The sequence below is a fragment of the Dromiciops gliroides genome, chromosome 5 (genome assembly GCF_019393635.1).
Source record: "Dromiciops gliroides isolate mDroGli1 chromosome 5, mDroGli1.pri, whole genome shotgun sequence".
Classification (NCBI taxonomy): Eukaryota; Metazoa; Chordata; class Mammalia; order Microbiotheria; family Microbiotheriidae; genus Dromiciops; species Dromiciops gliroides.
The window spans coordinates 152,691,256-152,763,344 of NC_057865.1; positions in this window are offsets into that span (position 1 = coordinate 152,691,256).

Sequence of the window (72,089 nt, forward strand, 5' to 3'; positions counted from 1 at the left end):
TCTGAGGCCGGATTTGAACTCAGGTCCTCCTGAATCCAAGGCTGGTGTTTTATCCACTGTGCCACCTAGATGCCCCTATTTTTCTTGTTTTTTGTTTTTGTTGTTGTTGTTGTTGTTGTTGTTGTTGTTGTTTTGCGGGGCAATGAGGGTTAAGTGACTTGCCCAGGGTCACACAGCTAGTAAGTGTCAAGTGTCTGAGGCCGACTTTGAACTCATATCCTCCTGAATCCAGGGCTGGTGCTTTATGCACTTTGCCACCTAGCTGCCCCCGATGCCCCGATTTTTCAAGATTTGTGATGAACCTACAATTCTTTGGGTAAGCTAGCCCCTGGATCCAGGTCAAAAGTCCCCCCAAAGAGTGATGAAAATAGCTAACATTTGTATAGTCCTTACTATATGCCAACCACTATGCTAGGAGCTTTATAATTATTATCCCATTTGATCGGCTCAAAAACCATGGGAGGTAGATGCTACTATTATTCCCATTCTATAGATGTAGAGACTGAGGCAAACAGGTTAACTGACTTACTCAGGATCACAGAGGTAATGATGGAGGAGGCCAAATGGGTTAACAGATAACCTAAGACTTGATCAAGAGTAGCTAGTTGGGTTAACAGAGAAACTAAGGTTTGAGATCTTATCAACTGTAACTAGAGGGTTTGAGTCCCTATCATCCAATATTATGAGCAGAAGCCTAAGGAGACAGTAACCAGGGACCACTAACTACTAATGTCCATTAATATTCCTAGATGACAGGAAACAGAAACTGCACCTAGAAACCAGATCTTAAAGTAAAGAGATATAATAAACAGAGAGACCCTTGGGGTCTGACAAGTCTAATCATGTTTTAGGAACATGCACAGAAGAATCAAACGTGTCCTTAGGTTCATCTTATGACCTTTAAACACAAAAAACACACCCCCACCTTGGATGATGTCTTAGGACCCCAAGAATTCCAAATTAGGATGTGAACGTCCCTTGAGGAGGTGATTAGGATAATGAGGAAGTAACCTATATTTCTCACTATAAATATAACCATTTTCCTATCCCTATTGAGAGACACTTTTCTCCTTAGTGTCTCCCTGTGGTCATCACAGTCTGATAATAAAAGTGGAAACTGAGTCACTGAGTCTTATAATTCTTTGAAGTGCCTTTGGGATACCTCACGATCAATCTGATCCATTAAATCCATTCCCCACATCAGTAATAAGTGTCTAAGGCCAGATTTGATTCTGGTCCCAGTACCCAATGAAGTCAATCACCTAGATGCCCCATTATTAATATTATATAGTATATGTTATAGATTATATCATATGTTAATGGCAATAATGATGATAATAATTTTCTTCCTATAACAACTCTGTGAGATGTTAATATTATACCAATTTTATAGATAAGTAATTGAGAATCCAAAAGGTGAAGTCACTTATTCAGTGACTACATGTGTAACATTTTATAACTGCATATAAATGTGAGCTGCCATTATCATTCCTATCAATGTTATAATGATGTTCTTGATACTACTGGTAATGATGTTGTGATAATGGTGGTAATGATGATGGTGATGGTGATAGTCATGGTGGTGGTGGCAGTGGCAGCAATGGTTGTATGACCTTGCTTCAGTCATTTAACCTATCTGGTTCTCAAATTCCTCATCTGCAAAATAAAATAATTATATCCTTGTTGCCTTTCCAAAAGGTCCTAGTAAGCAAGGCAAAATGTATTTATTAAGTATGTGCTAGGCACTATGATGATAGTGTTTCTTGCTTCAGTTACCTGTATTTACTTTAAATAATATTTTCTATATTTTCAAAATATGCATATATTTATATTTCTCTAATGGAATAGAAACCCCTTGAGGAGAGAATATGTTTTGTTTATATCATTTTATATCTAAGACTTAGCATGTTGCTTTGTTCATTAAAAAAAAAAAAATGCTTGATGCCTAACTGGTCAATTAATTCAGTCTCCCCTAGGTGGAGCATATCTTTTCATATAATCAAAATGGATCATAATGGATTTTTTTTCTCTTTAACTTTAGAACTTTCTAAATGATAGGATTCTCCATCAGTCAAAGGCTATATCTATATGGCATTAAAATATTCAGTGAACTTATTGAAAATCACGTAATCAAACGGGTTATTCACTATCTTTTTTATCAGGAAAAAAAATCCCCTAATGGTTGATTTGTTAAATATTTTGCCTTTTTAAAATCCCACTGCTCCCTTTTTCAAATTTGAATAGAAACTGTCTAAGGAAATTTTAAAGATGTGCTTTTTCTCCAATCAGGTTGAAGCAATGGTGATTAACTTGGTTGTTTTTATTTGCCTAAGAAATGCATTAATGTAACTTTTTAAATAATTATTTTTCATTTCTCTAAGGAAGAATCTTTGAAGTCATCCTGGCAATATGGTATGATGGTCTGCAGCTGAGTGGGATTTCCTTAAAATATGTTTGTTCAGCTGTGTATAGAGGGGAGAAAAGGAGGAGTGTGCTTTAAAACTTGCCTAAAGGAGGTAAGAAAAACATTTATTGAAAAAAAAGAACTAATTAACTTAAACATATGTTTCATCTCATGGTTTGGGTTAATAGCTAACTGTCCTTTTATATGCATTCCAACTGTTAAAAGTTCTATGGTAGAGCTGATCATGTGAAAATAAATTTTAAAACTATTAGGGGGGCAGCTAGGTGGCGCAGTAGATAGAACACCAGCTCTGGAGTCAGGAAGACCTGAGTTCAAATCTGGCCTCAGACACTTGACCCAAACTAGCTGTGTGACCCTGGGCAAGTCACTTAACCCCAATTGCCTCAACCCCCCCCCAAAAAAAAAACAACTATTAGGAAATATTTAAGAATCTAAAGCACATTATTTTTCAGAAACAATATTATTTTCTTTCCAGCTACCATATTGAAAAGTGTCATTAGAATAATTTTAATACAGTGAAACCTCAATTAATGAATTAGGAATGGTTATCTTCTGATACTGAACTTCATCTCAACTTTTAATAGGCTTAGAAATTTGACAATAATTTATTGTATATTATGTATAAGGCACTGTGATAGGCAGAGAGGAATACAAATGCAAAAAAAAAAATCTACCTAAAGACTACCAATAAAAGAAGCTGAATGGGAAATTCCCACTCTCAGTGTCAATCAGCTTAATAATTATTCCCTCTATTCTCTCTTCCCCTCCCACAAGCTCCAGCATATAAAGAATCAGTAATGATTATCTCCTAACACAGAAAATCAAGTGAATAGACAAGGTTAGGAAAGTGGCCTTAGGGTGTTCACAATGGACAATATCAGGAGCTACTGTAAGTGTGGAAATCAATAATGTGGGTGTGAGTGGAGAGAGTAAATCATAGAAAGTGATGGTGATGAGAATATGTGATTAGATTATAGAGAACATTTTTATCTCTGATTATATTTTCAAGTAGAAAAAAATCAATTGGTTAAGGACCATCTCTTCCCCCCTCCCAACTTTTACATATCTCTTCCTCTCTCTCCCTCATGTCCAGATTATTAATTTCTTAAGGACAAGGTATTCACACTCATCATCACCCTCTGAATTTGTTCATGCTCTGGGCTTTAGTTTTACATGGGAATACACCCTGGCAAAATCTCCTTTGCACACAAAGTCTATTTAGACATAGAACCTGGACATTCACATATGACATACATGATATAACTTTTTTTGTTATCATTCCCAGAATGTTGCAGCCACTTCATGGGAAGGGTACAAGGACCTAACATATATATTTTTTCGATCTAGATGATAGTGATGATAGCATCTCTCCCAGGTTTCTCACCTTCCTCTGATTCCAACCCTCTTGAACTCCCATGTAGGCAATTCTAGTTCTTTCCCTAAAAGGCTAAGGCTCAACAGCAACTTCCTGGGGGCCTTTGGTTATGAGAGCAATAAAAAGTCCACTCTATTGGAGTCCCTTCAGATTTGGTTGTTGTCTTAAGACCTTGAGAATCACCATACCCTTCCCTATTGATTAGCAGCATTTCCTATGTAGATAGTTGGGCGGGGGCGGAGATACAGAAAGGAAGACTGTTTGCCCAAACTAATTGTTGCAATATACCCTTATTGAATATCCTTTCCAATGTTGTAACTAAGTAAAATTCCCATTAACTACTGAATGATCTATGAGTATTTGCTTTTCTTATAATACATAGTGAATAACATTCACTCATTCACTCACTCACACACACACACACTCACTCACTTACTCACTCACTTTAACAGGGAACCAGCATGAACCAGGTCCAAAGACTCCAAAGTTATATATGCTAAGGGCTAGGTAGGGGGACTCCCCCAGGTGCTCTTGGCACTCTAGTCCTTCCTTCTTATGTACCAATAACAATAATTCGAGATAGAATTTATGGAATACGTATAAAAGGATAAAAAAGATTACATAAGAACTATGAGCAAGAAGGATTACTTCTAAATGGAAGGATCTAGAAAGATTTTGTGAAGGAGATAGTACCTGAACTAAATTTGTCGGAATGAACTATAACATTTCAACCTGTGAGTAGTCCACTTCTAGGCTGAAGGAATAGTTTGCAAAAATGTCTCTGAAGTTCAGAATAACAAAATGAAATAGGAAACAATGAACAATCTAACATAGCTGAACATGAAAAAAAAATTTCAAATATGTTTGGTAAAGTCTGTTGGATTGAGATTGTGGAGAACTTTGATTACCAATATTGAAAACAATTAATTTCATTCAGTATTTCAGTAGGTTGCTACTAGAGCATTTTGTAAATAAGCTGTATATAATAAGACGTATGAAATAATAAGAGTAGGGGGCATCTAGGTGGTGCAGTGGATAGAGCACCGGCCCTGGAGTCAGGAGGACCTGAGTTCAAATCTGGCCTAAGACACTTGACACTTACTAGCTGTGTGACCCTTGGCAAGTCACTTAACCCCAATTGCCTCACCAAAAAACAAAAACAAAATGAAATAGAACGATTAAGTTGTCAACAGAGTGAAGAATATGTGGGGAAGGGGCAGCTAGATGGTGCAGTGGATGAAGCACCGGCCCTGGAGTGAGGAGTACCTGAGTTCAAATCCGGCCTCAGACACTTAACACTTACTAGCTGTGTGACCCTGGGCAAGTCATTTAACCCCAATTGCCTCACTAAAAAAAAAAAAATAATAATAATATGTGGGGAAAGTGAGAGAGCATATGCAGGGAGACTTCCTAATGAGAGCATGAATTAAAGTGGTGGCAGTGGAAATTGAAAGGCTTTCACAATAGAGGGGCAGGACTTCATAACTGATGAGAGAGATCAGGGGTGAGAAAGAGGAAAGAAGACTGTGACATTTCTAACTACTTCACACCCCTACTTTAAAAAGAATGATGCTCTATTATAGAAAAACAAAAAACCAAAAAACTACAAAATACTAAGGCTAACATTTAAAACCTTCCCCAAACCATCTCCTAAATTCCTGTTCAATTTTTCTCACATTATTTGCCATCATACACTCTCCATTATAACAAAATAAACCTACTTATTGTTCCCTGTACACAGTCTTCCATCTCCCACATCCATCCTTTTGCACAAGTGATCCCTTAAAATTAGAATGTACTTGGGGGCAGCTAGTTGGTACAGTGGATAAAGCACTGGTCCTGGATTCAGGAGGACCTGAGTTCAAATCTAGCCTAAGACACTTGACACTTACTAGCTGTGTGACCCTTGGCAAGTCACTTAACCCCAGTTGCCTCACCAAAAAACAAAAACAAAATGAAATAGAACGATTAAGTTGTCAACAGAGTGAAGAATATGTGGGGAAAGTGAGAGAGCATATGCAGGGAGACCACCTAATGAGAGCATGAATTAAAGTGGTGGCAGTGGAAATTGAAAGGCTTTCACAATAGAGGGGCAGGACTTCATAACTGATGAGAGAGATCAGGGGTGAGAGAGAGGAAAGAAGACTGTGACATTTCTAACTACTTCACACCCCTACTTTAAAAAGAATGATGCTCTATTATAGAAAAACAAAAAAACAAAAAACTACAAAATACTAAGGCTAACATTTAAAACCCTCCCCAAACCATCTCCTAAATTCCTGTTCAATTTTTCTCACATTATTTGCCATCATACACTCTCCATTATAACAAAATAAACCTACTTATTGTTCCCTGTACACAGTCTTCCATCTCCCACATCCATCCTTTTGCACAAGTGATCCCTTAAAACTAGAATGTACTTGGGGGCAGCTAGTTGGTACAGTGGATAAAGCACTGGTCCTGGATTCAGAAGGACCTGAGTTCAAATCTGGCCTCTGACACTTGACACTTACTAGCTGTGTGACCTTGGGCAAGTCACTTAACCCTCATTGCCCTGCTTAAAAAACAAAACAAAACAAAACAAAACTAGAATGTCCAACGACACCTCATTCAAAAGTGCAGCTTAGATGCCACCTCCTATAGGACTTCTTTTTCTAATGTTCTATTATTAGCACTCTGTCCCTCTTTAAATTATTTCATTTCACTTCTTATATACTTTGCATTTACTTACTTGTGTATGTTTTATGCTAAGCTACCACTCCCTAGAATGCCAGCTTCTTAAAGGCAAGAAATGTGTGTTTGTGAGTGTGCATGTGTGTATGTGTGTGTGTGTGTGTGTGTGTGTGTGTGTAGCTTTATGTTCCTTGCATCTTCCATAGTATCTTGAACAGGTTACACTGTCAGTAAATACTCAATTAATTAAAAAGAACTGGGAAAATAGTGGCATTAATATTGCTTTACTTAAATAGTCTAATGTTGTGGAGGAAAACCATTGTTTTAATCCATGTTAAAAATTGTCCTTATATGTTTAACCACAGTTCAAATAATCCCTCTCACAGAGACTTTGGCTATTGTTCTGCCCTCTTAAGAAAACAAAGAATCTTGGCACCAACAGTTAACTGTCATCTTTGAAGCAATCAGTGTGAATCAAAGAATACATAATTCCATTCCCAAGGCACTTACATAATTAATTGTCAAAGGAAAATAAGTCAGAGAAAGATTTAAAGTCAACTGTTGTGGTAGGATAAATCTGTGAGAAGTACTCAGAGAAAATAGCATAACTTCTCTCCCAAAGGAGATTTGGACAATTAACTGCCATTGGAAAGAATCTTTGAGCGACATGGATAATTAATGGTCATTAAAGACCCTATGGGAGTTATGTACAGTTAAACATCATTGATGACCAAGTTTATGAAGAATTTGAAGAGTTAATTATTATATTTAAAATTGTGAGACAGTTTAGGGCAGGGCTTCTTATAAACTTGGATGGGAAAAATGTCTTTATTGAAAGTAACTTCTAATTGAAATTTAGCATTTCTTTCAAGTATGAATTTACAGACCAAAATATTATTATGGAACGGGGTTCATAGGTTTCATCAGACTGCTAAAGTAATCCAGGAAACATAAAGGGTTAATATTTCTGAGAACAGAATTGTTGGACTGAGGACTCAGTGTTTTGAAGGAAGGCAAACTATAAATGCAGCTGGGAAACCTAGTCTACACCTTCTTTCCCCTACTTGTCCAAAGCACAGAAGCGACCTTCATGTTCAATACATTATCTAAATATTTATCTGTGACTTAGTAGTAATTACATGACTAGTAATAATGTTTTTTCTAAATCTGTGACTTTGATTTGAGCCAAATAATTAATGATATTTTATATTCTATGTACAGTCCAAGGTAATTTCCATTCATACCTAGTAGATTGTTTTTTAACCTAATATAAGATTTAATAAGGTATGAAGCCAATAGAAATGTAAGGGGTGGTGATTAAGTACCTTTGTTGCTAAGAGTACCTGAGAGATATTTTCACTAGCCTCCCACAAGTGTGTCTAGATATAGATTCTCATCTTTGGGATCACTTTGTTTTTGTTGTTCATTCATTTTTCAGTTGTATGACCCTTCAGGACACAATTATGGGTTTTCTTGGCAAAGATACTGGAATGGTTTTTCCATTTCTTCTCAAGCTCATTTTACAGATGAGGAAAATGAGACAAAGAGGGTTAATTGATATGCCCTGGGTCACACAGCTAGTATGGATCTAAACTTATTAAGATGAGTCTTCCTGACCACAGGCTCAGTGCTTTATCCACTGTACCACTTAGGTGCTCTATCACTTCAAGCAGAAACACTACAAGTTAGCTTAACAGAATACCAGCACATATCTACCAGTTTTATTATTGTCTTTTAATGGATGATATAGACATCATAATATTGATTTGTTTGTTTTTTGTTTGTTCGTTTTTGCAAGGCAATAAGGGTTAAGTGACTTGCCCAGGGTCACACAGCTAGTAAGTGTCAAGTATCTGAGGCCAGATTTGAACTCAAGTCCTCCTGAATCCAGGGCCATTACTTTATCCACTGCACCACCTAGCTGCCCCCAAAATATTGTATGAATGAACTAATAGGTGGAATAGATATGTGAGACAAACATTGAATCATAAATTTAGACCTGAAAGGGAACTTTCTCTTCTTCATTAAAAAAGATGATAAACTAAGACAACACAAAGTCATTGCCCAAGGTCATCTAGGCTACCTGACAAAGATAGGTCCTCTGACACTAAATCAAACCAGCAACTTTTGCACTGCACTATGCTCTTTGCCTTTCATACTATTAAAGCACACTCTGTTTTTTTTTTTTTGGGGGGGGGCTTCTCTTTTTTTGTGTGTGAGGCAATTGGGGTTAAGTGATTTGCCCAGGGATACACAGTTAATATTAAGTGTCTGAGGACAGATTTGAACTCAGGTCCTCCTGACTCCAGGGCCGCTGCTCTATCCACTGCACCACCTAGCTGCCCTGGGGGTTCTCTTTTGTTTGACTTGGACTGAAGGTTCACAAAGAGAAGTCCAAGAAAATATGGATTATATTTTAACAATTTTATGATTTTGTTACTTTATGTTAACTTTATTTTTTACACCTGGAAAAAGGAGGCACCTAGGTGGCACAGTGGATAGAGTACTGGCCCTGGAGTCAGGAGAAACTGAGTTCAAATCCAGCCTCAGAGATTTGTTGCTTACTAGCTATGTGACCGTGGGGACAAGTCATTTTGTCCCAATTGCTTCACCAGAAAAAAAAAAAAAAGAAAAAGAAAAAAACCTGGAAAAAAAATCCCGATTTATCATGGCATTGTGAATTTGAAAGAACATTGGATTAGGAGTCAGAAGATTTGATTTCTGGACCTTACCCTATAACTAATTAGCTGGCTGACTATGGGCAAGACACTTAATGACTTTGCAACTCACTGTTTTCATTTTTCAATTGAAAAGATTAGATTGAATGATCTATCGGTTAGTTCCTTTTAGCTCTAGGTTATTGCAGGAAAAGTATCCTGGTGTACTGAAGGAATTATATCCATTTTCTCATTGTTTTCCCAGAAATGGATATAGAATAGACTTTTGTAATATTTTTAGTTTTTTAACCATTTTCTAAAAATAGTCACATGCCATTTTTCTTTAATATTTTAATATTTAAAATATCAAAAGTTATCCAATAATACCTTATGTAATCCTCATAAACTGGCACAAGAACTTATGAACTCACACATATTTTATTTTTCATAAAACAGACCTCTTCAGGTACAGCACACTGGTAATGAAATAAAAAATGCTATCAGATTCCTTTAGTGGAGTCCACTGTAACTGTTACTTATATCAAGAGAGAAGGTGAGTGATCATGGCCATGTCGGCCTTATAATTACAAAATTTCATGGAAGAGTTTGAAGTCTCATTATGAACCAAATTACCTTTATTGAAGAAGGGAGGAAATTCTCTTGCTGTTACTATTTCTGGCTGCCAACTCTGCTCTGTTCACAGTAATCATAGGGATGAATTTGAGGGAGGCAGGGCAATGAGGGTTAAGTGACTTGCCTAAGGTCACACAACTAGTAAGTGTCAAGTGTCTGAGGCTGGATTTGAACTCAGGTCCTTCTGAATCCAGAGCCAGTGGTTTATCCACTGCACCACCTGGCTGCCCCAGGGATGAATTTTAAGGACATCAAAAGAAGGCCCAAGTATATTCCATGGAATATCCAGTATGTATAAAATCTGACTCTTTGGCACTCCTCTCCAGCTTTGTCCTTGCTCACTCTTGGGAAACATAAGTTGATATTCACAATTACTATGGAACAACGTAATGTGGAAATATAAATAGCCTTGCTTCATGCAAATTCAATATAAGGAAATTAAAAAAAACAACAGAAAAAAGTCTTTATATTATGATTATTTGACTAAAAAGAACATTTATGAAAAGGTAAAATAGACAGTTTTGAGTATATATGAAAGTAAAAGAAATTTTTTTTGCAAAAGTAAATCTTATGGAACTAAGATTAGAAAGGGGTGGGGGGGAAGTTAACTGTAGGAAAATATTTGCAGCCAGTTTTCCTTGATAGAGGTCTACCTCCAAATCCCCTGACATATTAAAAGACCACAGAAGTCAAAGTGTACTCACTTTTTACACATCTCCCTATTGGCCAAATGAATAAACAGATGATAGTCCCAGTTATGATGTGACCATAGAATAATAATTTAAAAAACACTTCAGTTTGCTTCTGCTGCTCTGTTGATATTCCAAGTTCTTTCATCTGAACAGCTTCTCTAGTACTGGGAAAGTAATTCTACATCCATGGGTCTTGTAAATTACTAATCTAGACTTGATTTATTCATGAGCATGAAAATTACATAGCCACTCCTGTTTTATGTATACACCCCACATTATGACATCTACAAATCTGGCCAAAAGTAGGGTACAAGTAAACTGGGTATCTCTCATTTATTCCTCTTTTATTTATTTACATTTTGGTAAATGTAGGTAGAAATAGTTTTTATTTTAGTACTCCAATTAGGTATCATAGAACAGGATATCAATTTGGTCAGTGTGGTGTTATAGTTGAATCAGAAACATATGTTAAAACTGAATGAATGCCCCATGTGGGTCAAATAATTATGAAATAATGGTAACAGTAAAATACTTACATCCTATGTCTTTTGTCCCCACTGAAATGTCATTATATCACTTGCTATAATTTCATTTTTGTATTTAATAACATCCTCCTGTGATTTGGTGTGGCAGAACTTCATTTTTAAATGTCTAAAGTATGCATATGGGGAAAATTTGGGAGGTACTTCTTTGCCAACTAAGCTTTTCACCACTGCTCTAAATCGTTATTGGGAAACATTTCTTTTTGTTCTCAGAAAACGAAAGTACTCAGAATGGCAAATTAGCCACAACTAATGAGCTGCACAAAATTGGAGGGTGTTTTTTGTTATTGTCCAGTGAAAGAAAAATGTACTTGGAAAAATATGCCTACAAATGAAATGGTTTTAATCTGTAAGGTTCCTGAGACAGGCCATTCTGCAGGAAACAAAAGAATAACTGCTTGTCTGTCAGTGATTATTTGCCCGGTGGAAGGTTTCCCATCCTGAAAATGAAACCATTCTTCCCATGGAACAATATGATGTGCATGTTGGTGCCTAATTAGTATTATTTGATTGTTGGAACTGAGATTGTAAAGGTAATGTAACAAGATTCTAATACAGTATCGGTTTGCTTACAACCACAACAAATATGAACTCACAAATTAATCTCATATAGCCATTAGATACTGATTTAGTCTAAATCAAATTTATGGCAGTGCTAAAAATTAGGGCCAGCCCCCAAGGGAAAATACTAAGTATTGCATTTTGATTCAATTCACCTCAGACTATTTTACCAGGTACTATGCTAGGTACAGGAAACAAAGACAGAAATTAAATAGTCCCTTTTTTAAGGAATCTTATATTCTTTGGGGGGAATTAACATGAAAACAGGTAAGTAAATACAGAGTAAACATAAAGCAATATGGGAGGGGTATATACTAGAAAATGTAGGCAAAGTATGTTTTTAGTATCTCTCTACTTTGACCTTGATTTTATCCCATCAAAACTCCACCCAAATGTTTAATGCTCTTAGGCAATAGTCCCTCATTGCCCAGCCACCACTGTGATATCCAATTAAATGTATTTAGTATTCTATGCTAGTTACCTTCATTACCTTTCCTTAAAATGTACCCACCAAGAATTCCATATCCTCTTGTTTTGGCTCTTAGCTATGTGACAGCAGGACTCAGTGAGTTCATCCAGTGTGTGAATTACTACTAGTGTTTTACCTAGCTACTCATTTTTAGCCCTGTGATAGGTTTTTGGTCAAGGGAGATGTCTATAATCTTTAAATCATAGTGTATAGATAGTTAATTACTACTATGAGTAACACTTGCTCTGCTAAGAGATATTTAGGCTCCTGAATCCCACTGTCTTTGTAAGGACTTCCCATTCCTACTGTTTAGGAACCATAAAGTGTAACTTACATTGTTATCAACACTCCTACCAACATCTACGCTATAGTATCACCTACTAATATTATTCAATTGTCCAACACACATGATAGATAGGATTTTCTTAAGTCACAGAAAATGTGTATGAAAAACAAAAGGGGAGGGGCAGCTAGGTGGCGCAGTGGGTAAAGAACGGGCCCTGGATTCAGGAGTACCTGAGTTCAAATCCGGCCCAGACACTTGACACTTACTAGCTGTGTGACCCTGGGAAAGTCACTTAACCCCCATTGCCCTGCAAAAAAAGAAGGGGGGGAAGGAAAAACCAAGTTATAGCTCTGCTGAGCACATAAAGGTCAACAAAATAGTTAAGAGTTCCTGTGTTGCCATTTTAATGCAATACCTGGTAAAATCTACTTTTGCAACTTTTTTTTCCAGTACTTCTGACTCTCAAATACAGAAGGACATATATTTTATTTTATTTCCTTACCTCAAATGCGTCAATAAATTTCCAAAATTGTGCCAGGTAATTATTTGTTGACCTTTTGTTATTTTTCTTCCTGAATTATCCAAAAGACAGGATTCAGTCCAGAATATTGTGCAAATTTTGGTAAAATGCCAATGTGCTAATTACAGGTATCTCTTACACCTGGTGTTGATTCCTTAAACCACAATATCCAATAATACCATAAAGATTAAAATAATAGTCACCCTTAGCTTTTACTTCAATTTGAAAACATTATTTTTTAGCCTTTGGGGAAAATGCCTAAGATGAAACACTGCCAAAAGAAATGGGTTCCATATGTTCTTTAGAACATATAGATATGTAGATCAGAGCAGATGGCAGGTTTCAGAATACACCAAGCAATAATGAGCATGCCATTTTATGTACATTCCTAAAATCTAGCCTTAAAGTTTTAGCACTTGTAAGCTTGCTAGAGACATATAAATGTAAAGCAATTAGATCTCCCCTAAGGAGATAAAGATGAGTCCTTCAGGTCCATTGGTATTACATTAGTGAATTGCAAGCACCACTGAGAATCAGACAAATGTGCATTGGACAAATCTCATGAGTGGATTTTAAAAAAAGAAAATGCTCAAGACCAAAGATAATCCTCAACATACTTGCTTGCCTAGAGGGCTCCACAGTCTTTTCATCATGTGTCTCCTTATTGTCTCTGTCCTTCCATCTGTTCCATCTGTCAAGGTCCAGTTAACACTACATCACATATTTGAGAAAGGGAAAAAAATAGCATAAAATGATGTTTGTTAATAAATAATATGTTTTAGTCATGAATGTGATACCATTTGTTGAAATATAAAAATCCAAATATGCTTTTATATCTTGAATGAATACTTTAAAAATTAAAATAAAAACTTTATTTTAGTCTTGTGTTCCATAACGTTAAATTATGTTGTCTACCAAAAACCTGATAAAGGTCTTTGTCTTCCTTCCTTCCTTCCTTCCTTCCTTCCTTCCTTCCTTCCTTCCTTCCTTCCTTCTTAACTCCCTCCTCTCTCTTTTTCTCTCCCTCCCTTCCCCCCTTTCCTCCCTTTCTTGCTTTCTTTCCTTCCTTCTTTATTTCTTAGATTGGTTCTGCCTATTTTAGTCAGGCTAGAAGTGTATATAGGGGCTACTTACAGTCAACTCTGATTCCCATTTTTACCTAGGTAGAATCATTCTTCCTAAGGGAGTCTGATGGTCACCCAATCTCAGGGGCTCCTGGATTTAAATGCAGATAGCCAATCAGCTTATCCTACTCTGCCTCAACATTCCTGAATACAAGAACTCTCCCCAGCCTTAGCTGTCTAATTTTCTGGCATTATAGGTACACAATACCATGCATGGCTAAAGGCCTTCTTATAAGTTGTTGAATTCTTGCGTGTTAACTCAGTGGGATTTGCAATCTCTCATTCTTTCAGGATTTTGCGTGATTATGAATATGAATTTTGCTGTAGAAAACTTCCAGGTGATATGAACAATGAGATGGTGTACTAGATATTTTCCCTGATCTCTGTGACCTTTCAAACCTCTCCAAAACAGAAATTATGCATCAAAGATAAAGCATTTTTAGCTCTTTACATAGTATAGGTCATGGATAATCCAAAAAAAAAGTTCAAAAAAGAACTGATGCTTACTATGAATTGAATCAGCACTGCCCCTTCCACTCCCCCCCCCCCCCGCAATACCAGCACTGATACAGCCCTAGTAGACACCAACACTACATAGGCTTACATTAAAATCTAAACATATTCCCCATCTTCTTCTTTCCAGTGCCTTAAAGACTCCAGCTTTGAGCCATGAATGTTTGCTTAGGCCTTGAAGCCATCTTAACAAAGCCCTTTATGAAGAAGAGCTATAGAGGTGTGGCATCTACACCAGAAGTGCCAGGGCTACAAAGCTCAAAATTGCTCATTCCTGGAAATTACTAGTCTTAGACCAGAGAACTAAGGAACAGAGGGATGCACAAGATAGTGTGCATGTAGGGAGCTGTGTAGCACTGTACCAAGCCTGATGTAAATAACAGAACATATATCTGTGGTCAGTTCTGACCACCAAATTCAGTTGGACCAGAGACCTATACTGGTGAATAGTCAAATGTCCAATGTGGGAAGGGGTCAAAATATCCAGTTCCCAAGGAAGCCGCATTCATAAGGAAGAAAGTCAGGAGGTAGTCAAGGTAGAGGTAGAGATGAAAGTCCCAAAGACCTCAAGAAGAAGAACTTTTAACTTGAATATAGATAAATCTATAGGAAAAATAACAACAGAAGGGAACATGGCTTCCAGATCTAGTAATTGAGTTGAGAATCTATGAATAAATATTGAAAAATGAAGGAACATGATTCAACATTTGGTGAGAGAGAGGACCCAGTGGAATTTGTGGAAAACATGAAACCACAACACAATGTTTAAAAGAGCAATGAAAATTATGAGAACAGAATTTGTCAGGCATAGCAAAAAATAATAACCAGAATAGGAAAACTTTAATCTGCAATAGCATGTCTCACTAAAGAAATGAAAGACAAAACAAGAGACTTGGAACTCAAATACACAGAAGGACAACCTAGAAGAAGAGAATTTTAAAAAGAAAATTAAAAGAAATGCTCACTATGCAAGCAAAAGATACAAATCTTGAAGATAGTGTTAAAAATTGGTTCCCACGATGGAATGCAAAGAAACAACCTAAACATAATAAGTCTCCCTGAAGGACAAAATATTTTCATATCACATTGAAAGAAATAAAACTGTGTAGAACTTCTGTACAAAGAAAAAACATTCCAATTGAAATGATTCACAAATCACCTCTAGAAAAGGGGGGGGGGAAGAAATGACCAAGGCTACAAACTCTAAGATACCAGTTAAATTTGAGAATTCAATTCAGAAGCAAGAAGTTTCAGAAATGTTCAGGAGAAGGATCTTCAGATACAAAGGAAAGGACATGTTAAGACTAATCCAAGACTATTCCACACTCTGTAGCAAAAAGAGGAGGGAATGGAATAATGGATTCTAAAGAATGCAGAGCTCAGGTTATAGACCAGGGAGATATATCCTGCAAATCTGAGCTTAACTATACAGAACACAAGAAAAATGTTCAGTAATAAAGATTTTGAAACATTTTTTGAAAGAAAACTAATTTCCTTCTCAACTACCTCAAGCAAGAGAAATATAGGAGGATCAAAAAAATGCAGAGTGAAAGAGGAATAGAGTAATAGTAAATTATATGTATACAAGGAGATGGAGTTAACAGTTAATAATGAAGAGACATGGATGGTTATAGACAAAAGCTGAGGATACTCTGCCTATAGGTGAATGCTTTTTTGTCGGGGTCTCCAAAATTGCATGGGAAGGGTACATGAAAGGATGGACAGGAGACAGAGGAGTTACTGATGTACTGGGATCAAATCAAGGGCTAGAAATGAGGGGAATATGACCTCTGTGTTCTCAGAAAGAGAAGAGCCTCCACAGAAGTGGGTAAGGAAGAAGGGAGAAAAACTGAAAAGGAGAAAAAAAAGGAAGGAAACTTTACTTTGTAAGTGAAATGGGAGTTGCACTGATGAATACTCCAGTGGGTGAAGAGGCATAATTGATGAAGCTACAGAGATTTTGTGCCTAAAGAGTCTACTTGTACAGGGAATGGAGTAGTTGGACTTCCTGGAGGCAACTGGCCCCAGGAGGAGTGGGAGAGCATGTAAACAGGGAGGAAATTTCTGCACAAATTCAAAAAGGTCAACAAGAGTGGTTGTAGATCCTAGAGGAAAGCCTATCTACCCCAGGGAAGCATCCGCTCTGACACCTGCAACTAGCCCCTATTTTGAGAGTGAAGTATAATGGAAAAGGGGAATCCATTGGGGCAAGCCCTATGAGGTCAAGGCAGAAAGTGCCTAGAGGGCAGAGCTTAGAATGAATATTTTGGAAACTTTCATTATATGAAGAATATAGAGAGCAGAGAGAACAGATGATTTTGGAGGTCATAAATAAGAATGAGAATCTAGAGTAAGTAAAAAGAGAAGATGGATAAAAGAGAGGGTGAGAGAAATACTTTTGGGAAAGGGAAGCAAAAATGAGAAAAAAAATCTAATGAACAGGACTAGCTGAAGGGAAGATGAAAGGGGAATCTACTTGACTAATTGAGAGGAAATAGGAGGGAAACGCAATATAAAACCAGATGAAAGCAGGAAAGAGGAATCAATTAATAAATAAAGTGCTAAAGGGAAAGGGGTAACAAATGAGAAGAGGAGATAGTGTGAACAGGGCCACCCTAAAATAGATTAAAGTAAAATAATTGAAGAATCATAATATATTTACAGTAGAAGAGAAAAAATAATAACTTGGAAAAAACAATTTTTAGGTAGAGAGAGGAAAATATAAACATGACTCATAACAAATATGAATGAATTAAAATCTAATAAACAAAAAAGAATAACAGATTTGAGTAAGAAAAATATTTATAATTTATTGCTTACAAGAAACATTTAAAATACAAAAACATACATAAAATGATTATATGAAAGTTCCGATATGCTATACTTCTAAAAATGTATTCCATAATAAGCTTTAATTTTAAAACAATAGTGCTATATACCCATGATGCCTTGATTAGCACATTTCAAGGGGGTGTTACAGCCACATCCAAGGTAGAGTTAAGAGTTATATTTTCAGTATGGGCAGCAATCAGCAAATGCTAAAAATTAAGGTTAGATTATTCTTCAACTTTTTTGTAGACTGTCTATATTAAAGAAAGTGATGAAAAATAATCCAGATTAGACTTTAAGAAAACTGCAATCGAAGCCTCCTTTTATAATGTTTTCATCAAAAATAACCCTTAACACCTCTTTATACTATTCTCACAAAGATTTTTATTGAGAAAACAAAGTTGATAAATTAGTTATAAGGCTTCAAAGTTACTAATATCTTCCCAGTTGTCTTTGGGATAGATGCAAAAGCAATAATAATAATACCTTCACTTCTTTTTATTCTATATGTTTGGAATCTTTACTTCTTTGAGGTATCTTAAGACTATATCTAAGAATATTTTTAAAATTGTATCATACAAAGCACATACTTCTGTATTTATTTGATCATATATAGAAACTTTCCCAATTTGATATTCTAAATGCTAGTTCTAATTTCTAGTATAGCAGATTTGGTTCTAAATTGAGCCTGGTGGTTCCACTATCATTACTGGTTAAAATGGATGATTGTAGAAACTTTGGCAAACAATTTTTGTTTTGGTCTTTTTGTTATCCACTTTTCATTTTTACATGAAAATGTTATGGGTACCATATTTTTTTCTTCAAATTTTAAGTCAAATCATTTGTTTAAGAAGAATTGTTTCTAAAAAAATCAAAGTCAAACGACTATCAATCAGACTAATATTTATAGAACTTAAAAAGAATTTGAAAACTAGAAGAAAACTTTCTAATCTTTTCACTAACAAATGACCAAAAAATTAGTTCTGTTTAAGTGACTTGTCCAAAGTCACTCAACTATAGGCAGAGCTAGAACTACACCCTAGGTGAATAATAATTTGGTCATTCAAACAAGACCCCAAGCTTTCTTAAAAAGGTATGTGTTACATGCAAGTTTGGGTTGTGACTAGTTTTCCTGCTTTGAGATGAGGTACTAGGAAAAGATGCTAAACAAAGACTTGTGGCAACTAACATGGGGCTTAGGACATATCAAGGAGTCAAGGGACTTTTAAAGTTTAGCTTGGCCAAGTAAATATCATGATGGACACACCTAAGAAGTAAGGGAGATAAAATTCTAAAGCAGTTTGGCATGGCTACTACCTGAGCTGGGAGACAGAGATAACCCCAGAGGTCAGGACTATCATTCCAAAAAAAAAAAAAATCCCCCTGACTCAGAAATCTTTTCTCACCACACCACCAGAAGGAACTTTCCATTTTTCAGGTGATCACCCCACCTATCCTCTATAAAAGCTTCTGCCTTCCTTCTGTTCAAGAGATGTCTCTATGCCATCTCCTCCCCTTGAAACTAAAATTTGACTTCCCTCTTAGTCACTTTCACTATAACCCAATAAAGAACCATTTTAATTCTAATTAGATTGTATAACACAGTGTAATTCTTTAAAAAGTAATATCTAAAGACCCCCACCACCATTTTCCCCATGACACAACTAATGCCCATCAACCCTTTCAACCCATTTTCATGATCTCAGTAAGTTGAATGGCCGGTGTACCATGGAGAGAAGGGTATTCCTGGATGGGAACATTTTGTGATTCATAACATTGCTCTGTCTTCCTAGCAACTGTTTTCTGATTGGTATAAATATAAAGGTCCCCCAAAACAAATGACCATCGAGCCTTCTCCTGAAGATTTCAAATACAGCATCATTTCATTTTTAAGATCTCAATAAAATTGCAAAGTTAAAAATATCTCTGTTTTACATAGGCAGAAAAAAAATAGGAAAGTATTTCTTCCTCTCCAGAACATCAAAAATATTCTGCTTTCTAAAGTTGGGAGGATCTCATAGGATCACAAAATCAGAGCTGGAAGGGACCTAAAAGGGCATTGAGTTCATCATCCTTATTTTACAGATGAGGAAGTAGGGACACAAATATGCTAAATGACTCCCATCTGGGTCGCATAGTTTTTAAGTCTGTGGCAGGATTTAAAACCAGGTTTCTTCATTCCTAGTCTAACACTCTATCTACAGGTGGAGACAAAGAGCATTGTTGGGACTGTTGAGAAATGAAAGTTATTTTTAAAATAAATTTTGATTCAAAAGGCAAGAATGGTTATAAAAATTATGGAGAATTGAAAAAGTTATAATATTAATCAGATATAAAGTCAGAGCAAATAGAAATGACAATATTTTCTCCCAAATAAATATCTAATTTTTATTTGGGGAATTGATCATTATAAAAAAGGAAAAATATTCAGGAGTTAATTAAATGAAGGAAAAGTGTGAATATTTCCCAGGACCCATAATTTATTATTGGATACTTTATCCTATTTTTGATGTTCCAGGTGAGGTATAGTTCTTTGCTTTCCAAGTCAAAGATCCAGAGAAAAATTCAGAAATCCCTATCAAATTTGTCTGTAAACTGATTCTTTGGTGTAATTTCCTGAATATAATGAAATTAAGGAAGATTCAATGAATGCCTTATAATCAGAGCAATCACTAGAATTTGTTTTGATCCCAGATTTTTTTTTGGTAGAGGGCAGTAAAAGATGTTAAGGCCATTTTGAATCTGCTAAGAGGGTTGAGGAGGGCAAGGCAAGCCTAGGAGTTTATTGAGGGAATGGCTACAACAGAAATGGAATCTGTTATACAGTTTAAACTAAATATGATTTATTTTTATTGGGTTGATATGTGTTAAGCTCAGTTGCTTCTACTTCAGGGGAAAAAAAGAGGTTATTTTGCTAATGTCCTAAAATTTTTGATAACCTTGGCCAAAGTCCCTGTGATCCTGTACTAGTTATGGTTCAGCTTATGATAAATCAAAAGGACCATTATTGTGGTGGGTTTTGATGGTCTAATCAAGTTCCACCTTATGAACATATATAATCCTGAGAATTTATTTGATTTCTTTTAATAATTTGTTCTAGCCATTATACTTTAGATCTAAAGGTTGCATACAACGATAAAAATAAGAATTGATTTGTTGTCAGAAGATTTTGCTTTGGAATCTGGCTTTACTATTTATTATTTGTATAACCCTAGAATACAGGAGAATGCACACTCCTTAAGGGCATGATTTTTTTTTTTCCTCTTTTCCTTTAGTCTCTTCAGTTCCAAGCACATATACTCAATACATGTTTGCTTTGTTGAATTGAATTGAACAAGTCATTCCACTTCACTTTCTGGATTTTTTAAATGAGAGGTTTGGATGGTGATCCTTTTTAACAGTCTATTCCAGGTTGAGCATTTTACTTTTGAATTTTCCTACAACTTCAATTTATCCTAAGTGTCACTGAGAGGATAAATGTGGCAGAATCTCTTTCTGATTTTAGAATAAGACTCCTGAGTTTTAGTTTTGCTTCTTTAGAGCTAAGATGAGCAAATTAGAAAGCACATCAAACTAGCCCCCACAGATTTCCATAATAAAGCTATACATCTTAAGTCACAGTCTTGGGAAAGGAAATGAATGCAAATGTGAGGAACTTGAAACAATTCAACTGTAAGCTGCTTGATATATCCTCCACATTTAAAGGAGGATGGTAGAAGCCACTTGATGTTACAAAGTAATCAATAGGAAAGGACTCTAAGCTATTCCAGGAGTTATTTAATATAAAGCAATTCTTGTGTCCCACATGTCAAAATACCTTTACATAGGTATTAAATAGTATCCTATGAAAATATATTTCTCCAAATATTAAAATAAATGTGCTAAAGGTTAAAATATGTAAAAGAAATACATGTAAATATGTATAATATTATATTTTAAAAAGCTAACAGGAAGACACTTCCAAGAAGACACTTCCAAGAAAAAAGTTTTATTACCACAATTAACCAGGTTTGATTGAAATCCATGTAAGTACAGGTTATTTTAGTCCAGCTCCAGTGTGAGTCCCTATTCTGAAGTCAACTCATTTGTAAAGCTGATGGAGAATACAGATGATTATTATAACTAAAAGCACTATAGAGAATATAGTAGAATATATGACCCTGACAGGGATGGACCCTATAATCTTATATCATCACACTTGTTAATAGAGTAAACAACAGATTCATTATTATTGCCAGATTTTAAAGGGGAGTAAATCTCCAATTGTATATAGTAAAGCAGTGCAAAAGAAACCACACATGCTAACTTGGATAATAGTTTCCTAATGAAATGTCTTGGATTGAATACCAATTATGCTATAAATGCACTTAAAAGGTTAGTGTCTACAGCTCCTCTGAGGACAACATAAAATGATGATTGTTATTTTCTCTTTAAAAAGGAAAGGGATCTGAAAGTTTAGGAAAAAAAGTGCTCTGTCTCAATGAAATTGGTAGAGACAACATATCACAAGTGCCTTATAAACACAACCATATTCTTACTTTAAGCAGCAAAGGATTATTTGTACAAGAATTATAATAAACTCTTAAAATCATAATGCTGAAGTGAATGTTATCACATGGTCCAGACCCCTATTTAAGCAGGTGAATCTCTAAAACAATCAGGATGAACAGTTTACTGTTTTCTTCTTAATCTAGAGATTGTAATCTTTTAGAGATTAAAGACTATGTTCTATATTTCATTGTGTTGTCTGGAACACATACTATTCATTTTATAAATACAGAATGAATACATGACTGCATAATCATTCGCTCAAGGTCATTTCAATGCTATATAATTCTGCTGGTTTAATGTTGTTATTTCTTCATTTTTACTTAATGTTCTTTCATACTTGAATTTGAAGATATTTTCTTATTTTATGTCCTTTAGACATTAAATGAAAAAACTGTTTAGCTTTTCCCTGTGAAACTTCATACATATGGACTACTTTTGATTCCTTGAATGTTCTTATTCTTATTATAAAAGCAAAATCATATTGCTGCAGTATTAGAAAATGAGAAAGGCATCTGCTAAAATTGGAGAGGATGATATTCTGTGTTTGTGAACTGACATGAAGAAAGGTTAGATAAATTAGAAATGTAACTGGGGGCAGGGTGCTTTCCTTATACACACATCTCATATAAGGTTTTGTAGATTCTCAAAGGTACATAAGAAACAATTTTGATTCCTAAAAAGAAAAAAAAAAAGAGGGGGCAGCTATGTGGTGCAGTAGATAAGGCACCAGACCTGGATTCAGGAGTACCTGAGTTCAAATCAGGCCTCAGACACTTGACAATTACTAGCTGTGTGACCCTGGACAAGTCACTTAACCCCCAGTGTCCCACCAAAAAAAAAAGAAAAAGGAAAAAACAAAGAGATTCTATCAGAAAATATGATGAAAAACACATTGGTCTTGGAATCAGGATCCTGAGGTTCTAGGTCCTGTTAAGTCATTAAGTCATTATATGATTCTTGTCAGGAAATATGACCTCTTCCAGTCTCTTTCCACATAAATAACAAGAAAGATATAAACAAATAAACTCTAAGGTCCCTGCTACAATTATTCTATTTTACAAACCCAACTTCTTTACTTACAGAGCTCTAAAAATTCCCATTATTTAAATAGCTTTCTAATTACAATGTATAGACATCTCTTCTCAGCCATATGAATCACTGTTTTCTAGAACAACTTTTGATTTCCCTCTGTAATTGGCAAGCATGTAACTCCTGGGAAGCTTTTGAACTTTCAGCTTGGTGTGGTTCTGGCATGGAGTTGTTCCATGTGTTTGCTATTTATCCCTCCAGATATGAGAAGCAAGAGATTTCTGAAAGTAGTTTTTTGGTACATGCTTCCATTAAGATTGAACTCTATTTTCTTTATAAATTAAATTTCCCTGAAGAATAATGGCTTCAATTACTGGGAAAATGTTGTGTAAAATTAGAAAACATTTTCAAGATCCTCCAACCTTAGGGAAACTGTGCTAGTAGCATTATTAAACTCAGAGTCTATAGTTTACTCATTTCTATGATCTTAATCTCATCCCAGTCATAGAAATATCATGCAGAAGATATTTTACTTTGTGTGTTTGTCTGCATGAACATATACTGATAAGTGATGTGGAATAAAAATAGGCTGGAAAGAATTTTCTTTTGATGCAATAACTTCTGGACACATTTCTTTGTCCAAGAGAGCCAAGTTGCCCTATTTATAAAGTTACACTGCATGCACTGTTGTATGATAAAATTTGCATTGTAATTTTCAATTATTTAAAAATTATTTTTCTTAATTCCCAAATTTATACAACTATGCACTTTCTGTGGGGTCATGGAAAGAATGCTAAATCAGAAATATGAAGATGTGGTTCCAAATCTGATACTTATAAGTTGAGTAATTTAGGATGTATATATTAACTCATTTAAGAGTTTGGTCAAAACATAGTTCAGGGATCAGTTTCACTAATTTTAAGATAAAATGGTTGGACTAGTTTATCTCTAAGGTCTCTTCTAGCAAGAAAATTCTGATTACAATAGACATTTTCTGCTAATAGAGCAAAAATATCTGCTTGCTGTAATTTATTTAACATTAAGTGAAACCCAGCAATATATTAGCAATGAATTAGAATTACCAAAGTTATAGCAGTTACACTCTAAGTATTTTTGGTATTTATTCAACTTTGTATTCCCTGTAATTCTAGGTAGTCTTTCATCTTTCATTTTTAACCAGTCTCTGGATTTAGCAGCACAATGCCAACCCAGACACTTGGAAAGTATGGCATTCAATCAGTCAATTAATTGTTTTGCCTATTTGATGCCAAACAAGCAGTTTGGCTGTTGTTTTCCTCCTCTGGGTTGAATAGTTGTTTTGGCATTGTGTAGACATGAACTGTAATTTCACTTTTTTTTGTTAAGGAAGGTTTTTGATTAATTTTTATTTTCACACTTTTAGCAAAGCTTTCCAAAATCATGAAGGAAAACTGAAAAAGCAAACTTCATTTAGTTTCTTTTAGGAGTGGGAAGAGTTCAGAGGGATCATTAGAATCACAAATCTTCAGGTCAGGGAGACACCTGGATTTTTGTAAGTGGATGAAACTGGATTGTTATTCAACCAGATAAATGGCACATTGGCTTTGATTGATCCATGTTCTAGGATAGTAAAAATTATATTTATTTTGGAAATGGATGACTTAAACCATGAAAATGTAAGTTCCAAAACAAGCATGCAGTAATAAAAACTTATATCTCATTATTTTCAGGGGAAAAAACAAAAACCTAGATTTTTGGTGAGTTATAGAGAAGAAAATCCTATGATTATTCATTATTTTATATATAACAGTAAGATAAAGAATGGATCTAGGATTTTATTGGTATAGTGAAATTCTGGGTAAGGAAACAACCTATAGCAATGCAGATTGGCAACCCCTCTACATTTTATAGTATTAGAAAGTGGGATAGGTTCTGTGACTCAATAGTAGGCTTCCACCAGTCACGGACGACCATGGATCAGCGCCTTGAAGAGCCACAGGCCACAGTGTGGCTGTGCAGTCTGATACAGGAGCCGCAGCTCCTGCCACAATGAGGACATCGGAAAACTGTGCTCTCTGTTGCCCGTTGGTTCCTGCATCTCATTCATTTTTCTTCCTCCAGAGCTTAGAGGCCCATCTCAGCTTCGCACAAGCTGCTCATGAGTACTGAACTCTATCGGGCGTGGTCCTTGGCCATCTCCTCTCAGCTGCCGCTGTCTATTACCAGAGCCCTCAAGTCTCACTTGCATACATCTCTGTAGCGAAGCTGGGGGTGTCCAGCAGGTCTTTGGCCTCAATAATGGTCATTTAACTAGTCTTTCTCAGAGACAGAACTTGAATCAAGATCTTCTTGGCTTTGAGGAAAGCGCTCTCTAATCTATTCCATTCTGCCTATGAGTCCTGGTAAGTTCCTTACTGGACATTACATATCATGGGAAGGTCCAACCATACAGTTCATTCTCTCATTAAACAATCAAACTACATTTTAGGCTACCATACATCACTCCTGGATGCCTGCCCCCTAGGGGTAATAATTTACCTGATCTCATTCCTAGATGGTTAGAAAACTTTAATTCTATCATATCCCTCCCATCCCATTGATTCTGAAATGCAGAACATAATTGTACAAACTCAATCATTACCACTACCAGCCCCTACTATGCAATCCCTTTCTCCCTTCCTTGCATTTACCTCAAGCCAATCCCCACAACTACCCATTCCTGTTCTACATATTCTGTCATCTATGCTTTCTGAATATCTCAACACTGAGTAATTTTGCTTTCATCTGTATCAGGGACAGGGATTTCTATACAATGCCTCACACACAGTAGTTGTTCAATAAATACTTGTTCCTTAATAAATATTGAAGCATACCTAGTATAATACTCCCCCTGCCAAGCTCTATATTTCACTGGGGAGAGTATTATTATTATTATTATTTTAATAAGAGTGATTTAGAAAGCATTATAGCAAACCTGAATTTTAACATTCCAAATCTTCATACTATTACCTCCCTATATTTGTCACTGATTATTAATTTCAACATAAGAAAGCAAATACCTTGCCATTGTGGAGAAAACTTTCATAAAATTTCCACTAAAATTGTTCTTTTTTTAAAAAAATAAAGTTAATGTGGTTATTGAAGGTGTTTCTATAGTCAGATTTTGGTCTTTCATTCTCTTATACAATTCTGTGGACTTATTACTACTTTATTTTGAACATGAACTGGGATAATTTTCTTTAAAAGTATGGAATTTTCTTTCAAAGCCAAATCATAAATCTTCACTAAATCAAGGCACACATCTGTTCTGTTGATTTTAAGGGGATTGGTTCTAGTGAATCTGTATTCAACATTAAACTGATCGGACTGATTTGAAAAATAAATGAACTGTTCATTTCTTTGGCAGAAGGTACTTTTAACAAACACTCTATAATTTTTTTTGTCAAATTTTAAGACAAAAAGTTTACAAGCACAACTTTTTTTGGCAGACTAAGGGACAGTTATAGTCAGTATAGGCTTAATACTTATTCTTTGGACATGCAGCCCGGGGCGGGGCGGGGTGGGGGGAAGTGGGGAAGAAAGGAAAATACAAAATCTGATTCAGTGTGCTTTACAGCTGCAAATTAATCTGTTTGATATACTGCTGATGAAATCTGAAAATCAATAAAGATAAAAACATGGATTTTGATGATCATACTTTATTATGAAAGTTTAATTAGTATAAAGCAGTTGCCACAATCAGGTGACCAAAATAGGTTAGAAATAGCCTCAGTAGGCAATCAATTAATCTTCCTGCCATTAAGAAATTTTATGCAAGGAAAATACAGGTTTAAAAATAATTTGTAAAACATTATGGCAAAGGACTATGGAAGGTGATTATGATCAGTATTGCTTTACAAATCAATGAAGGGGAAAACAAGTATTCAGGAAATTTAATTTGAAATCCAGCTCTGCCAAATCATCTCAGTCACTGTTTTAAAGAAAACAAGCTTGAGGATAACAAATGGCCACAAAATGGAATAATTCCTCTTTATTTCTCCAGTGATCTAAAAACAGTAGAGCCACATTTGACTCACATTTTTTTTTAATGCTTCAAACTGTATTAAGACACCATCACTTTTCATTCTGTAGATAGGGCCTTCAGAGTTGTCTTGGATCATGGCATTGATGAAAATAAGCAACTCATTCACAGCAGATCATCTTACAGTATTGCTGTTCTTTTGTATACTGTATATTTTACATTGCATCAGCTCATGTAGGTTTTTCTATGTTTTTCTGGTAGCATCCTCCTCATCATTTTTTTTTAAATAGGAAACTACATTAATATAGTATTTTAAAGAGAGATTTGTTTACAATAAACCCATGAGGTTGATTCTTACAACTATAATAATAGATAATATTTATATAGTACCTTATACGTGACAAAGAATTTTCTTCACAGTAGCCCAGCAAGGCACATTTTCTCATTATCAGTGATAAATTCTTAACATCATCAGCAACCCATCCTCACTGTCATCCATCTCCTTCTTCATCCAATCATCAATCCATCCATCCATCAATCAATCATCATCATCTTACATTACTCTTGCCTCTGTTCAAAATTTTTTCACAGTTACTATTAAGTGTTTCACCCTATTCTATTCCCTTCCCCATGATATTTACTCTATTTTCTATCTTCATTTACCCTATCCCTCTTCAAAAGTGATTTGCTTCTGACTTTGTTCTCCCCAATCTGCCCTCCCTTCTTTCCCCCCTTCCACCTTATATCCTTCCCCTCCTACTTTCCTGCAGGGTTAGATAGATTACTATACCCTATTGAGTGTGTAAGTTATTCTCTCCTTGAGCCAATTCTGATGAAATTAAGGACTTTGAGGCAATTTTGATGAGGGTAAGGTTAATTCAATGCTCTGATCCTCCCCCATCTCTCCCCCACTCTATAAGCACTTTCCTGTTTCTTTCATGTGGGATTTCACCCCATTCTATCTCTCCCCTTACTCCTACCCCAGTGCATTCCACTCACCCCTCAATTTCATTCTAAAGATGTCATAAAGGTGGGGGCAGCTAGGTGGCACAGTGGATAGAGCACTGGCCCTAGAGTCAGGAGGACTTGAGTTCAAATCCAGCCTCAGACACTTGACACTAGCTGTGTAACCCTGGGCAAGTCACTTAACCCCAATTGCCTCGCAAAAAAATGTCATTAGACAGCTAGGTGACAAAACACCCATCCTGGACCCAGGAGGACCTAAGCCCAAATCTGGCCTCAGACACAAAACATTCACCCATTTTGCAACCCCAGGCATGCCGCCCAACTCCAACCACCCCACAAAAAAAAAGATAAACAAAAAATACATTATTTGCAGATATTATATCTTCATAAACATTTTCTACCTGTGCCCTCTGTCTAAATTTATTTCTATCATCTCCCCTAATACTGAGAAAGAGTTTATGCATTAGATGTATCATCTTCCCATGTAGGAATGTAAAAAGTTTTACCTTTTAATATTCCTCTTAACTTCCTTTTCCTGTTTACCTTGCTATTGTTCTCTACGGTCTTATATTTGAAAGTAAAATTTTCTATTCAATTCAGGTCTTTTCATCACAAATACCTGAAAGTCCTCTTTTTCAGTGAAGTCCCATTTTTACCCCTTAAAGATTATAATAAGTTTTTCTGGATAAGAGATTCTTGGTTGCAATCCCAATTCTTCTGCCCCCCAGAATATCTTATTCCATGCCCTTTGATCCTCTGATGTAGATGGTGCTAGATCTTGTGTTACTCTGACTGTAGCTCCATAATACTTGAATTTTTTCTTTTTGGTTGCTTGTAATATTTTCTCCTTGACCTAGGAGCTCTGAAATTTGTCTATAATATTCCTGGGAGGGTTTTTTGGCTCTCTTTTCTTTTGGATCATTTTTAGACCTATTTTAGGAGGTGATCAGTGTGTTCTTTCTATTTCTATTTTACCTATTTTACCTTCTACTTCTAGAATATCAGGACAATTTTCCCTGACAATCTCCTGGATGATGATGTCTAAGCTCTTTCCTTAGTCATGGTTTTCATGTAGTCCAATACTTTTCAAATGATCTCTCCTAGATCTCTTTTCCAGGTCAGCTGTTTGTCCAAGGAGATATTTTATATTTCTCTCTATTTTATTTTTCTTCATTTGTATTTGCTTGATTTTGTCTTGATTTCACATAAAGTCATTAGCTTCTCTTTGCTCAATCCTAATTTTTAAGCAATGATTTTCTTCAGAGAGCTTTTCTATGACACTCCTGCATCACTCTCATTTCTCTTTCCATTTTTTCCTCTACCTCTCTTACTTTATCTTCAAAGCCCTTTTTGTGTGCCTCTATGGCCTGAGACCAATTCATATTTTTCTTAGAAGCTTTGGATGTAGGAGCCCTGAAGTTGCTATCATCTTCTGAGGGTGTACCTCAATCTTACTTGTCACTAAAGAAACTTTCTATGGTCCACATCTTTCTTTGTCTGCTCATCTTCCCTGTCTTTTACTTGACTTTTAACTCCTTATTAAAGTGGGGCACTGTTTCCAGGCTACACTGTCCAAAGCTTCAGTGGGTCCCATATGGATGGATTTAAGGAGGGACAGGTTCTTCTCCCACCTGGCCTGTTCTCTGGTCCATAGATACCCTGGGCCAAATTTCTAATTACCCAAGCAGAAAAAACTTTGTTTGCTGTGGTTGGTAGCCCCACTGAGCCTGTTCCCCTCCCCTACCTGGGCCACCACCACTTAGGACTACTCCTTGGTTCCCATCAGGGGTGAAATACCCAAGTTACACCTCAGCACCAGCAGAGATCCCTGTAATATCCCCCTGGCCACCTGTTCAGCCCTATCACCAGGCTGTGAGCTTAGTTCCAGAAGATGCTAGTGATGGTCCTGATTCAGAGGCTCTGGGGGCGTCTCTTTCTCTCTTGAGGCCTGCCTGCAGTTGGATCTGTATCAGTATAACTGAGGGGTTGGGCTCCACTTCCACTCCTGCACAGTGGCCTCCTCCTGCCAATCTTCTCAGCCATCTTTGACTGGAAAATTATCTCAGCCCATTCTTTTGTGGGATCTACTGATCCAGGAATTGTCGTATGGCATTATTTGGAGGTTTCTGGGAGTGATAGTGTCATGAATCCAAGAATTTACTGCCTCTCTTCTGCAATATTGGCTCCACCCCAGAAATCTGACTCCCATCTAAGTGGCAAACATTCTAAAATAAAAATTATACTTGGTTCTCTTAGTATTAGCCCCTAACCAATAGTTGCCCATAGTCTCAACATTAACAAAAATAAAAGAGATAAACTTTAAAAAAATTATAATGTTTGTAAGAGAGGAAAAATCAAACCAATTAGCTACAAAATTTGGAAATTCAGAAAATATTGAAGATTATTTTTCATGCTATCTCATAATAGGGAAAAAATTCCAAATTATTTGAAAATAAACTGGAATTTGCATTTCCAAACACCATTAAGATAATATTATTTCCACTCAAACCACTGCCAAATATATAACATTTTGGTCATGTCAACTCATTTAAAATGGCAATATGCATTTTATGAACTTAAGGCAATATGAATAGAACTACCAATGGGTTATTTAATCTAATTAAATATGCTAATGTTGATTTAGAAATATAAGACAGGAATGCCAAAAGGAATTATAAGAATGGGAAAAAAGAAGAGAAAAAGAAGGGATCATACATTTCCAGATCTTAAATTATTCTATAACCTAATTATCGAAGTAACGGATTCTATATTAAAAATAGAAAAATAGATCAATGGAACAGAATAGATAATCCAGAATTATAACTAACTAAATACAATGAAATATAGTTTAATAAAAATATGGTTCTAAAACATAGGAAAGGTAACAAATAATTGCTATGAACTACTGAGAAATTTGGATAATAACATTGCAACAATATCTTCCCCTGTATACTATAAAAAATTCCAAGTTGAACTATGACCTAACTATAAGATTAAGACATCCTAATAAAAAGAAAAGAAAACTGAATGCTGCATTTACTTCAGTTATGGAAATGAGGAAAATTATTTTCTATTGAATAAATTCAGGAGACAAAATGGATGTATTTGATTATGAAAGATTAAGGGGTTTTATATACCACAAAACTGCATATGAAATAACAGGAAAATAAATTAATTATCAAGATCCAGTATGACACAATGATAGGAAGTAATAAATATTTATTTTCATTTATTGTGATTTTTTTTGTGGTCATCACGGCCAGCATCTTCTAGCTCTCATTTTCAGGAAATGATACATGATAAGCAGGACTATGTATCTAGCCAGTTGACATTCTTTGGGTGTATTATTTCTTAATCTTGAGCTACATTTTCCAACATCATTTTCTATCATCCTCTATGTCTACTTTCTCGTTAATATTATCAAGTATCAATGTGTACATTTATTTGGGTTTAGAGGTCTCATCAGATTCCCAATATATTTTTCTTAACTCTTCATTCATTAGAGATGGTTGCTGGTGAATAAGATATAATAATTTTCATGATGGCCTTCTTATGTATGTCTATGATGAACACTGAAAAGCACAATGACCAAGTATTCTTTGAAAAGATATTTCTTACTATCCTTGAGCATATGATGAAATTAACCTTAACACTTCTCCATAGGGATAGCTGGTAAACATGTAAGCAACTAAGCTTCAACTTCCTTCTCCTTTCATTTATAGTGAGAATTTTAACTCTGACATGACTTATTGCCTCTAGTATTGTGTCACCTTACTGTTCACTTTTATACTATATCATATTTATACCAGTTAAATTAGTGTTTTGCTTCACCCTTTTCTATAATTCTGCCACTTTCCCTACAAAAGTAGAAGGATACTACACAGGAGTAAGGAACACAGTTAGGTCCTGATTAGTGCCAATAATGAGTTGCATGAAGTAGTTGCATTATTTGAATTTACACTGCCTAGTTCCAGTGAGGTACCACAAATTACAGATTTTAATAATTATACCTTTGGATACTGCAAATTTGAATATATTTAACTACTTCAAAGAATTTGTTCTTCATGGTAATCTGGAGCCAACTGCATTTTTCTTTATTTCAAATGTTGTCATATGAAAAATTCAAATAACCCAAGTGATAAGCCCTTTCAAGCATAGTTTTTCTGGTCCCCAGATAGAATAAGTCTCACACTAGAACTATACTCAAAGCCCCTAGAGCTTTTTGGAATGAGTCAGATCATAAAATTCACTAGTATAGCCTTTAAGAAATTAAAGGGGGGCGGCTAGGTGGCGCAGTGGATAAAGCACCGGCCCTGGATTCACGAGTACCTGAGTTCAAATCCGACCTCAGACATTTGACACTTACTAGCTGTGTGACCCTGGGCAAGTCACTTAACCCCCATTGCCCTGCAAAAAAGAAAAAAAAAAAGAAATTAAAGGAATGTCTGTGCCATGATGAAATTCTAGTCAGACATTTCTAAAGGAATTGTATTTATGAAAGAAAAATTTGTAACTAATACCTATGTGTGAGGATTAAGGAATGATTGAACAAATTATACAACAATAATAGAATCTGATTTCAGCAAAAGATATTACAAATAAAAAGAATAAAAAGAAATATGGAAAGGCATTTAGAAAAATACAAAAAAAACTAAATCAAAACAACAATAAATAAATATTATTTAAAATATTAATAATAACATAACAAAACATCTATCATAAGAAAAGATACATTGGAATGCGGAATTGAAAATTAGTAAGATAAAATTGTTTTTATTTTGTCAAATTAATATATAAATAAATTGGGCATCAGAGTTTTATCTGATATTATATATAACTAACTTTTTTTTTAATATGTGAAAACTTGTTTTGTTGATGGTTATCATTTGAAATTTTTTTTCCATAAAGGTGTGTAGTCCAGGGGAAAGATCGTAGCCTGAGTTAAATCTGGGAATTATTTGCTTAGAGAGGAAAGTTGAAACCCTAGAAGATGAAGATTTTGTCATCAGTTTGTCAAGAGAATATCAACAGAGAGATTAAAAAAGATCTAGGTTGGGGGTAGGTAGATGATGCAGTAGATAAAGCACTGGCCCCGGATTCAGGAGGAACTGAGTTCAAATCCAGCCTCAGATCCTTGATATTTACTGGATGTGTGACTCTGGGTAAGTCACTTTACCCTCATTGCCCTGCCAAAAAAAAAAAAAAAAAAGAAAAAGAAAAATCATTTCTCCCGAATTGCAACATTTAAAGTATAGCAATATTCAATGAAACTAGAATGACCATACTGATAGAAAGTGAATCAAAAGAGTGCAGTGTCAAGGAGGTTGAGGGATAAAAGACTTTCAATAATACAAAGATAGTTAAAAGTCTTAATGCTGCATAGAGGACAGATGAAAAGACAATAGATTTGATGATGTGGTGGTCATTGATAACCTCTGATATAGGAGTTTCAAAAGAATAAAGTTGGAAGGAGGAGAAGGAGTCAAATTAGATGGTATTGAGTAGTGATTAAATGATGGGTAGGTATAGAAAAGACATTTTCCTAAGGATTAGTTAGGCAGGGTAGATGGCAGGGTAGAGCACACATTCTATCCAAACTCTCCCAACATTCCCCTCCAAACAAATTTAAAATAATATGTCAATGGGATAGATAGGTGGTGCAGTAGATAGAACACCAGTCCTGGATTCAGAAGGACCTGAGTTCAAATCTGGACTCAGACACTTAACACTTACTAGCTGTGTGAACCTGGGCAAGTTACTTAACCCCAATTGCCTCACAAAAAATAAAATAAAATAACATGTCAAATAGAATTTTTAAATGGCATAACCAACAAAATGTCAGGGGGAGGCATTTTTTTCCAATTAGAACAACTTGGGAGGTCAGGAGAACTCTATATCACCATGGTTGGGGCTGGCTAATGCAAGCAGCAATAGAAGTAATGTTACTGGAGGCAGAGCAGCAACAAGAGCTCTCATTGCCACAACATGGTGAGAAGATTGGACATCTAGTGAAAAAGATTACAGAGGACCATTGTACAGACCAAGATACTGTTTGCAACTCCATTGCCCATTTATCTCGTTTGCAGGTCACAGTTTCAGGGAATAATGGAGCATTAATGCTTGGGGTACAAATGACAAGGGGTTTTCCTGAGTAAGGATCAAAGCTGTTGTGGTTATTGTTGTTGTTGGTGGTGGTGGTAGTGTTGCCTTCAATCTCAAAGAGGATCATGACATCACGTTGGCATAATTATGTGCACTGAATTGGATTTAAATGCGAAAGGACTGTACAAGATCACCAATCTCACTATCTCCTCCTGAGCCATCTGGCTGCAATGGCAATATGTATTTCAGGATGACTGGAGATGGCTCTGGATGTTTCAGGCAATTGGGGATAACTGACTTGCCCAGGGTAACATAGCTAGTAAGTGTCAGAGGTGAGATTTGAATTCATGTCCTCTTGACTCCAGAGCCAATGCTCTATCCACTGTGCCATCTAGCTGCCCCAAGGATCAAAGCACAGACGAGGAAAGCAATGACCACACCTCTCCCTAGATTACACTACCTTGGAAGCATTGAAACCTTACAGTAAGAAACAGCTGTGAAAACAGCAGCCTGAAGCATGAGATAGTGAACACAACCCCTACGTTGAGCACACTTAGCATAAAATTCAAAGTAAAGAAATAGGCTAGAAAAATGAGCAAGCAAGCAACAACAACAAAGAACAAAACCATAAAAAGCTATGATGATAGGAACACTCAAAACTATCAGAAGATAATAATGTTGTGAAAACATACAAACAAATCCTCAAAGAAAAAAATGTAGATTGGTTACAAACCAATTGCACGCATGCGCGAGTGCACACACAGACACACACACAGACACACAATTCCTGGAAGATCTAAAGAGATTTTAAAAAGAACAAAAATGATTTTAAAAATTAAATAGAAGCCATGGAGAAAAAAAACCTGGAGAAAGAAATGAGAGTACAGAAAGAAAATTATAAAAAGAGAATTAGTCATTTGGTAAAATGAAGCACAAAAATACTATAGAAAATAATTCCTTAGGAGAGAAAAACAAATAGGTCAAAAGGTAAATAAGGTAAAAAACTTTCCTGAAGAAAATAACTTCTTGAAAAGTAGAATTTGTTGAATGGTAAAAGAGGTACAAAATGTTATTGAATAAAATAATTCCTCCAAAGTCAGAATTGAGCAAGTGGAAGATAATGACTCCATAACATAAACAAACAATAAAATAAATATCAACAAATAATAAAATTAAATTAAAATAACTAAAAAATACAAGAAAATGTGAAGTATTTCAATGGAAAAATATATTGAGGGAAGATAATTTAAGGATTATTGGAATACCTAAAAGTAATGATCAAAAAAATAAAAAGCCTAGATATCATATTTCGAGAAATTATTTAAAAACTGTCCTGATATTCTATAATCAGAGGGTAAAATATAAATTGAAACAATTCATTAATCACTTCCTGAAAGATATACCAAACTGAAAACGTCAAGGAATGTTCAAGTCAAATTTCAGAGGGGAGGCAGGAGTAGAAAATGAAAAAGGGTGAAGAGAAATAGCAATAATAATTATGAAAATGAATGAGTTGAACTCACTTTTAAAATGGAGGAGGACAGCAGAATGGATTACAAACCAGAATCCAACAATATATTATTTACCAGAAACACACATAAAATGAATAGACATACAGAGTGTTAAAACAGAGGTAGCAATCATGTTCTCAGACAAAGCAAAAGCCAAAACAGACCCTATTAAAAGGAATGAGCTTGGAAACTACATCTTGTTAAAAGGAAAAATAGTCGGGGCAGCTAGGTGGCGCAGTGGATAGAGCACCGGCCCTGGAGTCAGGAGAACCTGAGTTCAAATCCAGCCTCAAACACTTAACACTTACTAGCTGTGTGACTCTGGGCAAGTCACTTAACCCCAATTGCCTCACTAAAAAAAAAAAAAAAAAAAAAAAGGAAAAATTGTCAATGAAGTAATATCAATATTGAACAAATAAGCACTAAAGGACATAGAATCAAAGTTTTTAAATGAAAACTTAAATGTGTTGCAGGAGGAAATAGACAGTATAAATCTATCTATAAAATAAATAAGAAATAAATTATGGTGGTTAATAAAATCCTAGAAAAGTTTGATACGATAGACCTCTGGAGAAAACTGAATGGGAATGCAACGATTACCTTTATCTCAGCTGTACGTGCCATCTTCATAAGAACTGACCATTTATTATAGCATAAAAAAAGCTCACAAAGAAATGCAAAAAAGCAGAAATAGATGAACCCTTTTCAAACCATAATGCAATGAACATTATTCTCAATAAAGGGCCTTAGAAGCATAGATTAAGTGGGTCAGCTAGGTGGCACAGTGGATAAAGCACCATCTCTGGATTCAAGAGCACCTGAATTCAAATCTGACCTCAGGCACTTGACACTTACTAGCTGTGTGACCCTGGGCAAGTCACTTAACCCTCATTGCCCCACAAAAAAGAAGCATAGATTAAAATTATTTTGAAATTACATAAGCTAATCCTAAAGAATGAATGAGTCAAAAACAATTAAAAATCAATAATTTCATTACAGAGTATGAAGAGAAAAAAATTTTAAAAAATAAAAACGTATGAGGAGACAGCAATTCAAAATTTGGGGCATGTAGTTAAAGCAATACTTAGAGAAAATATTATATCTCTAAACATTTACATAGATAAAACATAGAAAGAGCAGATCAATGAATGGGATTGCAACTAAAAATAGCTAGAAAAAGACCAAACTAAAAATCTCCAATTAAATCCCCAAAATTCTAAACATCAAAGAAGAGATTAATAGAATTGAAAGAAAGTGACCTAAAAAACAAAACTAGGAGATGGTTTTATTAAAATAACAATAAAATAGATAAATCATTGGTTAATTAAATTATAATTTACCATCTAAAATGAAAATGTTTAATGCACCAACAATGATGATGAAATTAATGTAATTATCAGGAGCTATTTTGCCTAATTATATGCCAGTAAAACTGACAAATTAAATGAAGTAGATATTTACAAATCTTATATTGCCAAGATTAACAGAAGAGAAATTAGAATACTTAAATAGCACCAACTTGAAAAAAGAAATAGTACAAGCCAGAAATGTACACCATTAGAAAAAATACCCAGTACCGAATGCATTTACAAATGAATTCTATTAAATATTTAAAGAACAAGTAATTCCAAAACTACATAATAGGATATTTAAAGGAGTCATACCAAATATATAAAAGAATCCTATCAAATTATTTTTATGATGCAAATATGGGTTTGATACCTAAACTACATAGCAAAAACAAAGAAAACTATAGACCAATTTGCCTAATGAATAATTGATGCAAAAGCTTTAAATAAAATACCAGCAAGGATGTTATTGCAATATATTGCAAATAAGCCCTATGAGCAGGTAGGATTTATAATATTAGAGATGAAGCAAGGATGCTCATTACCATGATTATTATTCAATATTGTATTAGAGCTTTTAGCTATAGCACTAAGAAAAGGAATTAAAAGAATAAAAATAGGAAACAGGAATCTAAATTATCAGTCTTTGTGAATGATATGATGGTCCCCATAGAGAACTCTAGGGAATCAACTAAAAAACTACTTAAAAGAATGGACAAATTTGGCAAAGGTGTAGGATATAAATAAACCCATATGAATTATCAGCATTTGTATATATTACCTGTAAAACCCAGCAGAGAGAGGAGGAAATAAAAATCAAGTTAGAATAACTGGAGGTAATGCAAGTTACTTGAGAGTCTACCTACCAAGATGAATAAAACCAGGAACTATATGAACACAATTACAAAATGCTTTCACAAAAAATCAATTCTAAACAACGGAAGAAATATTAGGAAGCCTGAGCCAACATAATACAAATGACAATTCTAAATCAATTTAATTGATTTAGTGTCATACCAATTGAATTTCAAAGGAAATATTTTATAGAGCTAGAAAAACAGTAAAATTCATTTAAAAAACCACAAGAATATCAATAGACAATAAAAATGAAGGAAAAAGATTTCAAATTATACCATAAATCACCAATCATCAAAATAATTTGCTAGTGGATAATAAATAGAGTGGTTAATCAGTGGAACAGACTAAGCACACAACACGCAGTAGTAAATAACCATAGTAATCTCATGTTTAACTCAAAGATCCAAGCTTTCAGATTAAGAACTCACTATTAAAAAACAAAACAAAACAAACTGCTGGAAAAACTGAAAAGCAGTCTGGCAGAAAATACACATAATCTGACATCTCATACCATATACCAAAATATACTAAAAATGAATATATATTTTGGACATAAAGGTTAATATCTTAAGCAAATTAGGGAAGCATAGAAAAAAATAACGTGATATCTATTGATAAGGGAAAAATTTATGACCAAACAATATGAGAGTATCACAGGAACTATAATGAAAAATTTTGATTATATAAAATTAAATAGATTTTGCACAAACAAAACCAATGCAGTCAAAACTAGAAGGAAAGCAGAAAACCAAGGTGTGTTGGGTGGGGGAAAGGGAGAGACATTTAGCTAGTTTCTCTTAAAAAGGCCTCTTTTCCCAAATGTATAGGAACTTGAGTCATATTTATAAGATGAGAACCTTTGTCTAATTGATATTTAACCCAGGATATGAGCAGGCATTTTTCAAAGAAAACACAAGTTATCTATCACCAAAGGAAAAATGCCCTCAATCACTAATAAAACATTCAAATTAAAACAACTATGAGGTACCACCTTACACCCATCAGATTGGCTAACATGACAGAAAAGGAAAATTACAAATACTGGAGGAAATGGGAAAATAGGTACAATACTGCAGTGTTGGTATAGTTATTCTGTAGAATTATTTGAAACTATGTCCAAAGGAAAATAAAACTGTGCATACCCTTTAACCCATAAATACTACATCCAATTCTATATCCTGAAGAGATAAAAGAAAAAAAAATTACCTAAATGTACAAAAATATTGATAACAGTTCTTTTAGTTATGTCAAAGAATTAGAAATTGAGGTGATGCTTATAAATTGGGAAATAACCGAATGTGGTATGATTATGATAGAGTATTATTATATTGTAAGAAATAAAGAAGGAAATGGTTTTAGAAGATATCTGGGAAGTCTTATATGAACCAATGTAAAGTGAAATGCACAGAAGCAGGAGAAACTTATACATGCTAACAGCAATATTGTAAGGATGATCAACTGTGAAAGAAAGCCAATCTGAGCCATATAATAATCCATGACAATTCCAAAGGACTCATGAAGAAAATCATTAGCCATCTCCAGAGAGAGAACTAATGACCTCTGAGTTTATGTTGAAGCATATATTTTCACTTTACTTTTTTATTCTTTGGTAACAACTAATATGGAAGTATATTTTGGATGACTTTGCTTGCCTTCTCAATGGTGGGGGAGAGAATGTAGAGGAAAGGAGATAATTTAGAACTAAAAATAAAGAAAATGTTAAAAAATTATAGAAATATGAAAAAGTTGGACTGGATCATCTTTCCCTTCTGGATTTCAAGTTTTGGGAAGCTCTGGTCAATACACACCCCTGAAAACTGAGTTTCAGATAAGCAAAGTTTAAGAAATCCTCATTTTACCTAATATTCCCAGTTCTTGGAGGAAGACAACACAATTGATTTTCTCTAATAATCACATTCTAGTTTCATCAATGCTAGCAGTTTCCAGTGAGCCAACCAGAGAATGAAATAGACTGAAATATTGTACCTATTCTGATATGAAAGAGCAATGTGAATCAGAAATATTCACACTGGTTCATGAGGTTATGGTTTCTCTTTTTACTCCTAACATGAAATCAAAGCCTATTGAAGCTACAAAAATAAAACAAAATCCTGAAAATTATAATTTTCCTTCAATGAAACTGAAATAGAACTACTCTGAAGGGACAAAACTAGTGTTGATTAAGCAGTTGTGATATTTGTCCTTACATTTGGCCCAAGACTAGATAATTTTAGACAAATAAACACTGATGTCCTAAGTGCTATTTTTTAAATCTTTTTTTCACACCTGTTCTCCATTAGTCTCTGCAACAATACCAAAACAAAATAGTTTGATGGCTACATAATTTCAAGATACAAAATTTTAAGGATGACTGTTGATATGCAATGATAGTAGATTAAGGATAGATATTTTTAGAAGATTTGTAATTCACAAATAAGCACACAAAAGCATGTTTTAATGATACAAGTAAGGCAAATTAAAACAATGTAAGTCACTAACTCATTTCTTCCAGTTTGGAAAAATTAACAGAAAATTACAAGACAATGCTGTTGAGGAAGCAAATAGATTTGCTTATGTCTTTCTGGAAGTTTTAAATTGGTGGAATTAATTCAGAGATAAACCTTGCACATAGAATATGATTTATAAAAATAATTGTCATTCAAACTATAAATCTGACTCATTATTTTTTAAATGATCATAGGTACATTACTGGAAATAACAAGACTAGAAATAAACTAAATGTCCAATAATATGAAAATGGCTGGAAAATATATATATCAGTCTTACAGTGCGATTAAATGGAGAATAGGAGACATATACAGAAATATGAAAATTCATAAAGATTCTGTAGACCACTGGATTTAAATTCAGAAAATCTGAGCCTAAATCTTGTCTCAGTCACTTTCTACCCACATGGTGAAAGTATTATAAGTGAAACTATTTTTGGTAGTATTTTATTTGATTTTCCAATATCATGTAAAGATTGTTTTCAACATTCATTTTTGTAATATTTTATACTTATGTACATACATATACTTGTATATGTGTGTATATCTGTAAAACCATGTTATACATATTTTCAGATTAGTCATTGTAAAATAAGAATAAGAACAAAAGGGAAAAAATACAAGAAAGAAGAAAATAACAACAAATAAAGTCAAAACACTATACTATTATCTGCATTCAGACTCCATAGTTCTTTTTCTGCATGTGGAGAACATTTTCCATCATAAGTCTTTTGGAATTGTCTAGGATCATTGTATTGCTGAGAAGAACTGTTGCTGTCACTATGTACAGTATTCTCCTGGTTCTTCTCACTTCACCTAGCATCAGTTCATGTAAGTCCAGGTTTTTTTTCTGAAATATGCCTGCTTATCATTTCTTATAGCACAATAGTCTTCCATGAAATTCATATACTGCAAATTGCTCAATCATTCCCCCATTGATAGGCATCCGCTCAATTTCCAATTCTTTGCCACCACAAAAAGAGCAGCTATAAATATTTCTGTATATGTGGGTCCTTTTCTCTTTTTATGATCTTTTTGGGATACAGACCTTGTTGTGGTATTACTAGGTCAAAGGGTATACACAGTTTTATATCCCTTAATGCATAGTTCCACATTGTTCTCCAGAATGGTTGAATCAGTGAGTAAAGCTGTTAAGGATTAGTATTCTCCAGTGTTAATGTACAGTAGAAGGCATTTGGGGTTCTCGTTTTATTCACCTATGTGTTTAAATGTAATTGTCCTATATATTGCACATAATTCCTCATGGAAAGCTTTGGAGCAGGGATGTTGAGAAGAGAGATTAAGTATTGATGAGAACTTTGGAAATGTTCTATTCTTCCATTTTTTGACCACATGACATGACTCTAAACCCAAATATTTTTCCATTAGAAATAGGTAAAATTAGAATAATAGTTTTTACACCAAGTTTGAAGAGAATTGAACTGTGATATAAAAGAGGGAGTGGTGAGTGGTGAAATATAAAAATACAGGTTATAAATAATTTTATCCTTTTGTCAAAATATTTTTCAATGCAAAATTTTAATGTAAATTTAATTAGCATTAATGATTTAGTGGAACTTTTTTAGTGATTATTTTAACCTCATACCATTTGCTTTTAACCTCAAAAATAATTAAGGGACATTGATTATATAAATTTGCCTTTCTGGTTCTCAATTTTTTCATCTTTAAAAATTGGACATAATCATTCAATCAACAAGTATTTACAAAAAGCTTACTAGGTACCAGTTGACTGTATTTGTATTTGTTCCTGGGGAATTCAAGGAAAGAAAAGAAACAGTATTTGAAGGAGCTAACATGCAATTAGGGAAGAGAACTTATCCATCTACCTACCTACCTATCTACCTATCAATCTGTCCATGTCTCCATGCATGCATCCATCCATGCATCCATGCATCTATTTATAACTATATTATGTTTTTTGGCCATTGTCCTGTTGATGGCTCATTATGGGCTTAAATAGCAAGTGCTTCTATTTTGGCCAGAAATCCTGAGGGTCTCCCCCTAAATCTAGTTATTTATCTTATTTTTGACCAGGTAAAAGAGGTCTTTCTTGGCCTCATCTCTCTCTTCCTTAGCCTTAAATACTGAGTGGGTATTGCCCAAGGCAAATTGAGACCCTTAGCTTAAAAATCTAAGGTTTTCCACTACATTCAGGACCACTCCAATCATACTGATGTGTATCTTGCCACTGAATCTGCATAGCTCCAGAGGAAAAAATGATGTTGGTGCCTTTGCACAGCCCTGCCTCACTTAAATCCAATTCCCTGTAAGTCATGACATTACCCCCATATCATGGTCCTCTTCAAGAATGAAGGACATACAACAACAACAACAACAACAACATTTATAGGTATGTATGTTATTTGTATATGTACATATATAACATACATATAGAGATACAAAACACATATAAGGTAAAATTAAAAAGTTAAACCACTAGGAGTTGGGGAAGGGATCAAGAAAACCTTCATGAAAAGAAATTGCTAAATTCCATAATTCTGTAATTCTGAAACATGTTCATAATTCACCTTCTTTATTTGCTAAACCCTACAAAAATTATAAGAAGAAATCTTACTTAGAACTACTATTCTGTGACTTAAATGGAAAAAGCTTGCTTGGTGCCCTATATTCCATTTTCCCATCTTACTAGCTCAGCGTTAATCATTTGCTTCAGACTTATGGGTCATGAAAAGAACATACGATAAATCAGTAAACTTTTTCAATCCAAGAGGGCTTTTTGCCAAGGTTAAAATCTCTAGCTAAGAGTTCCCTGCAGCTCCAACATTAACCATGGTAATCATTGCCATAGTAATGCTGAAGTGCCCTAATCTGTAGCAGTTTTCTGAAGCTGTTTATAACCTGGTTTGAAGTTGTTATTCTTCCATGTAAACATGAGAAAAAGTGTTAGCACTTTGTAAACAAGAACTATGCAAAGGTATCTGTTATGTTAACCCAACTTTAGCTCTAGTATGGAAAGGTGATATAAAAGATCATTTTAAGAGAGAGAGAAAAAAAATTTAATCACATTATTGTCATCAATCAAAACATTTCCGAAAGCTCTCAGTAATTCATGAGCACTGCTCTCTGTAGCTAGACAGTTGGACAATTTTTTTTTCTTTTGTAGAGAAACCCATAAAGAATATATACTTTTAAAAACTTTTCAATGTTAGCGGTGGGGGAATCATTTCATTGGATCATGAAAGAACTTTCTGAATTGAATTTATATCTCTTTTATTTGAAAGATACCTGTACTCATTGTTATGTTGGAGTAAGATGAGGGGAAGTGTTAAAAATCTTGCACAGCAGAGACAGCATTGTCAAATTATAGCAGTAGGTGGGGCCCTGAGAGCTTCTAGGAAGGACAACAACAAACCCACATGACAGTCATAAAAATGTCCAGAAAATGGGATTTCACACTTCTTACTGCTAATGTTCCAGGATATCACAACAATTAAAGATAGGAAGTGATTCCTTATGTCTAATATTAATCCCCTTGAGTGCACTATAATCACATTTCCTCTTATTCTACTTTTAGTGAAAATGCATAACAGCTGTTCATCATTCCCTATGCCAAGGATTTCAACACTTAAATATTAAAGGCAAGTCAAAATTTTCTCGTTGGGATAAACAATATTATTTTTTCCTTTTTCCTGGTAAATTCAAACTTCTAATTCTTTAGTATTTTTTCAAATAATAGCTCATGCAATAGCTAAGATTTTATGTAGCACTACCTATGTACCAAGGACTATGCTAAGCACTTTACCATTATTGTCTTATTTAATCTTCACAATAATCTGGGAAATGGGTGCTATTATCATCTTCATTTTACAGATGAAGAAACTGAGGGAAACTGATCAAATGACTTGCTCACAGTAACACAGTAGTGTCTGAGGCTGCATTTGAATTCAAGTTTTCCTGACTCAGGTCTCTCATAAGTACCCCATGGAAGAAGAAGAGAATAAGTATTTATATAGTACATACTATGTGCTAGGCATTGCGCTAAGCAATTTTTCATAAGGCCATGTTTCAAAGAGATGGGTTAGAAATCCTAGATCTTTTAATTATTTTCATTTAAAAATATATACATGTATTTGTACATGTGTTACGCACATGTACATTAGCAGTAACAGAATTCCTTAGCTATATAAACTTAGTCTCCATAAAATACATATGCCCCTGGGTTCTTGTGAGGATAAAATGAGATATTTTCAAATCCCTTTACAAACATTAAAATGCTACAGAAATGCAAGCTATTATTTTATTTTTTAGAAATATATAAACTACTCTATATTTTATTTTTTATTTCAAAATTTTAAATAACATTTCAATAATATAAGCATGTATACTTGTTTAGTAACTACAATCCTTTTATTTACTTAATTTCAGTGCATGGCATAACTTTCCCTTCTCTTGAAATCTTCAAGATTCGGTGTTCACACATTTTTATTTATTTTTCCTATTCCATAGTTGTATTTAATGTGTTTTTTATTCTAATTAGTTTTTAGGAATTTCATTATTTCACAATTTTTTAATGTAATAAACATTTTTGTTTATAGTTTTGTGTTCTAATTTTTATCCCTCCTTCCCCCACTCCCCTCACCCATCCTGACAGAGCAAGCAATCATTTATGGATTATACATGTATGATTATGTAAAACATTACCATATTTGTCATTTTGTACAACAAAGCTTGATTAAAAGAAAAAATGAAAGTGAAAAATAGCATGCTTTAGTCTGTTATATCAATATAATTTCTTCCTTTGGAGATAGATAGTATATTTTATCAATAGTCCTCTGAAATTGTCTTGTATCATCGTATTGTTGAAAATAGTCAAGTCATTCACAGTTCTTCATCAAACAACATTCTGTCTCTGTGCACAATGTTCACTTGGTTCTGCTCACTTCACTATACATCAGTTTGTACAAGTCTTTCCAGGCCTTTCTGAAGTTATCCTGCTTGTCATTTCTGATGCTAGCTAGTATGTTCAAATATTACACACACACTCACACAAACACGCATCTTTTCCTGATAGATTCCATTTTCTAGGTCCATAGTTGTTGAGAATTTTGCCTCTGATTTTTAACGAATGGGAATTTTTTTCAGTTTGTTAAAGTTGTGGGCAAATATCTATGCATACTTATTTGCTTTTTCAAAGGTCATATACCATTGTGAAGAGTGAAATGGTCTCAAATTCAGGAAGGATTGGGTTCAAGTCCTGCTTCTACTACACAGTGGCTATGTAACCCTAGGCAAGTCACTGCACTTTGCATCTGTTGCAGAGAAAGTGTTAAAGTTGGTCACAGAGAACACCCTTTGATGATGAAATCAGAGGGGAAATTCCTACCCCATCCCCAAATACATGCTTATTTATGTATGAATCTTTATCTCTCTATCTCTATCTCTATCTCTTCTGGACCAAGAAAATTCCCAAATGGATACATGACAGCTATCAAAAGTAATATCATAAATAAATTAGAGGAGCAAGGAATAAAATACCTTTCAGAAAAATGGAAAGGAAAATAATTCATGAGCAAGGAAAGAGAAGACCACAGAAGACAAATGAATAATTTTGATCATATAAAATTAAAAGGTTTTGCATAAATGCATTCATTGCAGTAAAATTAGAAGGAAAACAAGTAACTGGGAAAAGAAATACAAATTAAAGCAACTCTGGGGTGCCACTTCCCACCCATCACACTGGCAAATCTAAGCAACAACAACAAAGTAAAATGAAAAATATCAAAGGAGCTGCAGGTAACAGGTGTGTTCATGAAGTTGTTTTAGTTGTAAATTACTCCAGTCATTGTAGAAAACAATTTGTAATAATGCCCTGAGAGTTACTAAACTAAATAGCAATACAACAGTTAGGACTATATCCCAAAGAGGGGAAGGAAAGAGAAAAGGAAAAGGAAAAGGAAAGGGAAAGGGAAAAGGAAAAGGAAAGGGGGAGGGAAGGGATCATATATGTACCAAAATATTTTAAGCAGCTTTTTTGTTGTGACAAAGAATTGAAATCTAAGGATATGAATGTTCATCAAATGGGAAATGGTTTAATAAATTGTGGTATATGAATATTATGGAATACTATTGTGCTACAAGAAATGATGAAGTATGGTTTCAGAGAAATATGAGAATACTTATAACATTATTTTCACAGTAATTTGAGGAAAATAGGAGAACAATGGATGCCATAAAAATTAAAATAACTCTGCAATACTTAAGAATGCTGATCAATGAACTGACCAAAGTAGAATCAAGAGCAAAGATTCTGAAACTGTGGGTCAAAATACCAAGTGGGTTTGCATAACAATGTGGGGGTCATGAAAAATTTGCTAACAGTAAAAGGTTTTGTATATCTACTTTATATACCTGTATATTTGGGATTGTATAAAAATTTCTTGAGCAAAAAGAAGAAAAAGTTTAAGAATATCTGATCCAGAGTACTAATGATGAAGCATGCTACATTAGTCAAAAATGTATAGTGTATAATTAGACAAAGTTTTTGGACATGGTCAAGGTAAGGATTTATATTGCTTGATTATAATATTCTTCATAAGGCTATTTTCCCCTTCCACCTCTCACCCTAGGGGCAGTGAAGGAGAAGAAGGCAGAAGTGGCACAGAGAGAAAAATATATTTTGATAATTGATTTTTTTTTATTTTAAAAATCAATACCTAAGATTTGTGGGTAAACAGTAATATATTTATCAATATATACAGGTACATTTAATTATGTTTAGAAATTAAAATTCTAGCATTTATACATATATTATAGGTGCTTAACTTAGAATTATTAATAATTTATATACTATTATCCTTATATCATTATTATTATCAATATTTCAATTAATTTATGATGATATATTTTATTCTACTGTAGAATAGTGTGACTGCGAGTGAGAATATCCAGTACTCTGCTAAAGAACTGGTTATGCTATGGCCATCCAAGTCTCTGCTCCCCTGGACTTCCTCCTTGAAATTTACTACTATGCTTTTCCGAATCACTGAAAAAGCACTGAAGCCCTCTATCATTATCAAGCATTTAGGCAGGTGGAGTTCTCCACTAATTCCAAGGCTCTTTCCCTATCACCTATTCTCATTCCATTGTGTTACTGTTTGTCTAACTCTATCACTCTCAGGTTTATGATTTAGGAGCCTCTTAATTGAAAGCAATATGGAAGTTGCATTTACTCTGCCCTGGGTTATCAAATTTATGCTGTAGCCCTTTCTTACCACCTACCACCTTATGGGAAACTAGATGGCACAGTGGAAAAAGCCCTGAAGTTGGGAGGACCTGAATTCAAATCTGGTTTCAGACACTTATTGGCTTTATGACTCTGGGCAAGCCACTTAGCCCCAAATGCCTCAAACATCCAGGGCCACCTCCTGTCATCCTGATATATGACTTGTCACTGGACCCAGATGGCTCTGGAGGAAAGGGTGGGCTTGCACAGCCCTCCTTCACTTAAATTCAATTCACTGAAAGTCATAACATCTGTCATGGTCCTCTTGGAGAATGAAGGATAAAACACAACTACAACCACCACCACCCTGGTACTTGACTTGATTCCAACTACTTCCATATCTTTGGGAGCTTTCTTCTTTTTCAAGCATTCCTACTCTCTCACCTTAAAATCCTATTTATCTACTAGTTCATTACCTGCTGCTTCAAGATATATTCTCCTTTAAAAATAATCTAACTTGAGCTGCAGTCTCCTTAATCTTTCATCTTATATCTCTCCTCTTTCATTGTCAAACTCCACAAAAAGTCACCTGCATTCTTTGCCTCCATTACTTTACCTCTCACTCTATTCTCCATCCCTTACTATAGCATGTCCAATTCCACCACTTGACTGAACTTGTTCACTCCAAGGTTGCTCTAAGGAAATGCTACACTCCAAGGAACAATAAATTCTTCATTTTAAAATGTAATAGCAGGGGGCAGCTAGGTGGCACAGTGGATAAAGCACTAGCTCTGGATTCAGAAGGACCTGGGCTCAAATCTGGCCTCAGACACTTGACATTAGCTGTGTGACCCTGGCCAAGTCACTTAACCCTTATTGCCCTGCAAAAAAAATGTAATAGCCTTTGGTTAATCTTCATCCTCTTTCACCTTTAGTCAGCTGGCAACTGGTTGCCAATTCCCTCTTCCTAGACATTCTTTTCTCCTTTGACTTTCATGTTGTTACTTTCTTCTTGTCCTCTTGTATTGATCTGACCATTCCTCAGTTTCCTTTGATGAATTATCATCCAACCTTCTCTTCCAAATTATAGCTATCCCCCAAGGTTCTTTACAGGGTCTTCCACTTTTCTTTATTCCTTCTCTCTTTGTCATCTCATTAGCTTTTATATGTGCAATACTTAACCAAAACCACCAACTGGGTGGGGTTGGTATGGAAGTGGTCATGGGGGAAATTCCCATTGAAGTTTCTTGCAAATGTTACAAAAGGAGGGGGGCAGAAATGACCTTTTAAATTAATGTAACTTTCATAGTATCATTAGCCCACAGTGCCTAGCACATAGGTAAACACTTAATAAATGCTTGTTGATTGTTTGCAAACTATGAGGTTATAAGAACTTATGATCTACTTGAAAGAAAATCATTAATTCAACATGCAAAGGGGGAAAATGGTTTAAATAAGCTATACTCAATGAAAATCTTCTGTTTAGGAAAGGGTTCTCTCTAAAGGGAAGTGAACTTGAAGTTGCAATATGTAATTACTTATACAAATTGATTTTTATCAATTAAACTTTTATATGAAATTGTTATAATAAGCATTGATGTTCTTTCTTCCATCTGCTTTTCCATTTTTGTCTTTTCTATAGGCCTGATTGAAGTTATTTTAATAGTATATAATATCTTTTAAAATTTTCATTCTTCTAATTTTGTATTGATTTTCATCTTTCCTCTGTTAAGATGATGATCTGACCTAACACAGACATATAATTCAAGTACGACTGCAACAACAATAATGAGTTATATCCTGTCTGTTCAAATATAAATATCTCACTTTTTTGGGATTTTACTTAGTGGTCACCATAATTGCTAGGATTTATATAGTATTTTAAAATATTCAAAATGCTTTACAAACATTATCCCATGTCTTGTCCTTACAACAACCCTGGAAGGCAGGTGCTATTATTATTATTATTCCCTTTTTATAGATGAGAAAACTGAAGATGACAGAGGTTAAATGACTAACCTAAGACACACAGCTAGCAAGTGACTAAGACCTGATGTGAACTCAAATCTTCCTGATTCCAGATCTAGCAATCTATCTATTGTACCATCTAGTCACCATGTCCAGAACTCCTCAATTCTTTACTTATTATATGTAGCATGAGTAGGCATAAGGGTTCTTTATCTATATATTTTGATTCTTTTGTACCTTATTTCTGAACCATACTTCCCAACATTTCTCTAAGCCCATGTCCACCTTAATATTGAAAATATTGAGTATCAAAGTGGAGATTGACTTTGAAAGATCTTACTGAGTTCTTCATGGAATTTCTTTATCTCTTCATCCTCCACAGCAGCGACTGGTACATGAGAAGCAATTCCCTTCATAATAGCTTTTATGGTGAATTCTTAGCATAAGTACTCAATAAAAGCTAGCCACCATGATATTAAGTTTTTGTTGGCTTTGTATGCACAATAAAACATACTTTGCCAAGACTTTTATTTGCCTCTCCAAACAGAACTTACATGCTCTTTCCAACTCAAAAACAAGTTCAAGAAAAGGAAGATTAAATGATTTGCCTAACACAAATGTGAGTTTTTGTTCAGAATCAATTGCTTTCTGTTAGGTTACCCAGTGCTGCAAAAAGACAGTTCTATTTTCTTAACCTGTGATTAATGCACACTAGACCCAGAAATACAATGTCCCTAATTTCAAATAATCAAGCAGCATTTATCATTCAGACTCTTAAAACCAGGTTGGATAAATTTGGTTACTGCATTTATGGCAAAGATTTTCTTCATGACCAATCAAAGAGTTGACCCATAAACTCTTATCACTTTACTTCCTATCATTCTATGTTTCATTCGTCTGAAAGGCACATTTTCATTCATCTGAAAGCACATTTTGAAGTACCAAACACTGGAATTTAACAAACACAAAATACATGCACATAGTTTGTTTATAGGCTATCTAGCATCAGATACTGGAAGTTCCTATAGTTTTTATGACTTGGGGAGATCCTGGTGGCCTTTTCCATCTCATTGGAATTTAGAAGAGTAGGATGGGGAGCTTCCCAAGACAAATGGAAATCAAAGGACATGCCTAAGATCATATAGATAGTTCTAGATACGGGACTTTAACCCAGTTCTTCCTGACTTCCCAGGCCCAATATTCCATCCATGACCCTTACACTATCCCATGCTGCTTCAACATGGATCTCTTTCTGTCACATTATGTGTTCTTCCTTGGTTCCCAAGACCCAAGTAGGAATTGATCCTATGGATATACTCATGACCGTTAAAGTTCCCAAGTAGTAGAAAATAAGTCTAATAATTCCATAATAGTCCCTTTTAACTATTTAATTCCTTTTGGACCTAACCTATGATTTCTTTGCTTGAGGATATGTTTTTTGAGAAAGCCCCCTCTGTGAATATAGACTGGCACCTACTCTGCAATTTATAGCCTTAGACAGTGCCTAAAGCATAAAAAAGTTAAGTGACTTGCCCAGTCACACAGCTAATTAGTGTTTGAGGCCAGATCTGAACTCAGGAAAATGAGTCTTTGTGTCTTCAGCCCCTGTAATCTATCCACTGCGCCACCTACCTTCCTTATATAAATAACTAGTTACATCATATATAAGACAAATAAAGAATAGATTGATGTAACATTAAAAGGATGGACATAAACAGCCTGCCAGAGAGGAAAGATTTTCTATAAGATGTGCAATTCTTTCAGCCTTAAAGAAAATGGGGAAGGAAAAAGATCTCAAGCATCAGAAGAAATGAGGCGGAGCATTTTAAGCATGGGGCGGGGGCAGCCAGTGTAAAGGCAACATGAAGGTAAATGGAGTTTCATGTGAAGGTACTGTAAATAAGACAGATTACAGGATTGCAGAAAGCATAAAGGGGAGTATATTATAAGAAGACTGGAAAGGTAGAAAGGGGCCAGATTATGAAGATATTTACATTTCAAACACATCAATTCATATTTGTCTCTATAGGTGAGAGAGAACCAATGAAACTCAATGAGAAGGAGATAAAGGATGACATTATGAATCATTGTTTAGATCCCACACTTTAGAAACATAGCTTTTGCAGATAAAGTGGAAGATATATTGGAGTAAGAAGAGACAGGAAGGCCAGATCGAAAGGCATTTTTGAGAGGTAATGAGAGTCAGAACTAAGGAAGGGGGCATTTGAGTGAAGAAAAATGGATTTATGAAGAGATACTTTAAAAGTAGAAAAGACAATTTTGGCATGTTGATCTCTTTATGCCTCAGTTTCCTCATCTATAAAATTAGAGAAATGGATTGGATGGCCTCTAAGTTTCCTTCTAGCTTAAAATCTATTATTGTCATCCTTCTACTACCAGGAGGACAGACTCTTCCCCTGGGACTGAGGGCTTGGAGTTTTCATCTGGCTTTCCCAGAATCAAAATTTCACATCATATTCTGGCCATATTTAAACCATTCTGCTGTGAACATGCCCCATTCTAAACCCCCTTTATTGAAAGAAAGAAAGAAAGAAAGAAAGAAAGAAAGAAAGAAAGAAAGAAAGAAAGAAAGAAAGAAGGAAATTAAGAAAGAAAGAAAAAAGGAAGGAAGGATAGAAGACAGAAAGAAGAGGAGGGAGGAAAGAATGGACAAATGAAGGAAAGAAAGAAGGAGGGAGGGACGAATAGAAGAAAGAATTACAGAATGGAAAAATAAAGAATCTTACTAATGGATATCAAATCTAAAAATATAAATGAAAGTGCCTTGTAACAGAGGTACAGTATAAATGTAAAGAATCAATATTTTTACCTTATCCATATATTATTACCTTCTTCACACATAAAAACCCAGCCTTTACTCTGGAAGAAAAATTAATTTGGTACATGGGCAAAGCCACTGACTAAAAAGGTGTTTTTCAATTATCTGCAATTTCAGTTACACATACCATTCCTTTCCCCCATTTCCACAGGAAATGTAAGAGGTATTTAACATAGAAAAGAGAACTTTATTGCATATAAAAGGATATTTCCCCCCAAATAAGAAATACCTACTTCTCACCTATATGCTTTGGTTTCAATAGCAGTATTATCTTGATTACTGGTTTGATCCTGTCTAGTAAATTTTTCCCCCCACGGGGCAATGGGGGTTAAGTGACTTGCCCAGGGTCACACAGCTAGTAAGTGTCAAGTGTCTGAGGCCAGATTTGAACTCAGGTACTCCTGAATCCAGGGCCATTGCTTTATTCACTGCACCACCTAGCTGCCCCTCTGTCTAATAATTTTTGACGTCAGGATATATACAGGAGTTGTGTGACAACTCATGCAAAATTGAATCTTAACAAATGCTTAGAAATGAAAGCTTTTAATTCAGTAATCTATTCATTGTGTTTTTTCAGGGATGAATGATCAGAAAGTATTTGAAAAGTAAGCATTTAGTTATAACCTCTCAGAAGAATGAGGATTATAAAGCTGCTTACATGTGGCAACTGCACAATGATTAATCCATCCTCCATTGTTTCTCTAGAATTTTACCATTTTTTGTTTACAAATCAGTCACTGGCATTGTTTAAAAGAGATGAATCATTGTGTCTTTTTTCCTGACAGTTTTCAGATGACAAAGCCAATCTTTTTCAAGGGCTACATTTGTTTTCTCAGTTTATTTCTTGCTGAAACAAAATATTCTATTCAAATTTTTCAGTGCTCCTTTTGCTCTGATTCTCGAATAAGGGGAAAAACCTGGCTTCTGAACAGTTGTCTTTTGAGTCATAATGATTTTCTACTGATTTAGAGATCCTTGGGTAGACTTAATGATTTATTGTACATAAATGGTTCATGTCATTCAGCATTAAATAAATCACAATCAGATTGATTTATCCCTGTATTTGTTAAGTTTCTTGTAAGTAAAAAATACATTTGGGAAAAAAAGGGACCCATTTGCAAATTAGCAGATTGAATCTTCCAGAAGAGCAAAATGAAGGAGGAAAAAAGTTTTATTCAATGATTTTAAATGCCCCATTTACTGAAGAGAATATAGCATAGTACAGAGAAAAATGCTGTAGTCAGAAAATATGGGTTCAAATCCCAGCTTTAACATTTGTTACCTCTGTGACCTGAAATTTACAACTCATTTTCCTTGTCCTTAAAATGAGGGCATTGGATTAGGTGGCTATAGAGTAAAATATTATTAAAACAGTTTAGGGCAGCTAGGTGGTGCAGTGGATAGAGCACTGGCCCTGGAGTCAGGAGTACCTGAGTTCAAATCCAGCCTCAGACACTTAACACACACTTACTAGCTGTGTGACCCTGGGCAAGTCACTTAACCCCAATTGCCTCACTAAAAACAAACAAACAAACAAACAAACAAAAAACCAGCTTAAGTGTGATCAGATAAGAAATTGCATATAGCCACCAAAAGGGTTTGCTTTAGGGAAAGGAAATATCCCTTTACTAGGACAATGACATAGGTGTAGAAAACTCTAATGTTATTTTCCACGTCTACTACAGAAAAAATGTGATAAATCGGGGTAGCTAGGTGGCACAGTAGATAGAGCACTGGCCCTGGAGTCAGGAGTACCTGAGTTCAAATCTGGCCTCAGACATTTAACACTTACCAGCTGTGTGACCCTGGGCAAGTCACTTAACCCCAATTGCCTATCTAAAAAAAAAAAATGTGATAAATCCCTAAATCTATTTCTAACCTGCCAAAGCTCCTCCAAACAGACCAACAAAATATTCCAGATCAAGTCCTAATGAGGAAATCTAAAAAAAAAGTCACAGTGAGTCATTTTTCCAGCCCAGCTTGGCACAGAGAAACAGTCACAAAGGTCTGAGGAGACTAGAAAAAGGTCTAGTCAACCATTTTTAGAGTACTCAAGTTCTCTGGGAAAGTCTGTGTACCTGGGTACAGAGATAGCTCCAATAGGGCTATATTTAGAAACAGATAGCAGCTAGGCAAGTAAGAGATTCCAGGTGGACTGAGACAGATATGTTTACTCAATGATGGGATACAAGGGGAGTAAACAATGTAAGGCTCTAGGTAGTATAATGAGAATGAATAAGTTCAGTTGATCCAATCATTCTGGAGAGCAATTTAGAAATATGTCCAAAGGGCAACCAAACTGTACATATCCTTTGATCTAGCAATTACACTTCTAGGTCTGTTTCCCAAAGAGATGATAAAAAAGGGGAAAAGACCTGCATATGCAAAATTATTTATAGTTGCCCTTTTGGGGGAAGCAAAATATTGGTAATTAAGAGGATGCCCATCAATTGGGGAATGGTTGAACAAGCTGTGGTATATGAATATAATGGAAGACTATTGTTCAATAAGAAATAATGAACTGGCAGATTTCAGAAAAAACCTAGAAAGTCTTATATAAACTGATGCAAAGTGCAATAAGCAGAACCAGGAGAACATTGTAAACAGTAACAGCAACATTTTATGATGATGAAGTATGAGTGACTCAGTACATCTCATCAACACAATGATGTACAAAAGACTCATGGAGGAAAATGCTATCCTCCTGCAGAAAAAGAACTGATGGACTCTGATTACAAATCAAAGCATACTTTTTTACTTACTTTATTCTTTTGCATGTTTTTTTCTTTTGATCTGTTTCTTCTTTCACAATTGTGACTAATATGGAAATATGTTTTACATGATAGCACATATATAAACTATACAAAATTACCTACCATTTTAGGAAGAAGGGAAATGAAGGAGGGAGGGAGAAAAACCTGGAAATCAAAATCTTGTAAAAATGAATGCTAAAAATTATTTTGACATGTATTTGGAAAAAATGCTATTTAAAAAAGGAAAAAAATTCAGAAAGAAGCAACAGCAGTGTGTCTTAGACTACAGGGGCAGAAGAGGGTCTCAGTTCTAGGTTCTGGCCAAGTCTAAAGCCTATAGAGAAACAACCAGTACAAGAATCATACACCCAAGGGAAAGCTCATTCCCATTTTCAACCAGCAAAACATCTCAGCTATATGATAGGGAAGACTCAAACCTAGGTTAGGATTTTGCTAAAATAAGACAAGAGAACAACAAACACTTTTTTTTCCTGGATCAAACCTGTTTGGGAGCACTAAAAGCTTGCAGGTCCTCAGCCTGTGCTGTCTCTGAAATCTTGGAATAATAAAAAACCCAATGTTAAAAGAAAATAGCAGCTGAGACCTTCCCTTTAGAAGCATACTAAGTCTAGACCCTGACATGAAGTCTGAAGTAAGAAAGTTGGCATGAAGTTGGAAAAATGAGCAAACAACAACAAAAAAAGAGAATGCCACTATTAATGGGAAACTTTTATAGTGACAGGTTCACTTAAGATATAAATCCAGAAAAAGAATGATTCCAAAACATCTACCAAAAATGTTTCAAAATGAAACAGCTTAGTTATGAATTCAAATAGAATTCCTAGAAGAAAGGAAGCAAGAGATTGTTGTTGTTGTTTTTATTTTTTTAAGGGTTTAAACTTTTATTTAATCAATGAAATGAGAGCACTAGGGGGGAAAAAGAAAAAAGAAATGGAAGCTATGGAAGAAAGAATTGGAAAGGAAACAGTTTGGCATAAGAGATACCAAGCCTTAAAAAAGGTACAAAGTCCCTGAAAATTAGAATGGACCATATAGAAATTAATGACACTAGGACACAAGAAGAAATATTAAGAACAAAAGTCAAAAGACTGAAAAAAGGATACAAGTGTAAGATATTTAATAGCAAAAACAACTGACCTGAAAAACAGAAGAGAAAGGAAAATTGAAAATCACTGGACAGGGGGCAGCTAGGTGGCACAGTGGATAGAGCACCGGCCCTGGAGTCAGGAGTACCTGAGTTCAAATCCAGACTCAGACACTTAACACTTACTAGCTGTGTGACCCTGGGCAAGTCACTTAATCCCAATTGCCTCACTAAAAAAAAAAAAGAAAGAAAATCACTGGACTGCCCAAAAGCTTTGATCAAAAAGGACCCTAGAAATCTTATTTCAAGAAATCTTAAAATGATATTTTTCACATCTCATAAAACCAGAGGACTAAGTGAAAATAGAATCCACTGGTCATCTAAAAAAAAAATCTCAAAATGAAAACTCCCAGGAATATTATAGAAAAAAATCCAGAATTTCAGGTAAAAAAAAAATGTTACAGACAGCCAGAAAGAAAGAATTCTACTACTCATATATTTCCCTGAACACCAAGTGGCAGAATTTCCCAATATACTAACTCAATCTTTCAGTTTTCCACAGAAAGGATGCCATTCTTTGTTTTGTTTTGTTTTTGGTGAAGAAATTGGAGTTAAGTGATTTGCCTAGGGTCACACAGCTAGTAAGTGTTAAATGTCTGAGGCCGGATTTGAACTCAGGCCCTCCTGACTCCAGGGTCGGTGCTCCATCCACTGCACCACCTAGCTGCCCCTATGCCATTCTTTTTTAAAAGAATCCTTGGGGGCCAGCTAGGTGGCGCAGTGGATAGGGCACCGGCCCTGGAGTCAGGAGTGCCTGAGTTCAAATCCGGCCTCAGACCTTAACACTTACTAGCTGTGTGACCCTGGTCAAGTCACTTAACCCCAATTGCCTCACTGGAAAAAAAAAAAAAAAGAATACTTGGGGGGGGGCAGGGAAAGTCTAACTCTTGGCCTGAAAAGTCTCCTCAATCAATTAAGTGATAGGGTCATGTAACTCATTGATGGCTCATTAGATATGAAAATTTTAACTTCAGAAAGCCTAGAGACTCAACTCTATACCTTTCAGATCACCAATAACCCAAAAGATGATCAAGAGTCATAATAGCTTATGTCATTACACAGTTTCAAAAGATCTTATTATGCTTATAGATCCCACACTATTCTGTTCACATGAAAACTTGAAAATAAATAACCAATTATGTGGCAAGCACAAACACACTCACATACAATAATGATTTTCTTAGCTTTACAAATGAAATTATTACTCACATTCTAAAATGAGAAATTTACTTTTCTTCCCACATAAGGTCTTTTCTGTAATATAATTATTATTTGTGATTTAAACATAAAGCCTTTGGTGTATGTCTGCAATAGAAACACACCACCACAAAAACTGTGAAGTTAATTATGAAAGTTGTGATGAGCAAATGGTAAATTCTAGGTTATGTTCAAGTCTATAATGAATGCCTAATATTCTATTTGAAGTAAAACTTTACATAACTAGATTGTCATTATTCTGGGATCCCCAATAATCATCTCGAGACCAGCTAACATTTAACAATAGTTTTAGGTCATTTCTAAGTGTATCTCATCTCTTTTGCCAGCATGTATAATGAAATATAATACTGTATTTTACCCTTGACACTTTGAAAGGTGTGTGAAATCGATATATACATTGTGCTTTTAAGGGGTAAAAGTGTAGTAAATTTTAACAAAAAGATGATTTTATGTGTTGCTAGCCACTAGACTTCCTATAAATGTGTAAAGGTGAATTTGCATGTCTCAAAGTCTGACCAATTTGGTATAAGATATAGTGACATTAAAAAAATTAAGGGAGATGTATACAAAAATTTAAATATAAAGAACAAACTATTTAGGTGGCTATTGACTTTTCAAAATAAATCTTTGCTTCATAAAAGACCAGCTTTCCATTTTAAATGATTCCATTGACCATTGAAATGCAGCTCTTCAAGAATGTAACTACTATAGAAAGAGAAATACACAGAGGAAACAATATTTTTTCTTGTGAAATGGGCATTTGGCATGTGTGCAATAGTACTGTGGTTAAAGTGGCATCCTTCATGTGGAAAACTGAGGAACTGAAGTGGTATATGGGGGAATTATTCCCCTCAGTGTTCAGTGAAATGTTTATACTTTGTGCCTATTATATCTTTTAAATAAATATTCCTTTGTCAATGCTCATCCAATGTTAAGTGATTAAATGCAACTGTGGGTCTAGTCATTGAGTACATAAAAACAGGAGCACAAAGCCAGTGAGGGCTGAGGGCAGAAATTTATTTAATGACACACCAGTTCTGTTTTAACATGTGCATTGATGGGAAAACATCTCACAAGGAAGCACATCCCATCTGGGAAAATATTTACCTGCTAAGAAAATTCTCCCATACATTAACCTGGCATATTCATCTCTGCAATCCCATTTATTGACTTTAGTTCTGATCCCTGAATCATAATTATGCATCATTTACTGCTGTAACAAGCCATGTGTGCCTTGAAAAGAATAAAAATGGGTATAAAATGTAGTTTGAGTGAACTAATTCTAATAAAACTTGCTTGGGAAGATTTCAAATCAAGTGTTTTCTGGCATATTAAAAATATCAATTAAAATATATTGGTAATATATCTCTGATGCATCAAACATATCCTAATCACCCCTGGGCCATAGGATCTTTTCCTTTTAGAAGACAATTAAGCCAAACCATCTAATAGTCCTGTGTTGTTGTTGTTGTTTTATTAAAAGGAGAAAGCAAAAACAAACTTTTTTCTCAAGCACTTATCCAAAGCACAAAAGAACTGATCACATGCTGGGTCACAAATATAATATATGAACACAGAACTACTTCAGATGAAAGAGTACCAGTTCTTTAGCAAAAAGACCTAAATTCATATCTCACCTCTGACACTGCCTGACTACATGAACTTGAGCAAGTCACTTAATTTCTCTGAACATCAATTTCCTCTGAAAGGTTGGTTTAGATGGTCACTGATATGCCTACCAGGTCTAGTTATATTTTCCTCTTAATAACAATAGCTGATATTTATATTGCTCTTTAAAGTCTACAAACTGCTTTACCAAGATTATGTCAACCACTCTGTAATATAGGTAATATATAAGCATCATGTTTTCTATTAAATTTACTTTCATTCCCTTTTATTAGAATCAAATGAAACAGGTTGTAGATCTGAGCTATTACAGGCAAGACGGTTCATGCCAATTTTTAGCTAATTCACATTTTGCCTTTAAGAAACAACAATAAATATTTCAACTTAAAAAAAATGTATGCTGTTTATTGCTTTGAAGAGGTAATAATATATATTATTTGTCAAAAGAAAGAAAAATCCTAATAAAAATTAAAATGAAGACAAAGTAAATTCCCTATTCAGTTCAAAATTTCAATTCAAATTCATATCATCTAAAGATTATGAAAAATAAATCTAGTTGTGCATTTTCTTTAAAAATATACTATTTCAGGGCAGCTAGGTGGCACAGTGGATAGAGCACTGGCCCTGGAGTCAGGAGGACCTGAGTTCAAATTTGGCCTCAGACACTTGATACTTACTAGCTGTGTGACCCTGGGCAAGTCACTTAACCCCAAATGCCTCACCAAGAAAAAAAAAGTTGTTAAAAATATACTATTTCTATTATTGTCAGTATTCTTTACTGTGGGTGTGTATATTAGTGTAGTGTAGTGTAGTGCAGTGTAGTGAAATGAAATTCTTCTGAATAAAAACAAAGCCTTTTAAAAAATTACTTCCCTCTATATCAGCTACATTGGCTTTTATGCTGGTCTTTATCCACTGCACGATGTCTCCTGGCTCTTATGCCCCTGCACTAAATATCTCTCCTAACCAGAATAAATATTTTCCTTGGACACTCAATCCAACTTCTAGTACCTTCTCCTCTCCAATACCCATCTCCTTGAGTTGCACAGAATCTGTTTTGTAAGGATGTTGTCTCTTTGGTAGAATAAATTCCTTAAGGGCAGGAATTTTCTCACTTAATTCTCAGTGTCCAGCACCATGTCTGGGGCGCTAGTCACTTAATAAAACCTTCTTTTTTCTACAAGTCCATCAGTCCCTCCCTCTCCAACTACATTTTCAAGTCCCTAAGAGGAGGGACTTTGAAGTTTTTGTTTGTTTGGTTTTAATCTGTGTATCCCTAAAGCAAGAGATCTTAACCATTTTTGTTTCAGGAATCCTATTGGTAGTGTGGTGAATGTATTTCAAATAATTAAAGGAAATGCTCATTTCATCTAGAAATTAGTAAAAAGAAACACATTCTAAAAAAAAAAGAAATGCATTCTTTTATTCCATCTAAGTTTATAGACCCCTTAAAATCTATGAAGCTCACGCTTTTAACCCTTGCCCTAAAAGTTAGCATAATGACATTCCTAGCACATGGAAAATATATAATGTTTCTTAAATTAATGAGTTGAATAGAGTTGAATATTATCTTAGTAACTACCAAAAGAAAGAAGAATATAATGGTCTTTATTGGACCCAAAAGATTTCAAAGTAAAAAGGACATGAGCTTATCTAGTGTTTTATTTTCAGTTCTATATACCATAGTTTACCAAGTAAATTTACAAAGGAGATTATCCAGAAAAGGAGAAGCAGGATGGCACTATCCCTGAATTACATACTCCTTTTCTAAAATGGCATAAAATCATAGCACTTAAATTGGTCAGTTAAAGTCAGTCAAGGAAAATGTATCAGCAGAGTGGTATTTACCATACTCAATGCAAGAAAAACAAACAAAAATTAAAGAATATAGTCACTAACTGAATTCAAATAATTTATAATATTACAGGGGAATAGGGCAGATGTAAATGACTATAATATATAGTGTTAATATGAATGTACGGGTCAGTTGGATTTGATGGAGCTGCCTTATTATCCAAATGAATTTTATGAGACCCTGGAAAATGCCCCTTTTGACTAAACTTCAACTAATAAGTCCCCATTCACTAACGTCTTTCCCCAAGAGAGTAAATAGATCTTACTGTGCTTCTTATCAAATATCTAGGCATCCTTGTCCTTGGTAAACCCTTCCTGTGTCTTTAAGCTGCCTGTTATAGTATTTGCTTTAGCTTAATTGGTATCATGCTAATAAAGTTATTCTGTAACTAGTGAACAAAAAAACCTTTAAAACCCTTAGAAAGATGGAGTCTTTGAGATCCCTTCTTATGAAGGGGTCTCCAGCATGATCATGGATTTTTTTCTTCTTGAGAAAAAATAAATTAGTATTATGTTTTTCCTGTCTGTCTCTGATCTGTTTTTTTTTTTTTCCTGTAGGAGACATTATATTCTCTGATCTGTTTTGTTCATAGGAGGACAACAGGTATGGAAACCAATTGTAGGAGATATAAAATTCATTCATTCCTATAGAAACTATGACCCCAAAATTAAAAAAAACTAAATGATAGCCCTGATGTAGCATTGTATAATTAACATCCATGAACTTCCATTTTGATTACCTTTAAAAAAAATCAGTAGTATGTAGGAAGTCTTTTTTTTAATAAGTCTAACCCAAACAGTCCTCAGAGCATTAATTTGATTTCATTTCAAATTTTTAAAAAGCACAAGGTAAAAACAGCAGTATAAGAAGATTCTAAATTCTCTGAGGAAAAAGATAACACTATATTAAATCAAATTTCCACAGTTTGATGTTCTCATGATTTTTAGCTACATTTTGACGAACAGGTCTCCTGGAAAAAAAAATATTAAGAATGCAATGAGTATGGCCTTTGGTGTTTTAAGTAAGTGTAAGGAAGAGGAAGCTGGAATAGTGAAACGTTATGGATTATGAGAAAAAATGAAAAGCCTTTTGTAAATAATAGATCTAAGGAAGGTTTCAAAAGGGTGAGATAGACCAGAACAGAAAAAAAAAAATGTTATACTATGCTGAAAGTATTTGGAATTTGCAGGAGGTTGTATTCTTATATACAAATGAGATTGTCCTCCCCTACACATACACATTTTTCTCTTATTGGTTATGTGACTCCCCCAGAGAAGGTTAAGCAGTCGCTGATTCAATTTAATTGCACAAAGTATATTTTGTCAATCAAGTGGTCACCCCAACTGTCACATGAATTATCCAAAATCAGAATATACTTTATTTTCTTTAGCTCCATTTTTACAAGAGGAAGCTTTTACTAGCCCACAGTCTTCACAATCTGTGTTTATTGTCAGTTTCTTCAATTAGGCTAAGTTTGCTGTAGATTATGCAAAGAGATCATTACTGGTAGCCCCTATCCTATGGACAGAGCCAATTAAAAAAACAAAAACAACCTTGTTTTGTTGGACTACATATATTCATTACAAGAATTTCATTTTGCTTTTGTATTTTTTCTGTGGAGTGGGAAGGGGGAATCATAGAAAAGAGAAAAATAGATTTTTGCTCATCAAAAAAGAATTAAATTTTAAATTAAAATATTTAAAATACCTCATCCTTTATTCTCTTGTTCCATTAATAGTAAAAAAAGTTTAAAACTTTAATTAGAATATTAAAAATAGACCAAAGCACGCTAATATCAACACATTTGACCCTTAACATTGTCTTCATACATGCTATCAACCCTCTAGTGATAGGCCAAAATCCTGAGAATATTGGTTTCCATCAGGGTACTACCAGTAGGAAAATGGCAAGAGGACCTGCTAAGGCTTTCTCCACTCATAGTAAAGAGGCCTAGTCTTCAAAACCCAGGTTGTTCTCTATACTGGGAAGAAACATTAAAGTAGTAGCTTAGATAAGGACAAAATCTGTACAGGGTAATTTTGTGTCTCTTAAAGATGCACAGCAGTATCAAATATTGAACAAACAAATACATATTAGTAAATGCTCAAAGATCTCTAGAATTATTAAAAAAATAAATATTTCTGAATGTGCATGTGTGTGGTGGTTTGTTTAGTTTTTTTTTTTTTTTTATTGGAATAGAGACATGAAAGGAATAGATAAGTGCTACCTTGGATAGTATACAAATAAATGCCTGTCTGAAAATAGAATAATAGAAACCAAGAAGTGAAGCCAGGGTAGCTCACTAAATACAACAAGCATTTCTAGATGAACACCCTCTATGCACTAGGCACTGGGTATACAAAGACAAAAAAAATTAAACAGTTTCTGTCCTCAAAGAGTTTATATTCTATCATTATAGGTTATTAATTATATATTAAATAATTTTATATTATATAAATATAATAGGGTGTTGTGTTATTTTCCATTCTTAGGAAAATATATGATAAGCAAAGTAGTCTTCAATAAACACACAAACACACAGAAGAACCTATATGGGCCTTCTCATCCTCAGAGTCTTGGCTCCATGAAGGAAAGGTGACTCCTCTTGCTCTCAGGGTTCTAGAAGTAGGGTAAAATTGAGATTTTTATACTTCTAGAGCAATAGCTCCTGAGACCTTATTGGTGTACCCTCTACTAACAACCAATATGCTTACTTCATTGCCTTTTAGGGGAAAAAATTATTTACTTGGCAACTATATCAAGGATAATTGGTTTAAAAAATTCCCCCAAAGTAGGACAAATTCTCCCATTTTATGCACAATGTCTCAGGGGATTATGGGCTAAGTAAAAAGGTAGTAGAGCCTGTGTGAAGTGATTAAAGAGACCTTATAACTGAGGGGCAGCTAGGTAACAGATAAAGCACTGGCCCTAGTTTCAGGAAAACCTGAGTTCAAATCCAGCCTCAGACACTTGATACTTACTAGCTGTGTGACCCTTGGCAATTCACTTAACCCGCATTGCCCTGTAAAAAGCAAGCAAGCAAGCAAGGAAGCAAGCAAGCAAGAAAGAAAGAAAGAAAGAAAGAAAGAAAGAAAGAAAGAAAGAAAGAAAGAAAGAAAGAAAGAAAGAAAGAAAGAAAGAAAAGGGGAGGAAGACCTTATAACGCCTCACACTGGTAGTCCTTGGCTCCCTTTGTGTTCCAATTAGGTAGAATCCTCCTAATCACATTCTTCTTTGGTACTGTGCTAAAATAATGGGATTTGGTGTGTCCTTACCTGCTGCCCCCCCTCCCTGCCCAGTGTAGGGGGGAAACTAGATAGGATTTACTTATAAATTAGAAACTTCAGCAACAGCAACAGTGTTTGGATGTTAAGCATTTATTAAAGTATATTAGAAGTTAGTAAATATAGAACACATGGAGTTCAGAAAGACAGCCAAAGCCTATCTACCCTATGGTTCAGAATCAACTCCTTTCCTCAGCCACCAACCCAACACTGAGGAAGGAAAGAGGCCAGAGCCAGGGAGCCAGCCTCCCTTCCTACTTCCTGTCTCCCTCCCCCAGAAGGGGAGGTCCTTCAAACTGACTGGTTGAGGGTGGTCTTGTGTTGATGTTGTAGTCCACAGCCTCTGAGAACAACACTCCACTCAGGGCTGGCCAGGTGTGGTCTCGATTTAACCACCCTCAAATAGGTTTTCAGTCAGTCTCACCCAATTCAATAATTCTAAATCTATCTGCAGGTAGGGCCTTTTGGCATGTGCCAAATTCCATTATTTTCTCACAATATGGAAGTTCACTGCTAGAAGGGAATCTATGCTTCTATTTTGTCCATAGCCTGAATTTCACTAGGCATAGGAAAAAAAGTGTCCACACTCTATTCCCTTGGGAGACTATCAATTTTTATCTGTTTGTCTGGTGTGTCCTGTTCCTTATGCAGAAGCTGTCATTTGCAAATACTGCCAGTCACTTCCAGGCTGGTGGTCTACTCAAATATCAATAGCTCATCTACTGATTCAGGAAATATTCAACAAAAATCCAGGTAGATAGGGAAAGCATAATATTAGGAATAAAAGGCTATTACCACAATCCCAAAACTTTATTGCTCTTGGGATGTTATAACCTGTAAAGGGGTCTAGAAGCACCAAGATTTCCCCCATGGTGGTTCTGGGAGAGGTAACAAGATATATATTTTAAAAAATCTGATAACAAGAGAATACTGTTCTGGGGACATTAGGTTCCTACATGGAAGATGGGGGGTAAGGAGGTAGATAGTAGATAAAAAAAGGTTTAGCTCCTATTCTGAGGCTCTGATAGAATTATGCAATAATAATTAGAATGCTGAGATAAAAATTCTATTGAGATTTCTAAATGCATGAAAAACACTCTAATGCACCAAGAGAAAAGGAAGAAGTATAAAGAAATATCCCTTTTTCTTAACAGCCATTTGCTTCAGTTTAGACCCAGATAGTAAGCAAAAATTTGAACCACAATCCTCTCATTCCAAATCTAGTGACGATTCCAATGTACCATACTGTCTTTCAACTTTTGAAGAGTCAGTAAACTTCTTCAGCTATTATCAGTGAGTTTTTTAGAGTATAATAAAACTAATTGAAGACAGTTTTTCCAAACCTTTACTAAAACATTGCTATGTTTGAGGGGTATTCTTTGCTTAGCTGGTTTTGCAACCAATTCAAAGTACAAGCGAGGCTGGGAATAATATACCAAATTACATATATATTAATTATCCACATCTTAATAATTTGTGAGAGAAGGTACTCCTTACTGGGATTTTTGCTAAAGTGTAACCTCAGATCCAATATCAGCATTAAGAAACTCTAAAGCATACATCAAATGAACTAGTTTATTTTTCCCACACTGGAACATGGGCTACTTCAGAACAAAGCTCTAAATCTGAAAAAGTCCTAGAATTAATCAATTAATTTATTTATTAATTAACCCAACCTCCTCATTTTAATGGTTAAGAAACCAAGACCCAATGCCTCTGAATCTATAATTATTGCTCTTTTCACTGTTCTAAAATACACATAGAGAAACAAGCTGCTGTATCCAGACTTAATTGATCTCCGTAATTTATTTGTGTTTGTACACAAATTAAAATGTCACATGTAAATACACCGGTATATAGGTTTCATGGCAAATCTATTCTGATTTCTGTACTACTAAGCAACTGTTTACTTTTAGGTGGAATGATCTTCAGAATTGTGCTGAATTCGGAATTGCTTTTACCTCTTCAGGAGGTTGTGGTCCTTGACTTTTTATGCCTTACAATCCCAAAATGGAGTACAAAAAATAGTATTAAATTACTCTGGTTATGGATGTACAACCTAAGTGATTACAAACATATAATTACAATCTTATTTAGTCTTCTTCTTTCTCACTTATTCTCAGTTATAATAACTTTACAGATTAGCCTCCTTATAAGACTGCTTTGGGCTAGCATTTAAAACACTTAAAATCCTTATGCACTTTGGCAAAATATTTCTTGCCTTTAAGACCACTACTGCTTACAAATCGAAAAATCCTGAAGATTAGAGAGAGGGGGAAGAGAGCATTTAGGATCAAATTGCATGTCCTGTTAAAAAATAGATTCACTTCACCTGAAATGCACTGGGATCACAAAATCAATGAAATAGCCTTCCTCATATTGGAGTGTGGTAGATCCATTGTTGACCATGTACAGCAGCTTCTAAGTAAATGTTCTTGCCTTAATTAGGGAAATTGAATTGGAAGAAAGTTTTAAATTTTAAAGTGTTAAGTTCTTTTTGAAATTTGAAGTTTAATAAAGGATAAAGAAAAAAAACTTATACCACTTTTGAAATACTATTCCTAAACAAAAGTACATATTTTACTTTGACTTTACAAGAGCCAAATAGTAGGAATATACATAAAATGAATGCTAAAATATGACAACCTGATTTCTGCAAGGTTCAAGGAAATGTTTGCCCATTTATATATTATTTTTTGATCTTTAATTCTTCCTCTGAAGGCCAAAGATTCAAACTAAGAGCAGAATGGTTGAGGATTTTCATTTTTGATTAAAAGCAAGTTCTATATATTTACTCTGTATTTTAAGGAAAGGAAAGTAGAAGGAATAAACATTAAGAGGCATAATCTGTATTGATTGATATTCATGACTTTGGACATTATGATCTTTTTCAAAATTATAATAATATTTTTGAAATATACATTTTCATTTCTAGGATATTGATGGGAATTTCCAGATATCCCAATGTAGTTTTCTATTTTTGTTTCAGTTGAAATGAGTGCTATATATTACATTTTGTTGTTTATAACTCCATATCTTTCTAAAATTCTCTTGGCTTGGACCCTCAGTCCATTACTTATGCAAATGATACTATAATCTTTATAAGACACAAAGCTGATCAATTTTTTTCTCATAATCAAAGTACGTAATGCCCCAAATAATCTGGATCCAACATATCTTACAGAATTACTTCTCTTATATTCACTTCACACATGCTATGTTGCAGGGGAAAAAATGGGTGCTGTTTGAATTCAACATTCCACCTCCCACCTTTATGTATTTTTATAAGCAGTTCTGTACCCCTACAATGCACCTGCCTCATCGCAACCCATCATAAACCTTATCTTCCATCATTGTCCAGCTCAATTTCCTTCTCCACCTTGAAATCTTCCATCATTCACCTGCCTTTTAATGTTTTCTTTATCTTTAAATAAGCCTTTATTATATTTGCTTACATTTTACCCCACCCCAATATAATATAAGTGCCTTGAAGGCACAGAATTTTGTCTTTGCATCCCATAAGCATAGCAAAATGCTTTTCAAAAAGTATATGCTTAATAAAATTTTAACAACTTTAATTGAATTTAAATGTTTACAAGGGCAATTCTTAATAGTGTATGTAGAAAAAGAGTTATACCTGGGGTAATGAATTGTGGTACCAATTTTGTAAAGCCTTTGAAATAATTTTATTTCCTTTTTGTTATCCTTTACAATTAAAGTTTTTATAGCAATTTTTTAGATTAATAAATATGCCTAACTACAGAAGAAAATGTAGAGAGAATAAGATTTATGTGGATATTTTAAATCCCTGTGTCTATTTTGGGAAAATTTGGGAAAAACCTTTTGTTCTCTTAACAGGTTTAATTTTTTTGGTTAAAGAACAATAAGCTAATCACATAAAGAATAGAGGTACTATACTTTTTCTCCTTTGACATTTTTAAAATCACTGATCAAAATGAATAAAGTGCATATTCTCTTGGAACTAGCAATCCATTGAGTAAAGGCATGATTCAAATGTGCATATCTTACATTTACCTTGCTCAAGGTATGACCAACATGTGTTATCAGTCAAGCACACAGCTTAAATTGGTTTAAAAGAGGAGCCCTGGGAGTGGTAAGTTGCATCTGTTATTCACTTAAAAACTTGCAAAGCAATAAAGGCACATTTTAGGATCAGAGATTATGGACCTCAAAAGCCATCAGACTTAATCTTCTCATTTTACCTCAGAGGTAAGGGATCTCAAAATTCAACCCTCTCATTTTACAGTTAAGGAAACTAAGATCTGCAGAAGTTAAATGACATACCCCAGGTCAAATCTATAGTAAGTGGAAGATGCAGGGTTTGAAACCAAATACTCTAACTCCAAAGATAATACTCTTTTCTGTACCACATTAAAATGAGCTTGTCGTTGTTGTTGTTGTTGTTGTTTTTCCTTCATTCTCAAAAAGGAGAAGACATCAGGGTGATGTTATGACCTGCAGTGAATTGAATTTGTGAGGGAGGGCTTTGCAAGGTCACCAATCTCAATTTCTTCTCCAGAGCCATCTGGGTCCACTGGCAAGATATATGTCAGGACAACTAGAGGTGGTCCTGGATGTTTAAGGTAATTGAAGTTAAGTGAATTGCCATGGGTCATAAAGGCAGTAAGAGTTTGAAGTGAGATTTGAATGCAGGTCCACCCAACTTCAGGGCCAGTGCTCTATCCATTGCACCACCTAGTTGTCCCAAATGAGCTACTAACATTGATCAGTAGTATTAGAATATTGATGTCACTGAATCACAACTAATATAGATGGCCCCAATGCCTCTACATGACTGTTTTCCTTATATTTAAGTGATTTATCATTAAACATTTCTTAAGCTCTCATTGTAGACATAAATTACATTAGAAGTCTGAATGACAAGATTGCTAAAAAAAGTAGGGGAAGACTACATGAGAGAAGTAAGACTGAATACTAGTGGAGCTATAAAAACTAAATAGCTTCATCCTTTCAATGATATATGTCAACTAATATTTACTAATTACCTATTATTTGTAATGCATCATGCTGAGTGTTGAAAGGGATACAAATATAAATAGGATTCTGGCCCTTGACCTCAAGGATCTTATACTCTAGTAGAATAGAATGTAAATAAATCAATATAATTTAAAAAGTTGCATTGTGATCAGTAAATACATGAGGTACACAAATGAGAAGGCTCATTTCTGACTAAAGCTATTAAAAAGACAGCAGAATTTGAATTTGGACTTCAAGATATAGTAGGATTTTAGCTGACAAATGTGGATAAAGAGCATAGGGAATGGGATGAGCAACATTATGGAGGTACAAAAGGGCTGAATGTATTCAAGGAACGATGTAATTGATTTCTGATGGAACAAAGAACATATTTAGACTTTATGAGGTGATAAGAATTTAACAAAAGCATTTGGGTTGAGGAAGGAGACAAATAGATGAATGATTTAGGAATATAAATCTGGCAGTATTATACAAAATGAGTTGGGATAAGAAGGAAGGGATTTGTTGTTCAGTCATTTTTTTGTCATGTCCAATTCTTTATGATCCCATTTGTGGCTTTTTTGACAATGATACTGGAGTGAATTGCTATTTCCTTCTCTAGGTCACTTTTGTGTCAAGATAATGAAATGTGATAGATGAAATTTAGCAGATATTCAGGAGCCCACCTGGAGACTGAGTTAAACTGATTCAATTGGATAAGGCAACTGACTGTTGACTGCTTACTAGATTGTAAGCACATCTGGCTGGTACTTAAAGTAATTGTTCTCAGAAGCTAACAACTTTGAACTTTGACCACCTTTGGGCACAGTGAACCAATCAGCTTGAAGAACCTCCCATTTCTGGGAGGGGAACAGGAAGGAGGAAGTGGATACTGTCAAGAGAGCTGGGCCTCTTTGGCTGAGAGAGATCATGGTGGCAGTTGACTTCAGAAGTGGGAGCTTAGGAAGCTTAGGATGGCCAGGTTACAGGAAATCTGTTCTCAATCTTTCTCTTTCTTTTACTATCTTTCAATATACCCTTAAAAAAACCTGAACTCATTTATCAGTGTTTTTAGTCAGTTTTCCCCCAAAACTGTGGGGACAGATTAGAACCCACATTTAGAATTTTAAATTACACAGTTTGGCTGACCACAAAGAGGAAAACTGAACCTCTGTCTTCTGATCTTCTGGTTGGGTAAGATTTCCCCACCTCTGTCCCCTTAAATTGGAAAGTACTGCCAGGTATCAGCTGTTTTCACTTTAAATTTTCTTTTTTTTTTCTTTTTTTGCTGGGCAATGGGGGTTAAGTGACTAGCCCAGGGTCACACAGCTAGTAAATGTCAAGTGTCTGAGGCCAGATTTGAACTCAGGTACTCCTGAATCCAGGGCTGGTGCTTTATCCACTGTGCCAGCTAGCTGCCTATCACTTTAAATTTTCAAATGGATCTTTTAAACTTCCTAAGTACCCCTTTTCTAGCTTTAGCTTCAGTAATCAGAGATGTTGGCCAGTTTGAATTTAATGAATATTTTTTATTCCTATTTTCGGTTTTCTGTGGCTTTGTTGTGTGGTATGGAATATTTGGCATGTCTTGGATGATATTAGGATAAAGATGATTCCCCGGGATTCCCCATTAGGAAAGCTACTCATAGATTGGAATAAGGGAAAACTTAGACTATATTCAACCATGACCAGAGGAGAGCTTATCAGACTGTGTTTTATGTGGCATGAAGAATTACAGGAAGAATGGCCGAAATCTGGGTCATTTGATCCCCAAACATTGAGGCATTTGCAAAGAACCCTATGCGAATGTCCACCTGAACATTCACTTTATTGGAAAATCTGGGCCAGAGCAAGCGAAAATTATTATACTGAAAATATAAGACAAAGAAAATCCAGGCCCCAGCTTACATCTGAGTCTGCCTCCCAAATTGAAATAATAAATGATCTGACTCAATCCAAACCCGAGATTGAATGCAAGGCCATTCATACTAAAATTCCAAATGACCCAACTGCTATTCCCTTTCCCTCTATTTCCTCCATGCCAACCAAACAAATAAAGGAAGAAAGAAATGATTCCCCTGTAGAGGAGACAGAGAACTTAAAAATTTTTCCCCTTCAAGAGATCCTCACCCATGGTCAAAAAGGTACTATATGTAAGCTCAGACAATACACACCTTTTACATCCAAGCACTTGGTTTCATGGAGACAAAGTACTCCTACATTTGAAGAGGATCCCACAGAAGTTATCAGCCAGTTTACGGCAATTTTTAGAGCATATCAGCCCACTTGGAATGATGTTACTGACCTCATGGAAACAATATTGTCCCCAGGGGAAAGAGCAGACATAATAGCTGCTGCAAACAGCCTGGAAGCCACAGGAAATGTTGATATAGGATTGCCTATTCAAGACCCTGACTGGGAACCCAATGACCCTAGGCATTTTGATATGTTGGAAGATGCAAGAGAAACATTGCTGAAGGTAATGGAATCCCGTATTGGAAAGACTGATAACTGGCAAAAATTTCTAGATACAGTTCAGGGACCTGATGAGAGACCTAATTAATAGATTCTATGACAGATTGTATAAGCATGCCAGGCAATGTTCTGGACTAGACCCATTAGACCGTAGAGACGCCCATATTATCTGCTCTCATTTTGTATACCAGTCCTTACCAGAAATCCGGAAATATTTTAAAAAGTAATGTCCTGGCTGGAATAGTTTGAGTCCTGACAGACTTAAAGAAATAGCAAAATATATTTATGAAGGAAGTGAGAGAAAATAAAGGGACAGGACATTTTAGCTCCAGTGCAGGAAACAACAAGGCAGCAAGACTAGACAGTTGAAAATAGCTATCAACCCCTTAGATTTTTTGAGTACGGCAAAAAACAAGGACACTTCTTGAGTGAATGTAGGACTAGGAAACAAGAATTTAAGAGGGCAATGGCCAAGAGCCTTGAACAATTCTTTGGGGGAAATCATAATAATTATGGAAACTTTTATCAGAAA